The 72,089-nt window shown below is 39.3% G+C and overlaps 2 protein-coding genes across 8 annotated transcripts in view; one reads left to right on the top strand and one right to left on the bottom strand.

Moving 5' to 3' along the window:
• RAB27B (RAB27B, member RAS oncogene family) overlaps positions 1 to 4,166 on the top strand; it is a 141,840-nt gene extending 137,674 nt beyond the window's left edge. For all 6 annotated transcript variants that reach the window (XM_040478772.1, XM_040478775.1, XM_040478773.1 and 3 more), the window contains 2 exons: positions 2,497 to 2,620; positions 3,716 to 4,166. In XM_040478772.1, coding sequence (XP_040334706.1) covers positions 2,497 to 2,620; positions 3,716 to 3,905 — 314 coding nt within the window. In that variant the 3' untranslated portion in view covers positions 3,906 to 4,166. The remainder of the gene's footprint in view (positions 1 to 2,496; positions 2,621 to 3,715) is intronic.
• A 13,501-nt stretch (positions 4,167 to 17,667) lies between these two features.
• CCDC68 (coiled-coil domain containing 68) lies at positions 17,668 to 68,502 on the bottom strand. Of its 2 annotated transcripts, none has more exons than XM_040478769.1 (12): positions 68,339 to 68,502; positions 56,564 to 56,659; positions 53,245 to 53,375; positions 52,053 to 52,139; positions 47,972 to 48,112; positions 46,648 to 46,773; positions 44,808 to 44,936; positions 39,393 to 39,475; positions 32,315 to 32,420; positions 30,915 to 30,998; positions 21,404 to 21,480; positions 17,668 to 18,894 (listed from the first exon to the last, which is right to left on the bottom strand). In XM_040478769.1, the coding sequence occupies exons 3-12, from the start codon at positions 53,359 to 53,361 to the stop codon at positions 18,837 to 18,839; spliced, it is 1,008 nt and encodes a 335-aa protein (XP_040334703.1). In that variant the 5' UTR covers positions 53,362 to 53,375; positions 56,564 to 56,659; positions 68,339 to 68,502; the 3' UTR covers positions 17,668 to 18,836. The 2 variants fall into 2 exon arrangements, with proteins under 2 accessions (XP_040334703.1, XP_040334702.1); XM_040478768.1 differs by lacking the exon at positions 68,339 to 68,502 and adding an exon at positions 63,935 to 64,785.
• Between the last annotated feature and the right edge of the window lie 3,587 nt (positions 68,503 to 72,089).

Genomic DNA, 72,089 nt, shown 5'->3' with positions numbered 1-72,089 from the left:
TCTGGAAAGGAGACAGGGAAAAGCAGCCGTGTTTTCTGAGAGGGTTCACTGACACCTAAAAATGTGTGCCCTTGTGCATGGGTTAACTAATGGATTAATTAACCAATGGATGAATTTGGTGAGAAACTGCTCCAGAGCAGACCAGCCATGTGAAGATAAGATACAGTGTGTCAATCATCTCACATGGGAATTTTACATTTTTGGAAAAAATGTTCAAATGTAAGGAAGCTTTGAATAGAAAAATAGAAAGTTAGGTATAACATTAAGTTAAAAGTAGCCTAATCAGTTATTAAAGACAGATTGATATATGTCAGCCCAGAAAAATAGCATTTGATTTCCTTTTTTAAAAATTGATATAGCACTAAAGAGAATATTTCATTTGCATTTTTATTACAAACATGAATTTTGATCCTAATGTATATATATTATACATTATACACATATATATACATAGATATATATGTGTATATATATATATATATATATATATATATACATTATACATATATATACATAGATATATATATGTTGTCCTATGGGACTAGTGATAGTCTTATCATTTCTAGATTTGTCGGGCCGTCTATGGCCAGAGTGATATTTTTTTAAAAATTGGATCATGTTATTTCCCTGCTCAAAGTTTTTCTGGGACCTCCCAAATCACTTAGAATAAAATCCAGACTCCTTCACTCACCTGCAAGGCCATGGATATCAGGCCTTGGCTTCCTGTGTAATTTACTCTCATTCTCCCCCAGCTCATTGGCCTCCAGCCAAAAGTCTCTCTTGCTGACAGGGACAAAAGGCACATTCCTACCTGTGGCTTTTGAACTTTCTGATTTTTTTCTGCCTCGATTTCTCATCTCCTGTTTATGGAGTGTGCTAGCTCTCTCATCACCTTCAAGGTTTTGTTCAAACCTAATTTATCTCTTGGAGGAAGCCTTCCCTGACCACCGTCTACACTAGTACTCCTCCTTACTTTGTATCTCCCCAATGTACATTTTATTTCCTTTTGTCACTTCCACCACCTGACATTATATTATATATTTCTTTACTTGTCATTTTGACTCTCTTCCACTAGAATGGGAGCTCTATAAAAGTGCTTCGTCTGCTCTGTTCCATTGCAGTAGTCCAAAACCTGGAATAGTGTTTGGCACAGAATAGATGCTCGAAAAATATCTATTTATTCTTATTATATATGATTTATAATTAATATATGTAACTGCTTTAAATGCAAATTCAATAATGCACTTGCTACCATGGGGGAAAATACCAACAAATTCTGACTTCGTTAATTGCTTTTCCAGTTGAGTGTTTATCTTAGAATCTGTCTCTGTTTCTGTTTATTACTGTATTTCTTTATCCAAATTTTGGTGGTATTATTAGATTCTGAGGAGATAAACAATAAGATTATTAGATTTTTTTCAGAGAATGACTTATTCATCCCTTTTCAAGGCAGATAAAATTCTTCCTTATTTAAAAAAAAAATTCCTGAAGGGTACTATTGGGATTCAAGATAATTAATTGGCATGTCTCGTAACACTTTAATTTTTAACACCCAAATAATTAGTGTTACAGGGTAAGCCTTGTCTTCTTCCTTGGCAAAGTTTCATACAGCATCTCTTGAGATAGAAATTAAAGTAATCCCTGTAATTTTAAAAACATAGGTTGATAGATTTCTTATTTCCTTCCTTCTTTCTTCCTTGTTCCCTCCCTTCCTCCCCCAACCCTCCAGTCCATCCTTTTTTCCTTCCCTCCTTCTCTCTTCTCTCTTTTGAACAGAGAAAAGAGAAAAGAGAAAAACCTGTCTTAAAATTATTTCTCCATGAACTTGAACTTGTGGTGGTTCAGAAACATTCTATTCTTACAGATCATCACCTTGGACTTCAGGAGATAGAAATGTAGCAGTCTCTTATAAAGGAAAGAGTAAACTTACACATTTAAAAATCCTGTTTACCTGAGTGGTTCAGTCAACTGAGTGTCCAACTCTTCATCTGGGCTCAGGCCATAATCTCACTGTGAGCGCGAGCCCCATGTCAGGTTCTGCACTGTCAGCATGGAGCCTGCTTGGGATTATCTCTCTCCCTCTCTTTCTGTCCCTCCCCACCACCCCCCTCAAAATAAATAAATAAACTTTAAAAAATCCTGTTCTGTTATCTCTACTTTTACTTGAGGAACAAATAGTATGAAGTGGTATGTCCATTTCCCCAGATGTAGAAGAGCACTGATACGTGATCATATAGTTGCTTCATATAAATTATTATTAATGATCACAATCTGTGATTTGTGAGACGTTATCTTCATTCATTTTACCAACGAGGAAGCTGCAGTTGAGAAGCGTTGAGTAACTTGGCTAATATAACCAGTAGGCAGCCAAGCTGGAGGTGAACAATTAGTTTAGGAATTTGAAGTATTAAAAAAAAAGGAATTTGAAGTATGAGCAGTCATTAGACATCACTTGTTTATAACTAACGTGCTGGGTCCATCTGCTTTCTTCCTAAGGCCAACTGCAAGCAAATGCTTATTGTGAAAATCCAGATATAGTATTAATTGGCAACAAGGCAGACCTGCCAGACCAGAGGGAAGTCAATGAAAGGCAAGCCCGGGACCTGGCTGACAAATACGGGTGAGTCACTTACGTGGAGATGTCATCTAATCTTGCACACTGCTGCTTAGTAATGGAGCAGGGATATAAGGCTGATACTAGGAGGATGCCCCTTGAATCAATACTGGCACATGAATGAAAAAGATCTTTCAGGGGAATGTATGGGATCTTTCAAACCAATTACTTAATAGTAATAGCAGCTAACATTTGCTGGGTAATTATTATATGCTAACAACTGTCCCTAGACTTTAACTCATTTAACCCTTCATAACCATATGTAGGAGATCTGGAGTCATCCCATTTTAGATACAAAGAATTGAGGCATGGAAAGATTAAGTAACCAATGGACGGTCCGGTAGCTGCTAAGTAGCAGAGTTTGAATTCGACTCAGGCAGTCTGAGATCAGAGCTCATGATCTTCAACACTATATTCTACAGCCTTCCAACTAATAGTTGTAAAACTCTAAGAAATAATACCTAACATGGACATAATGTAATCCTCATCGAAGCTGAGCTTAAATGGCAGATTACAAAAATGTTAAATACCCCCCTGTGATTATAAATTGAGTTCCACCACAGACTTCAAATTTAAAACAGTTTCATCTTCTCTGCCAATTTTTTACTGAAGAATTAATTCTCCTTGAGGGCTTTAAAAATATGTCTTCTTGAAACTTTTGATTCCGAATAAATATAGACTTATTTATTTACATGTATATCCTATTCAGTGCTTGCTTAATTTCTAAGTCCTATTTCCAGATAATTGATTAAAAGGGAAATGATATTTTAATGGTAATATTTACCACTAGTTTAGGTATTTCTACCCTCTTAATTTTTTTTTTTTTGAAACAGGGGTAATGCATTAGCTTCAAATTCCTGAGTACCTCCTGTATCCATTTCCTTGTCCATAAAATTGATGATATCTGTAGGAAAAAGCAGCCCACCAGCTTTTACTCACTGAGAAAAAACAAGGATGCTTTCCAACTCAGCCGGCAAAATCTTGATTATTTCACAGTCTCTCAGCCAGCCATGCTTTTGCATGTGTGACTCATTTGTACATCTTGTTGTGTCTTTTCTGATTTCTTCCTCTCAAAAATATTTGTCATCTCTTCTATTCAAGCATACCATATTTTGAAACAAGTGCAGCAACTGGCCAGAATGTGGAGAAAGCCGTGGAAACCCTTCTGGACTTAATAATGAAGCGAATGGAACAGTGTGTAGAGAAGACACAAGTCCCTGACACCGTCAACGGTGGAAACTCGGGAAAGCTAGATGGGGAGAAACCAGCAGAGAAGAAATGTGGCTGCTAGTCCCTGCATAGGAACTGATCATCAAAAACCCCACCCAAATATTACTTCCCAAAACAGCGGCAAACCACAAAATTGTTGTTGAGTAGACCATGCATACTGGCATATCTTGCTTTTCTGCCTGAAAAATCTATTTTAAGAAACCAGAATAGTCAACAGTGTTCAAAGGATTGACCGGTTGTCTCTGAGGCCCCTCCAGACAAGATCAGAGATTTCCTAATGTGGTCTCACTATGATGGATGCTCAATTTGTGTGTGTGTGTGTGTGTGTGTGTGTGTGTGTGTGTGTGTGTGTTTATAAAGAAGATGAGTAGATAAGAAAGTATTCAAGATGATTATCTGTGAGTTTTAAATCACAACAAAAATTACCATGTCACATGGGGGAAAGGGATAGGCCAGTAAAGGGAAAATATAGAAAGACAATTTTTTTCTTAAAGATTGGATTTACTTCTCATATAGAATTTGATTTGTCCTTTTAGTTTTGCATTGGGGGGACATATTTTGCTAAAAATGGGTACCCAATAAAGAAATCTAAATCGATCGTTAAGAATGACATGGCTATGTATACCCAATAAGCTGTCCTAGGATGGCTTAATTGCTGATAAGTTTATGAGAGTGTGAAAGTCAGACTTCTGCTAAAATATGGGAGATTGTATATTAATGTCCTTTTTATATTCTTAATAAATGACAAATAGACAAGGACAGGACTGTGAATGACAAAGTACAAAAGAAATGCCCTGGAAGAAAAATGAACGTATGATAACATGGCATTTGGACAAATGAAATTAAATGTGTCTGTTACAGATGTCTGGAAGAGTCATTTAGCCAAATTTCACCCAAGCCAATTAGAAGTTGACATTATCACTTGGGATTAAGAGAATCTCCAGAGGTTTCCCTTTCAAACAAAATTTTGGAAATCAGTTCATTGTTCAGTCTCACGTTTCATTTTTCTTAGCAAGTGGTCATGAGGAGAAATTAAAGGTTGCCAAATTTCTTTATTTCTTTAGAAATGCAGTCAAGAAAAACTATTTAGCCTTACTTGGTTTTTTTAGATAAAATATGTCAGCAATATGAAAAGAAAAAGTGACTAATAGTTGTGTGTTTCTTTTTAATTTACAAAAACAATGGAAACTTGGAATCACTTTTCTACCCTCCACACCCACCCCTGGCTTTGAATCAATTGTAAAAATACAGGTGTATCACTTTGTAGAGCAACAACGTCAGAATGATGGATGGTTTTATGCTCGCTCTGAATTTTCATGTCATTCATTACATAACAATTGAGGCATCAACCTCATGCCATAAAACAATATATTTAACATTTGTTTTCATTTCGCCTCAGGCAAAATACCCACCTTTGAGGTATATTTGGGGGTAGGGAAAGAGTGGAGCTATATCTTATCTCTAAAAAGTTGGTTAATCATTTTATTTTTTCACATAAAACTGCCTTTTTTTAAAAAAAATCATCACAAACATATTTTCCATTGTCCTATTCTTAGTATTGTGTCTAAACTGATATTACATTGTTTTTTTTTATCTTTATGGTAAGCCTAAGGAACTCCTATTAAACGATTATTTAAATACTTGTCAGTTTTACCTATAACAAAGGCATCACGCTTCAAGTTTTCTCTTTTTATCATGAGTATATAATTTTGATAGGATGGTTCCTCTTCCTATAAAATTTGCTAATTAAATTTCATTTTGCCATACTCTGTATATTTTTAAATTACAAACATTAGGAACCCTAAATCCAAGTCCCCCATTCTCCCCTTGAGCCTCTCTCTAAGGTCTACATCTGGTCTTGACTCAGTTTTAGGAACACAGATCCAAAGGATTGTCTAAGATGTTCTTGCAAAATTCTCAGTGTTAATTGCTCAGTTCCTCTGACTTCTGCAGCATAAGGCCAGCTTCTAAGATCCATCCTGCTTGGGTGTTCCTTCCAATGGTGTTTTTCTCTACGATGCTCTTCGTGACCTCAGTGCCTGAGCCATGGGGATAGGAAGCTATTAGCCAAGCTCAAAGATGTTTTAACTGAGAGTAAAGTGAGAAGAAGCAATATAATCATTGCTGTGGCAAAATTTGGCAAACTTCCTATGGTCATTTTATCAACTCTTCTTTGGATTCGAATTGTGATGTCCTCTGCATCTCCGTAATAGGGAATGTTTAGCCTTTATAAAATCCTAAAGGTATTCTATTTTGGATTTGGTTTTTTTGTTTTTGTTTTTGTTTGCTGTTTGTTTTTGGTTTCTATTCTTTTTCCAGTTATATGATTGACTTATTTTTGCCAAGATTCTGTCATTGTCAGTTATTTCACAAGAATTTCTTCAGAGTCTATTTTAAGATCATTATTTGATAGATGTAGCATGAAGCAGAGGGCGATGATGCCCATAATTATAGAACTATGCCTATAAAAATAACAATTATTGGGTAGCATTCTCAAGAGGAAGGAAATCTAAAGAAGACAAGGAAACTAAAATAGCATCCTACTTATAAATAAGTACTTGATCTAAAAAAATATTTTCTCTGACAAGTTTGACATCTGATCCCAAATTCTATGTGACCATTACTGGAAATTCCTTCACCTAATTATTTCAGAATTAATAATTATGTATAATCCGTTTTATAATTTCAAATTGGTTTGAAATTTCTTGTTAGTATATAGATTGCTTTAAAGAATTACATACCTCCTTTAACCCAAAACAGCATGTATTTTTAGCCCAGATGTATCCTGTTATTGTTATCTCCCAAATGCTTTGGTAAACCCCCATACTGTATTTTGGGGAAATATTTAAAATGTAGATGAAACTTCTTTCTGATATAGAAATCACTTCTGGAGTGCTTACACTAGTTTGATGTTTACATTGCTCTAACACAGTGCCTCGAATACCTCTGTGACCAAATTTGTCTCCAACCACATAGCTCACAGTTCCTATGATGTCATAAAAGAAGAGGGCCTCACAGAGACACTAATACAGTGAAAGATATCCTGGTGTCTTCAGCAAAGCGTACAGGATGTTACTGGAATCTGGAGATGATTACCACCATCTCTTTCTCCTAAGCTTCTCACGGAAAGGGCATTGCTTGAGATTCAACTGTGAGTAGGTACAAGGTTACCTTCTAATACACAAAAAGAAAAATCCTTTGAAAACTGTGTCAAAAAATAGCTGAGAAAACATGTCGTCTTGGTATGACGGGTGTCACAAGTCATAAATTGGCAGAGAAAATGCGAAACGCTAGGAATTGAGCTTGTGGGTCTCTACAGTTTTAGAATTCTTGAAACCGCTCTAGTGATTTGCTATCATTTCCATATTATCAGCTATACACTGCAAAAAAAATTCAAAACCAGCATTTTCTAAAGCAAAGTAAACATTTCATCTGTTGTTCTTAACCAGATGGGCCAGTCCGGTCCATGTATCAGCGGATGTCTTTGTTATGCTTCTAGCGTAAATTATTCTCTGCCAACCTGCACACATAAAATGAACTGGGTAAGAGTTTTAATCCGATCTTTCTTGTCTCCACTGTAAGAGGGACAAGTTTGACCATAGGGAATTACATGACGACATTAAGAATAATTTAATAACAGCCAAAATATCCTATAAAGTGTTAATTGAATCCAGTGGAAATCAATAAGTTTGATGAAGCTCATCTACATACTCATCAGCCAGAAAGAGAAGCAATATGTGTAATAGTGAATAGCTAGGTATAGTAGGAACCTGGAACCTATGTCCATGACACAAAATTATTCACTGCTCTGTATCTCTGCTCACTTTTAAAAAGGTTACATATGCTTTCTTCAGTGTCTATTATACTAAAACACTGAAGGAAAATTCTCATCCATGGAGAATTTTGGGGTTATCATCTCCAACTCAAACTGTAAAGAGCTAATATTGAAATTTCTGGTTTCCTAAGAGAATGAACTCTTTAAAAGAGAGCTCTGAGAGCTGGTGTGAGCCAAAGGGATGGAAAAGTTGTCTTTCACCCTGTACCACCAAGCTTTAAAACATTAAAAGAAGGCTGGTGCCTGTGAATATTTCAGGGAAAGCTTTGTTATCTTTAAAGATGCCAAGATGCTTGAGAAAGTTGTCAGAGAATTCACCAAACACTATATTTTCTTCTTGATCCTTGACCAATGTGATATAAACTTGTTTCCGGGGAGAGCGCTGAGCTCTTAGACATGGAAAGCAGAAATAGAGTATTATCTGAGATGAATGTTGTCTCAATGCTTTATAAACCCATGACGATATTTGTCTCAAAGTAGAACTGATAAAATCATTGTTAGAAATCTAAGGAGTTTTATAAATTTGTTGCCTTAGAATTCTTAGGTGGAGACCCAAACATGATGACATTGTTGGGGAAAAGCTGTAAAGGGAGGTTAGAGTTAAATGTTGTCTGAATAGTGTTCTTAAATATTGCGGAACACACAGAAGGCCATACTTTGAGTTTGACTTTTAGGTAGAAAACAAAAGGAGAATTAGTAACAGGTAGAGTTTTTGTAACTAGATCCATGGCAAATATTTAACCATCATTTTTATCTACCAAGTAGTTTATGCCTTTAGAACTAAGCTTATAAAAACATTCAAACGCCAAATGTTTCATTAGTGGCATCAAAATGTGGGAACTTTGAAACATTTTGTTTGCTCTATCCCAACTTAATTTTCTCATAAATTGCATTTTGATTAATTTTTCAAGGAATAGAATCAAAAAGATGCTTCTCTGCAGATCTCCTTTTACCAACAGTGTATGGTTGAGATATTTTCTAGCTTCATATATAGATAGAACAAAAAACAAGCAAAAAACATTAGTAACAAAATAGTGGGGTTATTTAAAAGGGTGTCAGCTTTTGAAGAAAAAAACTTACAAAGAAATCATCTTTGAGTCGATCAAACTTGTTTAATGGCTCCTTTTCTTTCCAACAGGTCACGGAAATCATGGCTAATATCCCTCAACTAACTTAGTCTTTAAGAATCATTAGCAAATTTTGTAGAAGTGAGCATGTCTGTCCTTAACCTAATGGATCCCTTATTTAACCAAAGGCTCTTGTCCTTATATCTGTTGGAATATCAAAATAGTGTCTGTCCCTAGTAAACGTATTCTTATAATTTTCTGTTCTCCAGGTTATTTTTTTAAATCCTCTTTGAGAGGAAACCTAGTATTGTAGAAAGGAGACTCGTCAGAAAGAACAATTTGGGGCTCATGAGTGTGCCATTAAATATCTTAGTGGCTTCTCTTCATATGGAACTTATAAACCCTGTGTCCCTCATAGAGTTCATGTCAGTATCAAAGGAAACTACATCTAAGAAATTGGTTTGTAAATTATGTTCCCTTTCGTAAACAGGCACTATTGTCATAAGCTAAGAGTAATAAAAATTACAGTAATAATTTAAACCACTTGTGAAAAGAAGTGTCATAGCAGGGACAAAACACCAGTTTTAGTAGTGGGTATTGGAAGGCATAAAATGTTAGCAACTTGAAGTCATTGTATTTGATTGGAAATGTTTAATATATCTCAAGTTCTTGAAAAAACTATGAGCTCTATTTCATTTTGTATGTCATCTTGTATTTCTTTCAAGGAGTCCAATTACATTCTAGATAGTATATTACAATTTGGTCAGATCCTCCTTGTACAAATAGGGCTTTTGTGTCCATAGCCTTGCAAAAGGTACTGACTGCATCTGAAATTATCTAAGAGAAATAAGTTATCCTGCTTAATGTATTAAAAATAGATAATGTTCAACATAACACTGAAGTGCTTCACTGTATTCCGACAGTCTACCTTTAAGTGATATTATTCTCATTGTTAGGCTAAGCACTTTTGATTGTTTTGTCTGTCATCTACACAGACCACTGTTTTGTCTAGTGCTATGAATGTAAATGAAAACCTTAAACACGGTGTTTTTACTTTATGCACCCCTGAGTAGACTGTGGTGCCTGACAAACACTGTTAGATCATAATTTTGTTGTATCAAAGTTCTAGTGGCTTCAGAAATCATAGCATCCAATGATTTTGTGGTGTCTGGGTTTGAATACTATGGTGGAGAACTGTATTCAGTGATTGTTTCTGCACATTTTTTCAAATAAAAATGCATTTTTATCAGTAATCTTGTGTACTCAAAGCAAACTTATTTCTGTGTTGCAGCTGAATGTGTGGTGCATGAAGAACATTAAATCAGTATCAACATGGAACTTGTATCGTATTTGAAATGGTATCCATTAGGAACTAGGAAAAAAGAAGTGATTTGGATTTAGCCAAGTGATTTTTATCCATCTCTCTAAACTTTTTCATTTACGATTTGTTTAAAGACTGGGCTTTGCAAGGGAAATTTTCTAATAATTTTGAACTATACATGTGTGAAATTAGCAGTTAACGTGTTGAAGTATTCCATGGTACGTAAGCACCTCGACATATTACAACCTTTTTCTTCCCCATAATAAAATGCTGAGGCAAGAGGTAGTGACTTCCTTAGTCCCAGACTGGTGAAAGGACCAATTCAAGACCACAACCAAAGAACTTCCTTTTAAATGTTCATTTGCAAAGGCTGCCTTGTTCCCAGAGTTGCTCTCATTCCATATGTTACTTAGTCAGTCTTTGCCAAGATAATGATGAGTTTTTAATTTAGAGATAAACAACTCTCCCACTGCAAGCAAAATAAATCCTTGGCACTGTTCTTTCAACTTTACTCCCTGGTAGCAGTAATGCTGTTTCACATAGGCAGAATCTTTCGCCCCTGGGTTCGTCTTAAATAATTCATGACAAGTCATTAGGGACTTGCTTTCCCTAATGGCTTTATAGGATTTTTAAATAGTTATAGCATGCTCCGTATTGGGGGTGGGGTGGGGGAAGACCATCTTGACCTTCAATGTCTTTAATGTGGAAAGGGAAAACCTTTTAGAACCTGTATGTAAGGTGTTTGGATTATTCAGTGCTCTTTATACCAAGAACAATTACAATTTGACGAAGGCTATATCATAGGGGCACCTAGGTGGCTCAGTTGGTTAGATGTCTGACTCTTGGTTTTCTTTCAGGTCACGATCTCACGGTTCGCGAGTTTGAGCCCCGCGTTGGACTCTGTACTGACAGCGTGGAGCCTGCTTGGGCTTTCTCTCTCTTTCTCTCCCTCAAAATAAATAAATTTTAAAAATTAAAGCAGCAGCAAGGTTAATAGCCAACAACTTCAATCTGTTTGCTTGATTCTCCAGAGAAATTTGTATCGTGACTCATTCACTGATGAAAAATAATGAAACAGAAAGATGATTTGGAGCCATGCTAGTTAGCATATTGGATTGTGAACACGCATCATCTGGCTTCATGGACACTCTTCTCCTCCCCTGACTTCCAAAAGCAGTTCCTCATGAGTTCCTCTAGGCAGAGTGTAAAGTCCAAATAAGACCACTCAACTGAACCTCTCAAGAGCAATTTTCCCTTCACTGCGCCTTCCAGAAAACATGGGTTTTCTCAGTATGTTAGGGAAACACAGACAACCAAGAATTAAGATACAGATTCCTAAAAACTGTTAGTTTACCACTGCTCAGAATTCAAAGAACTAGAAGGATAATTTACTTTTCAAATAAAAGGAATGATTTATACAAAGGAAACATGAAAGACTATATTGCATGGAAAATGATTGAGACAATGCTAGGACTCACTCTTGACCTGCCCGTCCAGCTGCACTGATGTCCCAGCTATTCTGGGACACACCTGGTCTGCCTGTCCTCTGGAGCTAGTGCACCTGGCTTGCCCCTTCCCGGATGCTTCTTCCACGAAATAATACCTTTTTCGGGTCACTTTCCTAGCCTTCTTCCTATCTTTGCTTACTTAAATGTTATCTTTAAAGAGGGAGGCCTTATTTAAATTTTTTTTTTTCAACGTTTATTTATTTTTGGGACAGAGAGAGACAGAGCATGAATGGGGGAGGGGCAGAGAGAGAGGGAGACACAGAATCGGAAACAGGCTCCAGGCTCTGAGCCATCAGCCCAGAGCCCAACGCGGGGCTCGAACCCACGGACCGCGAGATCGTGACCTGGCTGAAGTTGGACGCTCAACCGACTGCGCCACCCAGGCGCCCCGAGGGAGGCCTTATTTAAAATTACTATCCTATTTAAATTACCAATCCATGGTTACTACATTTATTTATTTTATTTTTAATTTTTTAAAATGTTTATTTTTGAGAGAGACAGAGACAGAGACAGAATGCGAGTGGGTTGGGGCAGAGACAGAGGGAGACACAGAATCCGAAGCAGGCTCCAGGCTCTGAGCGGTCAGCACAGAGCCCCATGCGGGGCTTGAACTCACAAGCTATAAGATCATGACCTGAGCCAAACTCGGATGCCCAACTGACTGAGCCACCCAGGTGCCCCCATGGTTACTACATTTAAATTATCACCCAGTTTAAAAGTGTAACCACAGCCTTTCACCCCTAGTAATTCCTGATCCCTGTGTTCGGCTTTATTTTTATTCACAGTCCATGGGACATCTCTGACTTTATTATCTGTTTTTTTTTTTTTTTTTTTTTTTTTTTGTCACTAGAATATATTTACATTAAGGTAAAGATTTTTTCCTTTTTCTTTCTTCTCTGACACATTCACACCCTCCTCTTTCCCCACTGCCATAGCCCTGGCATCTAGAACCGTGCCTGGCAAATAGAAGGCATCAATATATATTTGTTGAAAGAAGAAATGAACGACTCCTACACAAGAACCTGATTGAGTAGGTATAGAATAATGTAGCATTAACTTAAAATTTTTTATTACTTTATCGAAATTAATATTTAAATTGTACAATATATTGGTTCTGGGCATGGAAGATATCCATGAAAACATAACCATTATCTACACACTGGATATTTCTACTACCCCCATATATTTCTCTGTATTGCTATTCGCACTTTCCCTCTACTCCCTTTCCCAGGCAAATACTGATTTGCTCTCTTTCACTATGGGATCACATAGTATGTCCTCTTTTTTTCCTCTAGATTCTTTCACTAAGTATAATGATTTGAAGTTTATCCACTGTTGTATATATTTATGCTTTGTTTCTTTTTATTGTCAAGTTCTCTTCCAAAGTATGGATGTACTATGTTTTGTATCACCTGTTAATGGACATTTGTGTTTAGTTCTTGGTTATCACAACCAAAGGTGCCATGAAAATTCAGATACACATTTCTTGTGGACAGAAGCTGTTGTTTCTCTTGGGTAAAACAAAAACAAAAAACAAAGAATGGAACAGCTAGGTCATATGGCAGGTGTATATTTAACTTTTAAAGAAACAGCCTGGTTTCCAAAGTGCTGGTACCATTTTTGCATTCTTGCCTTTAGCACATGATTTTGTTTCTCCATATGCTCAATAAGGCCAGTGTTTGTATTTTAGCTGTTTTAGTGGGTGTTTGGTATTTATTTCTTAGTGGTTTTCATTGGCATTCCCCTGATAGGCAACTGATGAGGCATCTTTTCATATGTGTATTTGTAATTTGTCTATCTTGTTTTAAGAAGTGACTCTCTGGGGGCGCCTGGATGGCGCAGTCGGTTAAGCGTCCGACTTCAGCCAGGTCACGATCTCACAGTCCGTGAGTTCGAGCCCCGCGTCAGTCTCTGGGCTGATGGCTCGGAGCCTGGAGCCTGTTTCCGATTCTGTGTCTCCCTCTCTCTCTGCCCCTCCCCCGTTCATGCTCTGTCTCTGTCCCAAAAATAAATAAAAAACGTTGAAAAAAAAAAAAGTGACTCTGAACATTTTTGTCCATATGTTTATTAGTTTGTCTTCTCATTGTTTTAAAAGTTCTTTATATATTCTGAATACAAATCCTATACATGTGAATATTTTCACCCATTCTGTAGGTTGCTTTTTAAAATTTGTTTAGTGGTGTCTTTCAAAGAGCACAATATTTGAATTTTAATGTTCAATCATCAATTTTTTTTCTTTTATGGTTTGTGTTCTTTGTGTACTAAACACAAAGTTTGCAAAGTGTTGCAAAGAGACCGTGTTTTCTGCTAGAAATTTTAATTTCGTTTTACATTTAGGTATAGTGTACATTTCATGTTAATTATACACTGTGAGAGATAAGAATTGATGCTAATTTTTTTTCACATATAAAACTTGCAGTAGGGGTGCCTGGGTGGCTCAGTTAAGAGTCTGACTTTGGCTCAGGTCATGATCTCGCAGTTTGTGGGTTCGAGCCCCATGTAGGGCTCTGTGCTGATGGCTCAGAGCCTGGAGTCTGCTTCGGATTCTGTGTCTTCTGTCTCTGCCCCTGTCACACTCTGTCTTTCTCTCTCTCAAAAATAAACAACAGCAAGAAAAACACCCACAACAACTTGCAGTATTTTCAATGCCGTTTAGAAGACTTTTCCTGTCTCCTTTCTATAGCCTTGACAGCTTTGTCAAAAATCAATCACATAAAAAAAAATCACATAGATGGGTCTATTTATGGATACTCCTTTCCATCCATTTAGATATTTGTGTATGTTTTCACCAATAGCAAACTATTAATATGTTTAATTTCAATTTCACTAATTTCAGCTTTGTAATCTGTGACCTTGTTAACTTTACTTACTAGTTCTAGTAGCTGTTTGGTAGATTCATTAAAGTTTTCTACATTAACAATTGCATGAACAACAATGGACATTTTACTTTTCCTTTCCAATTTGTATGCCTTTTCTTCCTTTTTCTTTTTCTTGACATATTCCAATGGCTAGGACTTAGAGTACAATGTTTAAGAAAAGTGGTGAGGGCAACCATCTCAATATTAGTCTTTCATCATTAGTGATATGAACTGAAAGCTTTTTTGTAAATGCTGTTTATCCGAAGGATAAAATTTCTTATTCCCAGTTTGCTGAGTTTTTATCATGAATGAGTGTTAAATTTTGTCAGATACTTTTCTTCACCTATTAAAATAATCATATGATTTTTCTGCTTTATTATGTGTATATGGTTACTTACATTGATTTTTTAAAATATTTTGGGAGAGAGAGACAGAATGAGCAGGGGGAGGGGCAGAGAGCAAGGAGGGTGGAGGATCCGAAGCTGGCTCTGTGCTGACAGCAGGGAGTTCAATGTGGAGCTTGAACTCACAAACTAAGAGATCATGACCTGAGCCAAAATCAGGAGCTCAACCAACTGAGCCACCCAGGTGTCACTCATTGACTTATTTTCAAATGATAAATCAACCTTGCATGCCTAGGATAAATACCAATTTTCTGTAATTCTGCTTCAAGTTTTAAACACTTATAAGTATATATTTTAATAATAACACAGCAATTAAATATGATTATCTAAGTCTTTACTGAATCTTAATATTTCCCACCCCCCAAAAAAAATGGAAGGAAGCAAAAAAGGTGGAAGGGAGGAATTAAAATGATTATGACATTAGTTGAAGGAATTTTCAGTTCTTGATGGAATGGATCCTTACATCAATATTGATGAGGATTCTATGATTACCTCAGGCTCAGAGGAGAGGTAAAGAAAGTAAAGAAATATGAAAGAATTTGAAAAGTGTGTTCTTAATTTTATAATGCTACTATTTTTTCATATTCAGAATAAAATATTAATAGATTACTTTTTCCCATTAATTTGGATCCAAGAAAAAATTAGCAGAAAAATTCAGGGAGTCATCTACCTGTTCACTAGCAAAACCAATCCATTGATTATGGATTTTATTGTCATGAACAATCAAATAAAAATGGCTTAATTTACTTATGCATAATTATTTTATTTTATTTTATTTTTTTTAATGTTTATTTTTGAGAGACAGGCAGAGCACAAGCAGGAGAGGGGCAGAGAAGGAGGGAGACACAGAATCCAAAACAGGCTCCAGGCTCTGAGCTGTCAGCACAGAGCTGGATGCGGGGCTCAGACTCAAGAACCATGGGATCATGACCTGAGCTGAAGTCAACACTTAATCAACTGAGCCACCCAGGCACCTCTACTTATACATCATAATTTTAATGTAAAAAGAAATAAAAACAAAAAATAAAACATGATATCAATTTCTTTATTGTAAACAATTATTCAAAAGATAGATGTATTACACCAATTATTTAAACGTTTCTCTTTGTTGCTTGAACATTTCCTAATGGTAATTCGTAATGATATATGTAATCAAAGTGAAACTGTTTCTTTTCATTTCTACCTTCATATATTCACTTCAAGGTCCACTTCAGGCCTTCTTATTTAATATATTAATTAGTATAATTATAAGCACAATTATTTAGGCTAAAACTGAACTGGTATTTCTTTTCCTGTATTTCTCGTGTGATACTACTTTCAGATTAATACTTTTTATTCTCCATTGTAATTGTTTGTTTTATGGCTCAGAAATATTTATTCCAAAAACATTCCAAATGATAAAAGCTGAGACAGTAAAGATATAGGAAATAATCTATATATGACAAATAAATGATACTGCTGATACTATTAAAAAGATATTTTTGTATTTGAAGAGTCCAGATCTTTTTACGCTGCTGAAACTGCTTGATCTTAGTCTCAGGAAATCCAAAGAACATTCCAAGGTGAACATGGAGGGCACATGAGCACCTCCTTTCCGTATCACATCCAGTGGTACTTCCGTGTTCAAAGATGTTATGCTAAGTGAAATAAGTCCTCCAGAGAAAGGCAGATACCATATGTTTTCACTCCTATGTGGATCCTGAGAAACTTAACAGAAGACCATGGGGGAGGGGAAGGGAAAAAAAAGGTTAGAGAGGGAGGGAGCCAAAACATAAGAGACTCTTAAAACTGAGAACAAACTGAGGGTTGATGGGGGGTGGGAGGGAGGGGGGGGAGGGTGGGTGATGGGTATTGAGGAGGGCAGCTGTTGGGATGAGCACTGGGTGTTGTATGGAAACCAATTTGACAATAAATTTCATATTAAAAAAAAGAATAAATAAACAAAAAACAAAACAAAAATGAGCAGAGTGAGACCTACATTAAATCCAGCAGTGTCTTCCTATTTTTGTCTTTAGAATACATTATTCTAATGGGAATCATTCTGGTTGTTAGGTCTGTTCAATGGATCCATTCCAAAATCTCGCATTTATTAACATCCAGCTTGGTGATTGAGGTGTAAGAGGAACCTAAGTGATCACCAGGTGAAAAGTGAATTCACACACTACACTGCAAATGCTTGAAGCAGAATTCATGATCCCAATCTCCCACAATGTGCCTGAAAATACACTGCCAAAACGTCTTCCATGTGGCATAAGGTCATGATAATAAATGTAAAATTAGAAGATTTTTAGCAAGTTGTTCTGAACTACGTTCTTATGAGGGTAGTCGAAGTAGGTGAAAGGCCAACTTATTGCAGGAAAATATTTACTTTATGAGTAAAGGTTCTTTCTGTCACTCACAGGATGGTGCAGACCCTGTGAAACAAGGAAGCTGTTTCATTAAAGTAGCAAAAAGAAAAAGCATTTCTATAGTGTGGGAGTATCTCAGACCATCAAGCGAGCAGGTAGAAGGAATACTGACAGCCAAATCAAGAGGTCCAAATCCTCGCTCCATTGTAGCAGCAGGGAAAATTATCAGACCTCACAGCATCCACCCCTGTGAGATGGTAATAGTATGACTTGCTTTTGAGGTCTTTTGGGTAGATTAAAGCAATTAATACAGGTAAAGTACTTAGAATTGTTCCTGGCATCGGAGCCGTGTCATAAATGCTATTAAATAACTACATCTGCAAAACCAGCAAGCAATAAAAACATGATTCACGAAATGCACACATATAGTTACGCAACATTTCAAGGATTACAGTACGTCAATGAATTTATAAATGCGTCACTTAATCTCATTTGAATGTATTTTTAAATATTTCATAGATAATACTGATATTTCACATTCCACATTGAAAGGCTTGAAGCAGCTTTCCTGAGAAAATGTTTACAGTCGTACACCAGAGAGGATAATCAAAAGGCTTACAAGTAATTCACCCTTCAGCAGGGCTAAGTCTGCCCATTATTCATTTAGTGCAAGTGCCTTCTATCCTGTTAGCCCGTTTGCACTTCTACAAATTAGAGCCTGGTTTTCCTCATAGCAAGCACAAACTCACCTGTGATGAATGCCTGTATCAAAATGCAAGCACACTTTCACCAAGGCACTGGACATACGATGGATTGAGAATCTTCCCAGCTATAGACAGTAGCCACTGTTCCTCTTAACCCACAATACACGTATTTTTGTGAAGGTGTGAGCTGACGGCATTGTGTTCCTATTCTTTCCCCCAAATATTTTCTTAGCTAATACAATGAATCTTATAAAGAAAATTAGGCACCAGGTCAGAGTCACAAACTGCATTTCTTCATGCTTACTTGTGGGTTATCTCTCGCAACCAATTCTCAGTCCCAGCTGAAGAACAATGGCTTCCAGAGGTGCGGTAAAATGCCGTGATGCTTAGCAATGGAGGGCTGCATAGATTGGGGAATTAGCTAAAAAGAACCTACTTCTTCTGCCCATAATGCCATAGAGAATAACTCTCTTACTAACGATAGGTCAGGAGATGAATTTATAAATTCATGTTAGGATATTTCTTGTTATTCAAAGTTAACTTTAAAATATATCATTTATTCACACACATGTACATACACTCTTCCATTTATATACATAAAAACCAGTATCAGAAGGTTATAGTTGACAACCTTAAACCACTCACTTCAGCAAAAATCTGCAAAAAATATTCAGATTCTCTTTGAAGTTTAAAGCAAAATTCATCTTCCATCAAATGCCCCAGGTCTCTTCACCCATTCAGTAAGTTTTGAAGGAAGAGTTCCTTGCCTTGAATATACATTTGTTTGATTTTCTGGAGTGTCCTCTTCCTGCAGAGCCGTTGACGTATAATAAATCCCATTGAATACTGCCAGTGAGCCATTTTAACTTGCACATTTAGTCTGTGTTTCAAGGAATAAATAAGACCCACATAGTGATCTTTCTTATTGAGATCTTCAGCTAGTCAGCTCATTTCTGGAGCCTGATCAACATCAGATAGGGCGTAGTGCCTTCAGTCTTCAATTCACTATAGAAAAGATCAAATAATTATTGATAGAGAGCACATTAAACTTTAGTGATATAATTGGTGTATCACCACCATTTCCATCTCCACCACTGCTATACGACCAAATATGAACTAATTGCTTTAATCTAAGAGATCTGGTGGTTAATTGGTTGACTAATTCCCCATGAGACATGATAGAATCATACTGTGGAAGCATCTAACTTATGTAAATTCAGCTAGTTGTAGAGGGACAAGAGTGAGGAAGAGGGGAAGTGAGAGAGAATTAGACTATATCTGCCATTCCATGCAGTGAAGGCATGCATTGGAGTGACCTGGAGACAGGAAACACGAATCAACCCTCCTGCCAGGATGTTTGAGTCCTGTGGGCTTCTCAAGTCTGAACTTCTCCCCTCACGGTGTGATTCCAGTATTTACAATATATATGTATGTATATATGTGTATATACACACACACACACGTTTGTATGTGCATTTTGTTGCTGTTTTTGTCTAAGAACATGACCCTGAATCTCCAGCAAACACCCTTTCTGGTGTTAACATCTATATGTTTTAATGCTCAAAGACACCACCTTGCTTTTTAGTATTTACTGAGAGATACAGAATTATATTTTGTGGGTAAAGAGATTTGCCTGGATTAATTTTTATTATTATTTTTTTTCAACGTTTATTTATTTTTGGGACAGAGAGAGACAGAGCATGAACGGGGGAGGGGCAGAGAGAGAGGGAGACACAGAATCGGAAACAGGCTCCAGGCTCTGAGCCATCAGCCCAGAGCCTGACGCGGGGCTTGAACTCGCGGACCGCGAGATCGTGACCTGGCTGAAGTCGGACGCTTAACCGACTGCGCCACCCAGGCGCCCCTGGATTAATTTTTAAATGCATATGATTTTCCCCCTGAACAGCTACTTTTCTACTCCAATCTCTCCCTTGAGTTATAATTCCACTGCATGTGGGTGAACCCAGAATTACCACATCATACTACCACTTACGTTCTCAAAGCAGCCAATTGGCCATATTTCATTTTGTAAACATGAGACCTACCAAGTCATAGAAAGAAAAGAAATCTTTAAAACTAAAAGATGTTTAACAAAGAATTTACTACAACTAAAGAATTGGCCATAGAAGTCATTCTTTCCAGCACATTCCCTCTGTACGGGCTAGAGTCTCTGCATTCAATACTGGAGTAGTTACAATAGATAGACAAGCAGTTGATCTCTCCTTCACTCCACTCTGGCTGCGTTCCCTACGGGGTCAAAACAGCTGATGCCTCACCACCCCAAGGGGACTGGTATCTGGTAAGGGAATAAAAAAATCAATTGTCTTCCTTTTCCTTTGAAAGTCATGCTTGCTCTTCTGTTCTGGACTCATTTCTTCCCCCACTGAAGTGACTACTTCTCTCACTGCTTCTGAAATGTGGGTATTTCACTTCCTCCTGTAATATTTCTGGGGCTCAATTTCTTTTCTTTATTGGAAGTTTCAGGGCTACTGGCCAAAAAGTGGATAACTTTGCATCAGGGGGACTGACAATTTTAGAAGAATCTATTCAGAATGGCTTCATCTCATCTCTCATTACATATATCATTAGCAAAGGGAAGCAAGGCTGCAGGGAGTTCTGCCAAGGGAGATGGACCCACCTGAATTCTTGGACTGATACTCATCACAGAGGGCCTGATTTTCTACCTCAGGCACTGAACAGAAGAGAGTTTCAGAAAACAGGCTTCTGCCCTAGAGGGATTAGACTGGGAAATTCAAAAGCTGCTAGAACAGGAAGTTTTTAATCACTTTTTAAATGATTCATGTAATTACAGACTATGTTTTCTTTTAAGTGATAATTTCATAGAGTATTATGGAAATAAGATTTGAGCCCCCCCAAAAAACTTCTTTTTTTACAACTTGTCACTTCAGATTCTGTCACCATTAGAAAGTGACTTTGATGGTTTCAACTATCGTTTTGATTGCTGTAGTGGGTCATTATCATTGCTTGATTCAGTTATTATTAGGTAGTTATTGAAGACTCTTGCCCTTAGCAATGCAGGAAATAAAGTGAAATACAAGGAACCATTCCTGGCTTCTTGACATTTACAATCTACCTGGTTTGAGATACAGTCGTGGACATTTAAATAAATACAATTTATAATTAAAGTGTTCATCAATGCTACAGAAAACAGGAGTAACAGAAAAACAAGGACAATAAGGAAGATGATGTGCACTGCTTGTAGAAAGAGTTGAAGCAGATACCTGGCTTGTTTTATGGCACAAAGCAAGAAAAGATATCTAAATTTATTCATTCATTTATTCAGTAAGTATTTATATGTTAGGCTTTGAGGATTCAATGCTGAACAAATAACACAGGTCCAGTTCTCAAGAACTGGGAAACAGACAGTAAACAAGTGATTACATAAGTATTAATAGATTGGAATATTTCTCAAGTGGGATAGATGCCAACATTCATGAATGAATGTTCAACAAAGCTGTGAAGGCAGATGGCAGTGGGGGAAGAAAAAACTTACCTTGTAGAGACACCCTTGGATACTGTTGTTCTAGGAGTTTCAGACCAAAGTGCCACCTTGGTTTTTAGTTCTTTATTCTAAAGTGAAAAAAAAAAACAAAACATTACATAGGTAGCACATTGATTAGCCACATGCTTAATACTTCTGATCAACCCACCACCTACATCACTCCTTGGCAGTAAGCTTGTTGTTTCAGTCACTCTATTAAAACACAGAATGTAGCCAGTTGAGAGTCACTATTATCTCTGAAATTACAAAAACATCTTGAAGAGTGCATACTTTTCCAAGGGATTAAAATAGAGTATTCTACATTAGCTTCTGAAATTCAACAGCTGAACTATGTTTGATTTTACAGTTTCTTTTATGTAGAAAGAGTTGCAAAGAACTTCACAAAATAACTTTATTAAAGAACCTTGTTAAAGACACCCACAATATTTATTACATGCTTGTCTTTCTTGTGCAATCTCTTGATTATAAATTCCATGAAAATAAGCACCATCTGTTCTTTACCATATAGTTCATGGCATTTTTAGCCTCAATTTTCTCACTGAAGCCTCCGTTTCTTGATCTCTATACTAGTGGTAAACAATACATGTCTTGCCTACCATGTTGAAGTCGTTGGAAGAAAAATCTCATATGATCATAATATTTTAAATCTCTTATAATTCTGGGAGATAATGCAATGGCTGATAATAAGGAAGGCAACAGTTTCATTTCTCAGGTACAAATCCTAGCACAGCCACTTGATAGCTTTGTGACCTTAGTTTGCCTAACCTCTCTGAGCCCAATGTCCTCATCTGTAAAGTGGAATCATCGTTTTTTTCTTCGCAAGTTCTGAAATGAGATATTCAATATGTACTGTGCCCAGTGTCTGGCACAGATTCTTAAGACTTAAGATTTTCTAGTCCAAGTACCATTTTTATAACTAAAAACTGAGGTCCTAAGAGCTTAAGTGCCCAACGTCTTGTTCCTGGCAGAACCAGGGTTCAAAGTCATGTCCTTCTGCTGCAGTGCCACTGTCTCCTCTACAGCATAGTCACACCAAGCACATTCATTCCACAGATCTGGAAAATGAGACTTAAAACAGCAAAGCATCATGCTCACAGTTGTCAGTTGGCTGCACTGGCAAGCCAGAGGTGTTTAAAGGATACACCAGTATAGTAGGGTCTGGGACTGAAGGGTGGCTCGGTGGGAGGTTGACAGGGGGTGCTATAGCTTTAAAAGAACAGTAATACACCAGCTCCAATACCTATTAGGAAATTAAGAAGCTAAAGTGTCATATAATTGAAGTTTAAAAGGTATTTCCTAAAAGTCCACCAGATGGTTTGGAGCAAGCCAACACGAAAATGCATGTTTTGGGGAAACATGTTAGAATTTTCATGGAAGCCAGAGGTTTAATAGTTATGCATGCCTAGCAAATGTCAAGACTTTTTCCAGGTGCTTTCCATATATCTATTCTTTGATAACTTTTATTCTTATGCATATTAAAGAAATAAGGCTGGCAAAACTCAAATTGTTTAGGTAACTTGTTTCTGATAACCCACACATTGTATATGCAGGACTCTGTTCAAATGTGCAAGCTTTATGCAGTCCTGTGTGACTCCAAATCCTATGCTCTTTTCCCTGAAAGGTGTTCTTTTTCTGTAACCAGAAGAATTAGCTCAGCCTCCTTATATTACAAATAAGTAAATGGTGAGCCCCAGGAGACACAGAGATTCAATGATTTCTGAAGGGATTTCAGGTCTGATAAACATGAAACAGAAGAAAGGAAACTGTCAGGAAATTAATCAATAATTAATCTGCATCCATCCACCTATTCATCCATCTATCCAATTAGTTTCTGCCATGTCTATAGCACCAACCCATGGGCAGAGAGAAGGTGAAGACGCACAAGAAAGCATGGATCTTCCTTTCCAGTATACAGTATACACAGCATGGTGGAAGTGATAAAACAAACATGTAAACATTAAAAAATGAGAAATAAAAAGTTCAGGAGATTCCAGAGGCAGTAGGTAATCACTATGTAAAAGGTATAACAGAAATCAGTGAGCAGAATAATTTATGATATTTTCATACACAAGGAGATTTCAGCTGGACCTTGAAGACAAAATGAAATGGCCTAGGTGGAAAAGAAGGGAGCAAAAGGTTCTTAAAGTGTGATCTTGGGATATCAGCAATATCAGCGTCACCTGAGAACTTACTAGAACTACATACCCTCAATCTCCAGTAAGACCTATTGAGAAACCCAGGGTAGCCAAGGAATGTGTTTTAAGAAGCTCACTTCTTAAAGTTTTAAGTGTTTCTGTGTTTTAAGATGACTCTGACGTCTGTTCAAGTTTGAGAACCACTGAACTAAAGTGCTGGTTTTCAGTGTTGGTTGTATATTGGAATTATCTGGAGAGATTTAAAAACTAATGAATCTAGAGTCTCATCCGAGAGATTCTGTTTAACTTTGTTGCAGTCTGGGTTCAAGACTTTTCAAGACTCCATAGGTAATTCTAATGTGCTGCTAAGATGAAGAAACTAAGATAAAAACATAGAGGGAGGCAAACCATAAGAAACTCTTATACAGAGAACAAACGGAGGGTTGCTGGAGGAGTGGTAGGTGGGGGGATGGGTTAGATGGGGGATGGGCATTAAGGAGGGCGCTTGTTGATATGAGCACTGGGTGTTATATGTAAGTGATGAATCACTAAATTCTCCTGAAATCATTATTATGCTACATGGTAACTAACTTGGATTTCAATAAAATTTAAAATAATTTTTAAAAAAGATGAAGAACCATTGAAGTAAGGAAAGCTGAGACAAGATGTGGATTTTGCCCCTTCATATCCCTCAGCATCTGTACTGCATAATAACTAAAAAATGGAACAAAAGTCTTCACACACATTGATCGTTCACTGTGACGTTTCAAGAGTCAAGCACTTAACTAAAGTCTCATGTAGGAAATGTACTTCAGATTTAATAAACTGACAATAAAGATGTTCCTTGTATAATGGAGGTAAAGCTAATATACACTCCAAACAAGTGTAGGCACATATTATTGACCAAGTATGTTGCTGAGAAAAACTCCTCTGTATACAATACTCTGCAAGTTAGGAAGCAATTCAAATCACATCATGATGAGAACAAATACTAAAATCATCCAGGCTGGACAATTACGTAGAGGCTACTGGGATTTTGTCCAAAACGAATTCCTAGTTTCTCAAGTTGCTGAGTACCAAACAGTGCAAAAGCATAGGAGTTATCATATTAGACTGTCTTTATTTTCATTTATCTCAACTTCCATGCTGATTTATTTCATTGGCTAGATTTAGATACTTATTTTTGATTCATGGGCTTTCATAGTTTTTCCTTTAATTAGAACAGCCATATCCACAAGTTTTATTACATCGTTACTTTACAAAACTACAAATCAATGACCAGAATATGTCTGCTTTTTTATGACTCTATCCAAGGATAGTTTATTGACATGATTTTACAAGAGAGCCTAATTTTTTGCATACTTTCTACCAACACATTCTTGTTAAATTAAATGTTAGGGGTGATGATGGCTATATAAAATAAGATAATCTTCAATGTTTAGAAAATGGTATAATTTCTGAAGACACATTTCCCTATCAGCAGGTCATTAGTGAGGAAGCTAAAAATGCATGAAATGCATGAAATGTGAGAGGAATGTCAGAGCTGAAGATTAAGATGATAAAGATATCATACAAAAGTAGAAAGAAACATATTTTTTGTAGAGTTAAGCAGGAAATTTTCCAGTGATATTAAAAAAATTTTTTTAAACCTTAAAGCTTTTTAATATTTATTTATTTATTTTGAGAGAGAGACAGAGAGAGCGAGAGAGAGCGCAAGCAGAAAGGAGCACAGAGAGAGAGAGAGGGAGAGAGAGAATCCCATGCAGGCTTTGTCCTTTAAGCACAGAGCCCGATGAGGGGCACAATCCCATGAACCATGAGATCATGACCTGAGCCGAAATCAAGAGTCTGATGCTCAACTTACTGAGCCACTCAGACACCCCAAAGATTGTTTTTTTAAAGAATAGAGATATGAGTGTATATATCTCCCTTGCAGAGAGGGGGTAAAAATACCCTGCTAGAACAGAAAGAATGTCACAGAAAAAAGTATTTGTTACCAAAAAAAGTATTTGTTACCATGACTCAAAAAACTGGAAAATGGAAATCATTTTAATATAGGAAATGTGACCATGACTAAAATAAATGTAAAAGGCCTGGCAAATTTAATGACTTCATTTCTAAACACATAATGTATGTACACACATATATTTCACACATTAATATAAGCACATGCACATACACACCCCCTGAGCACACACTTAATTTAATCACTCAGATAAACAGATTTTGTGGTGGTGATGAGGGGAGGGGAGCAGGTGCTTCCAAGGCAAGAAGACTCCAATGCAGCAAAGTGATGTTGAACGAGTTTCTTAACTTCTCTGAATCTCAGTTTAATCAGTTATGAAATGTAGTAATAACTTTCTCCCAGAGTAGTTTTGAGGATTAAATAAAATGAAGCATGTAAGCATGCCTAAAAAGAGATGAATGCTTCTGGTATGGATGAGAAAACTATGCTGTCTGTGTGGTTTAGACTGGTGATGTGCTTACACAGGTTGTTCAAGCTCAGGTGACCACTTTTTATAAATGGAATCAATTCATCCTGTTATATAATGGATTCTAAAATAGGCAGCAGTCTTAAATTTGCAGTGAATGCCAGCCTACCCCTGCATATATCATCCCAGTTAAGAACTTCATAATAATCACTGACTAGGACCAGACCAGAAATAGGGTAACCATGGCTCAAGCACTCACTAAATTCAAGTACGTGGTCAAATATCACAGGTCCAGAGATGCTTTTCCTGATTCCCATCACTCTCTAACATATTGTCATATTCTACGCTTTTCAGAACACTTATTCTCCCCAATTGTTTATTTACTTGTTTGTGTGTTATTATCTGTATTTTTTTTAACGTTTATTTATTTTTGAGACAGAGAGAGACAGAGCACGAATTGGGGAGGGTCAGAGAGATGGAGACACAGAATCTGAAACAGGCTCCAGGCTCCAAGCTGTCAGCACAGAGCCCGACACGGGGCTCGAACTCACGGACCACGAGATCGTCGTGACCTGAGCCGAAGTCGGCCGCTCAACTGACTGAGCCACCCAGGTGCCCCGATTATCTGTATTTTCAAATAAAGTATAAGCTAGATGAGGTCAGGGACAGTCTGTTCTGTGCATTACCCATATACTCAACATTTGAAACATTTCCTGGTACATCATAAAGACACATAACTATTTGATGGATAAATTAAATTCATGTGGTTTGGACTTTATAAAGCTGAAGTGGTTACTGTAAAATTCCTTGCTGTGAAGGAAAAGATTTATCTACAGAAGATAATAAATTTTGAGAATATATAAAGACATTCATCCAATAGTGCCATAGTTTGAAGCCTTTTTGTAAAAGAAAACATTAATATATAGTGGCTTGAATCAAGCTATCTACAGAGAATCTGAGACAGTATTGAGAGGTGCTTTCACATCACTGCAAAGAGTCTGTGGCCAACCAAGAAGTTTCCATGAGGGGAACAAATCTGTTGCTTTCTCATATCATACCAAGTGGCTAATCAGCAATTATTTGCTGAATTTTTGAGAAAATAGAAACAGAGTACACTGGAAACAAATACATTGTTCTGGTAGTACCATTGATACCTTGATCCTGTGATGACAGCTGGCACTTCATTATGTCTGACCCAGAACCCAGAACCACAATGCAGTGAAAGCCCAGAGACAGGTAATCTCTCCAATTAAAATGTATTACCAAAGTGCAGTGAGTAAAGCAAGAGGGCACTGGAGCCAAAACAGGCAGATACACCATTGGAACAGATTTCCAACATGAAAGTTCAGTTTAGGATAAAAGGCATTTCAAATGCATGAAAAAAGCCCAGACTTCTCAGTAAAGTGAGACAACTAAAAAGTTAGATCCCTACCTCACACCAAACTTCATGAATTACATGTAAACTTGGATTTAAATGAGATTCCCAGTCCAAAATGGGAATCTGAGAACATGTGTTTATCATCTCCCCCTTCTTATATTTTATTAAAATAATAACAAATGATTTCTATGTATTAAAATCCCTTAGTAATAGAGAGGGGGGAAAAAGACTATCAGCAGATTGGAAATATGAGGACTGAAGGACTGTTGACTGCCAGAGCAGAGGCAGCTGCAGGTGGGCCTGTGGCCACTGAGGGAGATGACTGATCCTGCAGAAACCTAGAAGTCCGAGAACACATTATCAAAAACCTTAAAAATGGATATACTCTGAGTTACCAATTCCACTTCTAAAAATTTATCTTAAGGAAGGAAGTAAATGATTAGTGATCTTTGTATAAAGATGTTGAATTCAGTGTTGTTTACAAAAGCAATACTGAGGGGTGCCTGGGTGGCTCCGTTGGTTAAGCGTCCGACTTCTGCTCAGGTCATGATTTCGCAGTTCATGAGTTCAAGCCCCACATCGGGCTCTGTGCTGACAGTTTGGAACCTGGAGACTGCTTCAGATTCTGTGTCTCCCTCTCTCTCTGCCCCTCCCTGCTCATGCTCTGTCTCTCTCTCTCAAAAATAAATAAACATTAAAAAAATTCAAAACAACAACAAAAACCCCACAATTGTAATACTGAAAAACAATCTAAGGTCCAACAAAAAGGAGTGAGTTAATTAAATTATTGTAGATCAATATAGTGGCCATTTAAAGATAATACAAATGAAATCTGTTTGGTAAGCATAGATTTCTTGATATATTGCTATATAGAGAAAAAGACTCCTTGGCATGGTCTCTTCCTACTTTTCCAATGTCATTCCATGCTATTACATACCACTCTCGGATTAGAAGCAATCACAATGGCTCCCTGTCCTGCCTGACCTGCCCTACCACCCAGTTTTCCACTAAGCTCAGATTAAAACTCATTGCCTTAGGGAGCTTGCTCCCACCCACCAATCTAAATCTTCTATCCAGGTGTTCTCTCTCAGAATATCTTGTTCTTTTCTGGCAGAATGCTTCCAAAATATTGCAAGTTACGTGTTCATTTATGTGTCTGTCTCCCTCTCTAGGCAGTAAAGTCCAGAGTGCAGGGCTCACTTATGTCTATTTTATTCAATATTGTTTGCCCTGCCTTAGCATCTACATCATAGTAGCCACTCAATAGGTACTTATAGAATTAACTACAAGATTGATGATGTGAGCAAATGAGTGAAATGAATAAAAGCTTAAAAATACAATGAAATAGGGGCTCCTGGGTGGCTCAGTTGGTTACGTGTACGACTTCAGCTCGGGTCATGATCTCACAGTTGATGAGTTGGAGCCCTGCATCAGGCTCTCTGCTGTCAGCACAGAGCCTGCTTCGGATCCTCTGTCCCCGTCTCTCCCCACCCCTCCCTGTCTACCTCTCTCTCTCTCTCTCGAAAATAAATAAACATTTAAAATTAAATAAATTAAATAAATAAAAATACAGTGATATAGACATTATGCCATAAATAGTCTATATGTTTAATACCTATGCACACATATGTACCAGCCATATAAGAGTCCCATAGAAAAACAGATATACACAACTGTGCTGACTCATGGATGGCAGGTTTGCATAATTTTCTTATTATATTTGGCTATCCATATTTCTTAATTTATATAGAAACGAATGACTATATATTAGTTACATACAAATCATAAAAGAAAAAATATTCTCTCAAGTAACATTTGCCAAAATGTTTGCCAAAAGTACACAAAGCTGTGAGGAAATACCCTTAGATACCTTTCTTGGGAGGAAGAGGCTCAAAGGGATATGAATCCCATCATCTGAGGCCCCTTGAGACTGACCAGCCGTTACTGGGCACTGGAGGGGAAACCAGTTTTGAGCCAATTATTCCAGAAAAATCGTTGCATTTTCAGCTGCACAGAGATGCAAGTATTTTTATCAACCAGTCACGTGTAACCTAAAGAAGGTGAAAATCTAAGAAAAGCCCAAGGCTTCGAGGCCCCAACCACCAGGACAGAGAGAACAGTGGTCCTCTGGGAAGGTCGACATGGCAAAACACGGCAATGGTTACAAAAGTTGAGATGTAAACATATTTACGGCCTCTTCATGTTATTATGATATGTTTGGGGAAAGCAGAAAGAACACGGTGGTGCGAGAAACGGTGTGGCAGTGTGCTGGGAGTATGGTGGTGCGGCTCCTCCCTGGGCTAGCCTGTTGGGGGGGGGGAAGCCCCCAGAGAAGAGGAGAAATCTAGTGGAAGTCAGAGCATCTCTGTATTCCTCGGGACAGGAGTGCATGGCAGGAAGTCGAAACACGGAAGAATGAAGTAGAAAAGCTGACCCATCCAGGCGGCGAATGATGAGTCTCTGACAGAGAAGGAAGCGGTGGCCCTGAGCACCAGCGAGAGCCCAGGTGGATGCAGCTGTGGCATCTTGGGCACTCCAGCCACCCCTGTGTGGGCTTTGCTGCACTTGCTGGGAGGTGGGGCACAGCCGAGCCTGGGTCTGTAGCCGAAAGTCTATAAAGGGCCTCCCTAGTGAAGTGGAGATGAGCGGGCGGGAAGAAAAGCACGTTTCTGATGGTAAATTATGAAGCGTTATGCTAGGCTTCAGATTTCAAAACACTGAAAAATAAGAAAATTACAACAGGCTTCTTGAAGTGGGTGAGCCCTGATGCAAAGGGCGGAAGCCGCGATCGATGTGAAAGATAAATGAGGAGGAAAGAGAGGAGCACCTGGGTGGCTCAGTCGGCTAAGTGTCCGACGTTGGCTCAGGTCAAGATCCTGTGGTTTGTGAGTTCGAGCCCCACATCAGGCTTTGCTCTGACGGCCTGGAGCCCGCTTTGGATTCTGCGTCTCCCTCTCTCTGCCCATTGCCTGCTCACACTCTGTTTCTCTCTCTCAAAAGTAAACATTAAAAAATTAAAAAAAAAAAAGGAGGGGGAGAAGAAAGGACATCTCAGGGCAGGAAAGAGACAAAGATATAAGACAGCAAAGCCAGCTACCTGGCTGGGTCTGAATTCACACAAGGTGGTCTTGACCAGGCTTCTAATTCACGTCCACATGTTATTTTGTATCTCCCCAATATAGCAAGCATTCTGGAATATTTGGGTGAGCTTTCCACAGTTACTTAATAGTATTTAATGTTATAAAATAAGGTTTGATACTTTAATGTTATTAATAGTACCTCTCCCACAAATCTATAATTTCTTACACATAGAAGACACACATCTACCCACACTCACAAAAAGACGCTCATATATACACACAGACACAAGTACACTCACACAGAGATACTCAGGCACAATGACACACACACCCATGCACACACAGACTCACTGTGTCACAGTGGCACACGAGCACACACGACACATCCACACACAGGCTCATGGAGACACCGAGAACCCACACACACACTCACCCGCAATCAATCATACTGAAATATACATCACATTCCCTCCTTACCTGGGCTTCAAGTATGTTAACTTTTTCTTTCAGATTTTCAATCCTTTTATCTTGTTCTTTCAAATTAGTTTTTAATCCTTCCATCTAAGAATTAGGAAACACAATTGGAAGAATCTCGTCAGACAACAGGGAAGTTACTTAAGTCAGAAATTGCACAGGTTTTTAGGGTCAACTGACGCCCATCAAGTTAAAAAATTAAATCCCAAAGCATTAGCGGGCTCAGCAGGTTGCAGGAAATAGCAAGGCACATTGGCACCTGGGGAGGAGAGCACGTGGGCAGTCCTATTAAACACTGTCATCTTTGGAAAACCTGTTTAAACCGAATCCAGAGGGCACGCATCCTGTGGGAAGCAGCTTTGGCCATCACTGTCTCCACCGCATAACGTTTTCCTACTGAGGGTACAGAGGTGGGTGGCCGTCACACAAGGCCACTGCCTGGCACAGGGAAGCTCCCCGAGGCAGAGATCTGGTCAGCCTGCGGCATCACGAGCTGAGCCTGCTTTGCTTGGGAAGAAAAGCATCTGCCAAGAAACAATGAGGAACTGGGGAGGTGGGGTATGAAGACCAGAACAGAGCCGGAAGAGAAGAAACCCAGGGGTTCTAAGGCCGATTCCGCCACTGTCATTTCTGTCACTGAACTACTCTGAGCCTCAGTTTTCTCATCTGGAAAATGAGAATCTGGGATACCCTCTAAGTCCCTCCGGGCTCTCAAGTGCCATGACTCAATTCTCTGCGCTTTTGGTGAGGTCCTAGCCAACTGTTTTATTTGTGTCGGGGTGGTATGAGAGGTATTTGGAAGGATTCCTTTTGGAAACAAATATTAGGTAGTAAAAAATGATGGAAGGTCTAATTTTAAGTCTAAAGCAGAGCCGTCAAACCAGATCAATAGATATCTTGAAATAAACTGGATGCGTACAGAATCCACCGTCCATCTGGCTGCTACCGCAATGACCTCTTCTCTTTCACCTGCCAGGACGTTTCCAGAGAAGAACGGCCAGGCTACACCCCTGTCCCCACACACCTACTAAGTAAATTTGCTGTTTATGAGGTTATAAAAACAGATCATCGTGTCCTCAGAAAGGGCTGAAGCTTCTAACCTCCAAAATCGTCTAAAAAAACAGTGTACATTCTCTGGCTCAGAACCCCTTTTAAAAAATCATGGAAACAACTAAAGAGCAGTTAAACACAATTTCCCAAATATCTTCATTGAGAACGCTACAGGTGTTGACATAGAGACAAAAGAAGGCATTGAACACAGAGTCATGCTGCCTGGGAATAAAAAGGAAATGTCAGCGGGGAGAAGAATCTCACTGCTTGTAAGGTCCAGACAAGCTGCCTGTATTCGGCCTTCGCACTGTAAACATCCCATCTACCAGAGAAACACACTTGATTAATCTGACCTCCTGGATGACGCGGCGCAGGTTCTGATGTTGGGAATGAATCACAAACTGTAGATGAGAGGTCTGCTCCTGCAGGAGGGCAATTTCCATTTGAAGATCGTGGCAACTGGAAACGCAAAAGGAAAAAGAAAGAGATTTGCTGAAGCACGGAGCAGCTCATTTTTACAGCTAAGCTGCCAGGCTGTCCTCACACACGACCCTGTTAACTGGGCATCGCGGAGAAAGACGCTGGGGGCCCCATATGCCACACAAGACACTGAAGATAAACAGCCACAAAGCGGTCTCTGATGAGCTCAGACACGAACTTGAATGAGAATATCCATTCATGTCAACAACTCCCTCCTGGCCATCTGTGACTTCCCTCCCTCCAGGAGGTAGTTGAGTCAACCTGTATTGAGCCAGATGAAGTGCTCACATACCTAACCTGTTGTGCCTATGAGCACCCACAGATCTAGAACTCAGTGGGATGCACAGATAATTATGTAAGGATAGCAGGGCTAGAATATGGGGGGCCAGGAATGCAGACTTTATATACAATGAGAAACCAATTTCTAATGATACACAGTTGGTGTGTGTTGTGGATTGACTGTGTTTGTCTTTTATTATTATCATCATCATTATTACTATTATTATTTCGGCTTCCTACTTTGGGTATTCTACCACCTATAAATAGAGCATAAAAAAAGGAAATTAAATTCCAGCTAATATTTTGAGTCTACATCAACCATTGTGAAAAAAAGATGGATGATGTTTGAATTTAGATTATTCATACTTTTCCAAAACTCCATTTAGGTAACTGCTTATACAGCTTTTGACTTGCCAATATTTTCTTCTTGCCAATATTATTTTAGTTTTGAGGCAGCATGCATTGTGGCCAGGTCACCAAGCTTGGAAGCATTGTGACAGTCACATAGCAGACGGAATAATCCCTACTTTCATTACTTTACAGGAATATACTTAAAGAGGTTAGTGAATATGCTTTGGGAAAATAAGCTTTTACACAGTAATATATTAATTTTTGTAGCTATTAAGGTTTATAGTTAGTAGCCACCACCAATGAAATTGCAATTCTGATTTTTATAGCCTCTACAAACACTGCAAAGGTCATGGACATTCATGTGACACTACAGAACATATTCTCATTTGAAAAAAAAAAAGAGAGTTTCATTTTGTTTCACATCATGTACTAAAACATTGCTTCTCAAACTTAATATGCATTGGAGGATCTTGTTAAATCATGAGGGAATCTTGTTAAAATGCACATCTGATCCAGCAGGCTGGGGTCGGGCTTGGGATTCTGCTTTTCCAATAGGCTCCAGGTTGTTGCCAAGGAGTCTGCCTGCCCATGAACCACTGAGGTTGGCTCGATATCTCCTACTGTATAATATACTCTCTCAAAGCCAAGTAACTTGCAGGCAACTTGTAATATTTAAGACAGTCTTTTAATTGTTCCCCTGTTTTGGTTTTGCATGAGAGAGCTTTAAAAATAGTTTGTTTCACTATAGAAAAAATTAATTTCTATAAAACTACAGAAGTTCTTGCAGAAGTACCAATATCATATAATGTTAGTCATTACTCTTTACTTATCCTATGGAATTAAATAATATATGCTATAAAAATACCATGCAATTACACAAAAGATATGTAAAATGTAGTTCATTATTGTTCACAGCATAAAAATTGGAATGCTAAATGTTCATCAATAGAAGACTAATAAAACAAATTATGCTAGATCCATGCCATTTTTATTTCACATATACATATATGTTACAGAGATAGGCCAATAGAGTTGACTTATATCAAAGATGATTCTGCAGAATTTTATAAAAAGGATGGTCTTTTCAACAAATGAGAGACAACCTCAGTTGTTCTGAGACAACTCTACATTCATATTAAAAAATAAAAAAAGAAAATTAATCCCGACCTCACCTCATAAGAAAAATAAATTCCATGTAGATTGTAAATAAGCTGGAGACCCCAAAGACCTTTAGAATATAATATAGAAGAACACCTTCATGAATCTGCAATAGGCAAAGGTTTTTTTAAATAGCACTCAAGACAGTATTAGCCACAAAGTTAATTTTGCCTAGACGAAAATGAAAATCTTCTAATCATCAAATGAGAGGGTAGAGGATAGCCTCAGAATATTGAACTGAAATGACCAATAAAGGCACTGTACTCAGGATCTATAAGGACCACATCTACCCATAAACAAGACAGATACCCCAGTAGAAAAATTAGAAAGGGACTTGAAGAGGCACTGCCTAAACTCCTAAAAAAGAGGAGTTTAGGACATATGGGGCAGAGAAGGCAGACAAAAGTCTGCCCAACAGCTGGTGCTAAGACTCAAAACTGCTCTGGTGAAGAGGCAAAACAGAGAGAAGAAGAAGGAAGGAGGAGTCACTCAGGACTTCCTGGGAAATAGCGAGAAAGAACTCAGGATTCCTTACAGAGGCAGGCTGGCTTTGAAAATTTATAAACTGTTCACAAACCCATAAGAAAATTAAAAAATAAAATATAAACTTGTAAAAATATTGAAGACCAGTATTCAAAATGGTCTCATTGTGTCTTTCGATGACCCGGAACTCAGACCAAAGGGGAAAAAACTATGGTTTTAGAAGATGGGGCGGGGTGGACCTGACGCTCCTCAAAATATGAAGCTCAGGAAATTTCTCCACCTATTCCACGACGGCGTTACCATAGAAGTCACTGTAGATAAATAAAAATCTGAAAGAGGTCTCAAGGTGGAAGAAAATATTTCTAGCAGCATTCTTGAAAAAACAGGGCTTTCATTTCAGGCTTATCTGTATTAATACATAGAACAGGGACTAATATAAATCGGAGAAATTCTCTCTTAGGATTGTCCAATAAATATGAAACCTAGTCACCCACTTAAGGTCTTTAAGTGTGGGAATATACTGAAATCAGCTGCCATTTGAGCTCCCTTTAATCTCCGCTCTTTATCTTTCAGTGAAAGCACTCAACCTTAATAAAGAGGTACTAACGCAAAACAGCAGGAAGAAAACATTACAAAGGCCAGGCCTAGAAAAGGATACCAAGCCCTAACAAATATCTGATTCACGCTCTGCCTCCCAGTGTCTCAATATAAATATAAAGTAAATGCTGAAATTAAAATACCTTTGAAAAACTTACACTGGGAAGATGCAGGTGTATTTTTCCCTACTCTTCCCACTGAGTACAACCAAAAACACAAGACGACTCTGGAAGGTGGAGAAGAAGGCAGATCAGCTCAAGACCTGAGAATCCAAGGAACAACACAATGTTGAGTTCTCTGGGTTTTCTTTTTGCCTCATATATCCCGGACTCGGAGCTGCAAAAATCTGCAGCCTGGAAATGCCAATGGGAGCAGACGAAAAATGCCCCATCTACAAGAGAGGAAAAGCTTGGCCCTATCCTTTTGAGGAAGGGAATTGGGAATCCTCTCTGCATTCAGAGCACCAATCCTATCTTTAACTTGCAGAAATGTAAAAACGAATGGCTTAGCCTTTAGTAATATGGGACCATTATAGCATAAGTACTTGGCGAGAAGCAAACCCTCAATCGCTTTGATGACCAATGTCTGCCAGTCACTTGGCCAAAGGAAATTGAATTAATGGAGAATTGTCTCCAGTGTGTCCATTCATCAGGATACTTTAAAACCTATCTTAGGGTTAACTTACACCATCAGAGGGCAACATTATTCAACTGCATTGCCCTCTACTCCAAACTTACAATGGCTTTGACTGAATTGTTTTCTGACATCATGTTATTCTTTTGTAGAGGATTTTTCTGAGGTACAGCTCCTGTGTTTCTCAAAAGGATAACTCTAAAATGGACCTGTTATATCACAAGGCAGAGGGACAGGTTGGAAAACTGCCTTCTACTCATAGACACACAGGGGAATTAGGAAAGCAGTCCAAGGGAAAGTCTCCAGAGGTCTCCAGAAATGAATGAAGGTCAAATATCCTCTATAGCAAAACGAGAACAGACTGCTCTAAGAATTCTAGAACCCAAGCTCCCTAGAGGCTGTGTAATCGCTTCACCAGTTAGAAACTCTGCTCTCTCCCTAAAAAGCTAAGAATGGATTAAATTAAATAAGGTACCTGGGGTTATTCTATCTGTCAACAGCAAAACATAATACATGCGGTGGTTTATTAGTGATGGTAGTAGAAATATGGACTCAACCTTGTTTTTAATGAGATGCTTCTGCCAAATCTCTTAACTCTCATTAAAAGTAACTGTAAGGGTTAGCATAAGGTATTATAATTATATGTTCATATCCATATACAAAAAAACTGTCACTTTCTCCTGAATTATAAATACCTAAAAGTCATCTTCTTTAGAGATGCTTTAAAAAAATTTTTTTTTATTAAAAAAAGTTTTTTAACATTTATTCATTTTAGAGAGAGAGAGAGCTTAAGTGGGAGAGGGGTAGAGAGAGAGGGAGACACAGAATCTGAAGAAGGCTCCAGGTTCTGAGCTGTCAGCACATAGCTTGACGCGGGGCTCGAACCCACAAACTGCAAGATCACAACCCGAGCCAAATTGGGACGCTAAACAGACTAAGCTACCCAGGCACCCTGAGATGCTTTTTAATATTAAAAATACCAAGTTAGACCATAATGAATCTTTTCATCAAAATGGCAGAAAGTCATGGCACCCGTCAAACCCATCCTGCCTAAGGAAAATTTAATCACCCATACCCCCCTGCTCAGAGGAGCTACCACAGGCTATTTTGGGGGTAAGGGAAGACCACCCGTAGCCCTGGGAGTTGGTGCCTGCCAAAAGACCATTGGTTAGGGGCACCTGGGTGGCTCAGTCGGTTGAGCTTCCGACTTCCGCTCAGGTCATGATCTCACAGTTCGTGGGTTCAAGCCCTGCATCGGGCTCTACACTGACCGCTTGCTCAGAGCCTGGAGCCTGCTTCGGATTCTGTGTCTCCTCTCTCTGCCCCTCCCCTGCTCACGCTTTGTCTCACTCTGTTTCTCAAAAATAGATAAATGTAAAAAAAATTTTTTTAAAAAGCCATTGGTTAGATGACAACACAGGGGATGGTTAACATGAGCAATCTGCCCAGCAGGAAGTAGTATTAGGCCGGCAGACTCTTTCCTCTGCAATGTGAAAGGAAACTACAGAGAATATAAGCCAGCTGGAGAAAACCACTGAGAAAAGTTAATAAATCATACAGGAAAAACAAAGAGCGAGGAAGAATGAAACTGTAGAACACCCATGACTGAATAGGAGCAACAAAATAATCTGGTTTTTAAAAACAGAGTTGGTGCTGATGTGTGGTCCTCCTGTCCTCCCAAGAGATGCATCTTCTTTATGGCCATATCTATCCAATCTTCACCTAACAGAAATCCTCTTATTTGTGGTAGCTTAACCAAGTCTCTATTGCTTTAACCAAAAGCATCTGACACCTACTGATTTCACTTTCTTGTCATTTAGCAGAGTGAATACCTCTACACACAGACAAAGTAAAAAGGAAGATAAATATTTGTGATGCCTACACTCTATGAAAATTGCATAAGCTTGGATGTTCAAACACCTCTCTAGAAACACAAAACATCCATTTCCCTCAAGATATTTCTAAAACCTCCCTAAGAGCTTCCTGAGAATTCCTTATAACAACTGCTCATATATAATAGAACAGAAAGAATAGCTCAGTTTGGTTTTCAAAATGGCTACACTTTGGGCTCAAAGGCTGACAAAAACCCTATTGTCAATAAAAATCATCTTTAAAGAAAAAATATCAAACTCAGGTTGTCTGAACTCTTAATGGAAAGCACACAGTACCAGCCAGCAGTCCTGCTACACGGAAAAACTCTCGCAGAAAAAAAAAAGATACTCCACAGATTCACTTAGAATTATGAGTATACGTAATTCTGAAGACCTATGGATGTCTTCCACAGTATTTCCTTCATTCTCTACAAGATGCGCAGTGCTGTACTTTACTCTCTTAGAAAGTCCCCTGCTGGGGCTCTATGCCTGTACACAGAGAATATGTGTAAATTAATATTAGCGGTATTCCAGCATGTTCTGAATACGTATGTGCAATTGCCAGGGTGAGCCCAGATCTGGACTTCGGCATATGTGGTCCAATACATGGATATGAGCCAGACAGAAGGCAGAAGTTTATGAAAGATGAGAAGAGAAAGACAGTTAATTGGAAAGGAAAGAGAAAGAGAAAAAACAAACAAACAAACAAACCAAAGACCGAGAGAAAGAGAGAGATCTTTGAGTATATATTATTGAATAAATGAGAATAAAACTTTGTACAGTCTGAGGTTCATAAAAATGCCTGATATCCTAAGAAGCAACAGTTCCAGATGGGTGAAATAAGACCTTGAAATAGACTTGACTTTGAACCTTATATTAGAACATATAACGACAGTGGCAGGTTTAGAATTAAAAGGGGAGGGGAGGGAAGGGAAGGGAAGGGAAGGGAAAAAGTGTGAGGAAATTTTATAGGTAATCAGTTATCACATACATGATGTTCCAGAGGATTTTTTTTAACAGCAGTGAAATAATGCAGCAGCTGGGTGATATCCATGCTCCATGTCACCCCCATACTAAGGGCTATACCCTGTAACAGCTGGTGAATTATGAGTATTTGTAAGTCAGTCCAAAGAACTGAGAATACCTTCAGAGTAGTTCCTTCATTCTCTACAAAGCTGGGGAGCACCACAAAAGAGTCTTACAATGCCGCTTGTAGGCTAGCCTACTTGATGCTGGCTATAGCAGAGACCCACTGACAAAATCAGAAGCATCAGGGGGCATGAAAGCCTCAACAGCAGCCTCTTTAGCACCCAGGGTAAACAGGGAGGGAACAGGCTCTTTCATTCTTCAGAAGGATTAACCCTGCACCAGTCTCCCTGGACCTTCAGGGAACCCTGCTGCTGATTCCCCAGGGGGAGGGGGGGGGCACGTGGCTGCTAATATTAAGCAATGTCCCTTCATCCTGCACTTTCAGTCTTCCTGTCTCCTTAGAAGGTGGGAGCCTTCTGTACACTGGCCAGTGGACCAGCAGAGGGGAAAGGGATCAGGAACTGCTTTAATAGGAGGCAGATCTGCAAACCTTTTAGCATATGTAGCGTTGGATTGGAGTTGCAGCAGCTTGTTTTCCAAAGACAGTTTTTTTTCTAGCAGTGTTCTCTTTTCCTAGGAGAAAATAAGATACAATTTTATTTCTGTGTGTGTGTGTGTGTGTGTGTGTGTGTGTGTGTGTGTGTGTGTTTGCTAAGTCATTCTTGCAAACTGTTCACAAAAGATGCTTCTTATACCATTAGAAATATGTTTTGAGCTACAGAGTCAATTTCAACTGTTACAACCCACCCCAAGGAGACCTGGCCAGACATTTTCCTGTGTGGTTTCCAAGTCAAGACAGGTCAAGACAGGTTGTCTTTACGCTCCTCACTTGCCTGGAGACTTTTTGCTTCTCTTCCAGTCCATAATCGAAGTGTACCCAGCTCAGTCAAACTCCTGCCCCCCTCCAGCCCATCCCGAGTGCAAACTGTCAGCTTGTCTCTCTCTTGGCATTGGCTCTCCCTCTGTTCCACCTGCTTCTCCTACGTGAGACTGAGTGGTTGGTATCCAAGGACACTACTGACCTTATCTTCATAGCCCTACCTGCTCACAGGGCATCTGTCAGAAGGTAGAAAAGTAGCAAATGAATTTATAGTGAAGGATCAAGGCCACAAGTGATAAAGTCACTTTCTAGTTAGAATATAAGAGAAATGTTGACATTGAGAAAGAAAAATGTAAAGAAATACCTTAATGCTATTATTAAACCAAACTCTTTCCACTCAAAAGGAATATAACAAGTCCATGAGAAATCAAACTGGGATGGTTGTGTTCTTTTTTATATTGAACAGTAAGAGATTGGTTGACACTTTACAATGCTGTTTAAAACCATTCCGGCTGCGATATTTACACGGGTAAAATACAAGGCAATGTTGTAGAGCAAAAATGCAAGTATCTTGTTGGACACAGACTGACCTAGTTACACTGTGACTATGTAATTTTTGCCAAGGCTTTAACCTTTCTGGACCTGATCTCTGTTAGGAAAAATTAGCCAAAACTTGGAAATCAAAACAATATATGATTTTAATGTCACACTGGGCCATTGTTTAATAACCTGACCCAATTCTCATGGAGAATTTCCCTGCATTTATGACTTCATCGTTTATGATTCAGTTAGAGCCCCAACTCTGTGAAGTCACGTGTTCATTTGTAGATTTCTGCCTGGTAGAAAAGATAAGCCCACAGGTTATGGTTTAATTGCCTCAAAGCATATTAACCAGCCTTGTGTCTAACCTAGTAATCCGATTCTATATTCCTTTTTTCAAAATGCCTTTTAATAGCCAGTTTCTCAAAATCCTTTAAAACAGATTTACCATCTTATTGGTTCCTTATTAATGAATATGTTGAGTAAAACATCTGACATATATTCATTTTATATTTGTTTGAGTCATGTTTCTTTTTTTTTCAGTCATGACTCTTTGAACTTCCCTGAAATTGGGATAATACTACCTATATTGAAATGTTGAGATAATTGGAGATTTATATGTGAAAGGTCCACATGCTCCTCGGACATATATTATGACCTCAGTTTATAATTTGAAGGTGCCAAACACTTAATATCTTATGTGCTATTATTTTTAAAATTTGCATTAACTTTTTTGGATTTTTCCTGTAGCATTCCTGCCACATATGGAAATTTCCCTTGTGTCACCTAGTTGTGTTCAAATTATTTTTGAGGGATCACAAATATGCCTCACAATCTTATTGGGATACTTGGATCATTAAAGAAACACATCACTGATAATATATTTTGATTTTGTAGGGAGGAAAATGGTGTTTAACAAACATCCTAAAGGACTTAACTCTCAATGGATCTTCATAACCAGAGTTCAAGCAGACAAGACAACTGGACAACTAAATGTTCTGCAGTGGCCAATGCTGCAGCATGTAGTTTGGGCTCTTAATGCTTCCTCTCTAACAACACAAAATCATACCATACTGGCTAGCACTTTTTCTCAAGAGTGTCCTCTGGAAAAGGAAAGGAGTTCACAGCGCCACCCAGTGGACAATCCACTCTTCTCAAAAAAACGGTACCTCTTGGGAGCTCAAGAGTTCCCTCGTCCTATTGATCAAAGTGGAGTAGACACCAATTTAAATAATTGCCATATGTTAACATCTAAATGATTTAGGAACCGCGTATATCATTTTTATCTGACGCCAGAGAAGACGGGGGCATAATGGAAAGCATTTTGAACTGGTAACTGGAGGACGGTGGAAATCGTTCCTTGCTCCCACTGTCCTCGTTTATAAAATGGTGATGAGGAACTAGGTGGTCTCAAAAGCACCTTTGAGCTCTAAAATTCTAATAGAGCTAAATCAATGACACTGGAAAACAAATATGATGCAACAGAATTGCACTGCTAGCAAAAGGAACATATGTCATATTAAAATGTTCTTATTGGGCGTTTTTGCTGGCTTATCACTATGTTTATGGAATTCATTCTCACTGCATTCCTGATTAAAGTGGGGCAGATGGTGAAGGTTTTAAGTAATGTGTTCATTACCAGCCCTCATACCACTAATGGCTACTTACTGGAGCAGTGGCTTGTTCAAGTGAGTAGAAAATGAATCCTTCTCCAGGGGCCACCCACTACCAGGGCAATATTTATCAACCTTTGTTGGGGGTGTTCATTTTTAATTTTCATTTCCTTTTTCTTTTCGAACTCATGTCTTTTCCCTATTGACACAAAAGTCTAGAGTTCCGTCTCCTCTCATTCTGATACACGCCCCCCCGAGGAACCCTTCATCACAGTCTGTTTTCTCAGTAACCTTAAATCAAGAATATGGTGCCAAGCTTTGTTTCTTATAGTTTTATTTATTCGCTTGTTTGTTTTACAAATATAACGTGCCTTGAAACTAAAAATATTTTTTAAAAACTCCTGCACATTGCCCTTCTGCTCCATTCCCAACTATCTCTACCTCTCTGAGATTCCAATAGGCTCCACTCTAGGAAATCACTGAACTAGAATATTCTAGAAGGCTACTGCATGACCATGAACCATGGGCATCCTGTCCACTTACTCTGTCACAGAGCACCTAGAGACAGACCACCATTATGGTTCGATATCAAGACAAATGCTAGACTATCACTTCTCAAAAATGCCTGCCAGTATCTAAGCTAATCAACTTTATTCTGGAGTACATTCCCCTACCTTCAATAGGGGTGTCTGCCTCCCTGGGGACCCCTAGGAGAATGAATGAAGAGAGATGTGGGAAGTTCCTTGAGTCCCACACAATGCAAATGTACTACACTGCAATCTCTACAAAGAGACTATGTCTGGTTCATTCACAAATAGATATCCAGCCTCAAGCTCTGACTGTTACATGTTAAGTCTTCATACGTTTGCTGAAGAAACAGTCAAGTGAATATAACCCAGAATTCTGAGATGAACTCACATCCAGTACAGATTCCACGGGGTTTTCTGGAATTACATTCTGCTGTTCTTTTGTTAATTTTCTGAGACTGACAGCTGGCCACTACACCGGACCCAGTGTTACTGGGTATGAGGTGATCACAAGTCCAAATTTAAATGAAAGCTGGTTAATCAGCTCTATTTGCATTCCAGAATTGTCTTCCTTTCCTAAGTGCAAACATTCTTTGTGATTAGTTTGCTGAGCTATTTATTACAGGATAAATATTCTAATGCTATAAAGTATTCATCCAAATGTTAGTTTGTTCAAAATATCATAACTATAAACTGTCACACTGCCTGCAAACCAGCTGCTTGAGGACATTCTAGCCCAATGTATCTGGCTACAGTAAAACATTCCGTAACCCACCCCACAACACAGATGAGCTACGTATTAGTATTACCAGATTCAGTTAAATTTGGATTTATTCAATTTTTTGTGATTGCCTCACAGGAACTCACAAGTTCAACCAAACTCAGTGTTATAAATTAAATTCTTGGGAAATACGTAGAAAAATTAATCAAATTTCCTTTGGCCAGACACCTGAATATTGAAATGTGATTCTTTTGAAGTGACATTTCAAAAGTGACATCAACTCAAGCAGACATAAAACAGAACAAGGCTGAGAAGAGAAGAGGCAAACCAGGGAATCATTATAATAAATATAAAACTTCATTGGGCAATATTTACCAGAAGTCAGAGTCTATATTCTTTTTTTTTTTTTTTTTGGATTTTTTTTTTTTTTTTTTTTTTTTTTTTTTAATTTTTTTTTTAACGTTTTTTTTTTTTTTGGAGAGAGAGAGACAGAGCATGAACGGGCGAGGGGCAGAGAGAGAGGGAGACACAGAATCGGAAACAGGCTCCAGGCTCTGAGCCATCAGCCCAGAGCCCGACGCGGGGCTCGAACTCACGGACCGCGAGATCCTGACCTGGCTGAAGTCGGACGCTTAACCGACTGCGCCACCCAGGCGCCCCGAGATTTTATTTTTAAGTAATCTCTACACCCAGTGTGGGGCTCGAACTTACAACCTCGAGATCAAGAGTTGCATGCCCTACCAACTGAGCCATCCACGTGCCCCCAAAACCTATATTCTTATCTACCCCAAATTCAGTTTCAGAGAGCACAATTTTCTATTGGTTTGTTTTGCTACTAAAAACCCAGTATTCCTTGCTTTGTGTTCTAAATTCTAAGGAATGCATAATTAAGTTTATGTGCTCACCTTTTGTATATATTTAGAGTGCCAGCCACTCACAGGCATACTACATAAAATTTTTAATAATTTTTGTTCTGTCACTACTCTTCCCTAAGTTGTCTTTAGGAAGTTCCAATCTCTGCAGAATGTCTTTTCTTTTCTTTTGAGAGAGAGGGAGCATGGGAGAGAGACAGCAGAGAGGGAGACAGAGGATCTGAAGTGGGCTCTGCCTTAACAGCAGAGACCAAGATGTGGAGCTAGAACTCACGAACCGAACCCTCGAGATCACAACCTTAGTGGAAGTCAGATGCTTAACTGGCTGAGCCAGTCAGGAACCCCAGAATGTCTTTTCTTAATGTGAATTCTATCTGTCCTAATACAGCCATAGAATTTTACAATCCTAAAGTGAACTCAGATGGCCAAAAAATGGATACTTCACTGAGTCTAATACATAGAATTAGACTATAGCAATCCACTGTATTATTACTAGGCATAGGCGGACTTTACGATCATTTCCATTGCTTCCATTCACAGCCTTGCCTGCTTCCCCTGTCTAAGCCATACATACACTCAAAAGAGAAATTAACAGTGATATGAGCAGTATCTGTAGAGGTCAATCCATGACAGTACAGACCATATTAAGTGTGTAAGGGGAAAAACCAACATTATTGGGTACTTTCTAAAATCTCAGTAGTGGCAAAGCATACTTTCACCTAATGTCTTACTTTACTTATTTTGGTGTTATTTTCTTACATTCTCTCCCCAGCCCTGTCAGGAAGAATCCCTTTAATTCTCCATGGGCTTACCTTTTCCATCCTCTGTACAAGGTTCTCCAACTCTGTGATTTGATTATGTTTTTCTTCAAGCTTTTCAGCAACTTGATTCAGATTTCCAACATGTTGTTTCAGTTGTTGTTCCTTTTCAAGTTTGTTAACCTTTGGTCAGAAAAACAACTGTCAAATGATTGTTTTTATTAAATTTACACAGATATTATCTCCCTGTATAATTTTGAGTAGCCCCCAAAATTTAATAATTCACACGTGATTCCAATTACTGTTTTGAATTTAGTGTTTTCCTTCCAAATAAACCTGATGGGCTACAACAACACTAAACCAATGTAGACTTAATAATATACTAGAATGTTTACATTTGTTACCATAAAGCATGCTACCAGAACTGGTACAAGAAAGAGAGATACTAATGTAAGAAAAGTGAAATTTTTGACTTTTCCTCAATGAAACTTATCTACAACAAAAATAAATCTTACAGGGGCATCTGGGTGGCTCAGTCAGTTGAGCGTCCAACTCTTGGTTTTTTGGCTAAGGTCATGATCTCCCAGTTCGTGGGTTCGAGCCCTGTGTCGGGCTCTGTGTCGGGCAATGCAGAGCCTGCTTGGAATTCTCTCTCTCTTCCCCCTCTCTGCCTGTCTCCTGCCCGTGCTCTCTCTCAAAATAAATAAGTAAACTTAAAAAAATCATGTATGTTCAAGTAAAAAATGTTTTATTTTTAATCAGAAAGTGTCATAAAAGCAGAACAGTGATTCCCCACTGTGTTGGGGGTTATTCCCCAGGCTGACAGCAGGGGTTATGTTAGAGATCATAGATGTGAAGGTTTCATCTGGCTCACTTGCCAGTGTCTCAGTTGACTCCTACAGACATGCACACACACACACACACACACACACACACACAGTCACTGTTTGTTCCTTTTCCAGCCCTAGAATACATTCTTCACATAAAGGTTCATTGGTCCTAGAATATATACTTCAGATTTAAAAACAAACAAATATAAAAGTATGCATGTGTGTGTGGGGGGGGTCTATGATATATATACACACATATATACACATATACATATGTATGCTTTTAAAATATTTTAATTTATATAAGCTCTATATTAAAATATGAAATATGTAGTGGTGCCTGGGTGGCTCAGTTGGTTAAGCGTCCAACTTCGGTTGAGGTCATGATCTCATGTTTTGTTAGTTCAAGCCCCACATCGGGATCTATGCTGACAGTGTGGAACCTGCTTGAGATCCTCTCTCTGTCCCTCCCCACTCACATGTGCTCTCTCTCTCTGTCAAAATAAACATTAAAATTCTTTAAAAAATATGAAATATGTATTTTAAAATATAAATGTACACATACATACATTTTTTGTTTGTTTTTTTAATTTGAAGAATGTATTCTAGGGTCAAAACCATTTTGAAACCATTGATCTAGCCCAACTCGTTCATTGTGGAGACAAGGAAACCCAACTGCAGAGAGGGAGAATGACTCTTTCTAGGTCATCTAGTTAGTCAAAAGCAGAACCACGAGAGGAGTCACTGGCCAGTGTCACCTGGCACAGCCCTGATTTCCAGGCAGGGTGGCACAGCCTCCTCCCACCTGTGTTCCAGAAGGCTCTGGGCAAGGGTGGCAACATAACAGCTCAACAACATGTAGGTACCAGGCTAAGCAGGGGTGCGGGGAGACCAGCACAGAAGATGGGCATCCTGCCCAAGGCTTGCCAAAGTCATGAGGCCATTGCTTACTTCATGTCTAACCCCCCAAAAAGAGAGGCATGAACACACACACACACACACACACACACACACACACACACTGGGGTGTTAATTCTCCAGTGAACCAGCTGCTAACTCAGTACCTTGAGGAAGTGTTTATCATCCTCATGTTTCTTTCTAACTTCTTCCGACTGTGTGTGGTAGATTTCAAATAACCTCTGTGCCACGTTTCTCAGAGCCGCCGCTCCTGCTTCTCTGGAAGCTTCCAGCTAGGAAAAGAGGTCACGGTGTATGTTTTGACATTTACAATAAAAAGGGTTAAAGGCAGAACAGTTTGGCAGGCAATTAAAAACAGAAAGGCTGGGGGCGCCTGGGTGACTCAGTCGGCTAAGCATCCGACTTTTGGTTTCGGTTCAGGTCATGATCTCAGGGTCATGAGATCGAGCCCTGAGTTGGGCTCCACACTGAGCATGAAGCCTGCTTGGATTCTCTCTCTCCTCTCTCTCTGCCCCTCCCGTGCTCACACATGCTCTCTCTCTCTCTCTCTCTAAATAAACTTTAAAAAAAAGGTTGTAACTTTACCATTTGCACCCTCCTAGACAATGGATAGGAGTAAAGACGCTATTATCTGGTAAGAGGAAAATGTAAAATGAGAAGCAGCCTATTTAGGGAAACTGTCATGCAGAAGGATTTGCACTGGCCAGGCCAAAGCAAAGCTCCACAGCCCATGTCCCGCAGTTAGAGACTGCACCCTTCCAAGAGTTCCACGGTGCCTTATCAGCTTATACACTTATTTACAGGCGTTTTATCATCGATGCCCACAACAGTACTAAAATATGCATTTTCCTAAAATAGCAGTGGGACAAGAAGGAAGTATGAAGGGTAATAAAGCTAAAGTGTCATGCATCTCTCAAGGATTTAACTTAAAGAAATAAGCAGGGATGGCCACAAAGATTTACCGTCATTGCAAGGGCTGCATACATAATAAACCAAAACAAACAAACAAGCAAATAAATAAATAAATAAATAAAGCATTCAACAATGGATTAATCAAGTAAAATAGAGAGACCTTTGACTCTGAGTGCTCTAATTAATATTTATTAAACATGAAAGCCTTTAAAAATTTATTTCGTATGAACACTTCACATGAGACCTATTTAAGGGTACGACACCATATTAACTACAAGTACAGTATTGTACAGCAGGTCTCTAGAATGGACTCATCTTGCACGGCTGGAATTGATACCCGTTGGATTTTTGTGAGATCTGATTTTCAATAGTAAAAACAGTCTCCAAAATAAACCCGTGGGATTTATGAAATGGAAAAGTGTTTCTCTACATTAGCTGAGCATACTTCTGGATCTACGGATACATAAGGATGTCTGTCTGCTCTCACACATCCATGAAACCTACTGTCTCAAAGGCCTAACACTACAAAAATTTAGAAATTTCTCCCAGCAACCATACCTTGATTTTCAAGACTTCATTCTCTTTGTTCATTTCTAAGAGCTTCAGGTCTTTTCCTTTCATCCTTTCCACGAGCAGATGCAAACTGCAATACGAGGGATCCATTTCAGAACCAGAGCCGCTGTGAATGTTTGGGCAGCGCTGAAATGAATAAACATGAAAATCAGAAACCTCACTATTTCTTTCCTCTACAAACTTTGACAGCAACAATTGTCGCTCACTATTCCATACGCCAAAAAAAGATCCAGGTTGGCACAAAATAAATCCTTTGACTTTCGAATACCAATGAAGAATTCTAATTGAAGTGGCTGGCCTCTATATTTGCTCAAATTTGATTAGATTCTTAGATTAAAAGGAGGTAGACGTACATCTTTTATACCTTTTGTAGTTCCTACAGTTTTAAATTCATTTTTGAAAGTTTATTTATTTATTTTGAGAGAGACGGACAGACAGACAGATAGAGGCAAGGAGGGGCAGAATCCCAAGCCTGCACTGTCAGTGCAGAGCCTGATGTGGGGCTTGAACTCACAAACCGTGAGATCAAGAGCCAGACAACTGACTGAGACACCCAGGCACCCCATTCCTACTGTTTTAAATATACCATTAAGTCATTTTTTAAGAGCTAAATGGTATCTACAAGGCCAGTTGTCTTTTTTTTCTTTTTTAATCTAAGTCGTAGACATAAATGCATTTTGCTTATATTGTATTACAAACTAACACAATCAGACTTAAGAGTTACAATACATAATATTCAATGTTCAATGATGCCTACTGCAATCACCACATAGTACATTTCCAGAGATGTCGGAACTGAATGTTACTGCCTGTGTGACTCCAAGTAAACTCTAGCCTACTGAAAATACACTTAGAACATAAAATAAATCTCATTTGGAATCAAGACATGTGGAAGTGGAAAGGGAATATGAAACCATCTAACTCAATTACATCAATGTTGCAGATATGAAAAATGAGGTACTGAGCCTAAGTTTACATAGTAAGTAAGTGGGAGAGCCCATGATACAGCTTCTTGAGTATCTATCCTATGCTTTCTGCTGTTCCAAATTATTTCAAGATGCACTAAGGAATTATACAATTCTCCATAGCCTACAATTATATAATTAAAGAATAATAACTTCTATTTTAGTAAGCATCTATCATGTGCCAGGTAATCTTTTAGATGTTTTGTAAATACCCCTTTGTCTGAATGCTTAAAACGCTACAAGGCACTACGTCCACTATGTCCAGATGAGAGTTTCACTAAGAGGTCCAAGGTTATACCTAAAATAAATACCGGAGCCAGAATGAGAATCCAAGCTTGTTTAACAAAGCCAATATTCTTTCCAATACAAAATATGGGCTACATTAACAGAAATAAAAAAACAAAAAAGAAGGGGGTGGGTACCTGGGTGGCTCAGTCGGTTGAGTGACTCAGTCGGGTGACTCTTGGGTTCTGCTCAGGTCATGATCCCATGGTTTCATGAGTTCAAGCCCCACATCAGGCTCTCTGCTGACAGTGAGGAGCCTGCTTGGGATTCTCAGTCTCCCTCTCTTTCTGTTCCCCCTGACCCCACCACTCATGCTATCTCTGTCTCTCTCTAAATAAATAAATAAACAACAACAACAAAAAGAATATAGTGTTTTAAAACACACACACACGAAGATACAAAACGGAAATATGGTCCCCATAATTCTGTCATGGTTTTTTTTCTATTCCAGACCCTACTCTATACTCTTACTCTCTCTATATAGAGTAGGAGTTATTTTGGTTTTTACTTTGTTAAAAAATACTTGCTGGGAAGACTCTGGTAGAAGGTAGATTGTGGGCAGCAGTAGATTCCTACAAAGGTCATGGATCAGTGCATCTGAAACTTTAATGTGCATATGAATCACCTGGTGAGAGATCTGGTTAAAATGCAGATTCTAATTCAAGAGATCTGGGGTGGAGCTCCAGATACTGCCTTTCTAAGGAGCTCACCAGGGGCACCTGAGTGGCTCAATCCCTTAAGGTTCCAAGCTCAGGTCATGATCTCATGGTTCGTGAGTTCGAGCCCCGCGTCAGGCTCTGTGCTGATAGCTCAGAGTCTGGAGCCTGCTTCAGATTCTGTGTCTCCCTCTCTTTCTGCCTCCTCCCCCCCTTTTTCTCTCTCTCAAAACTAAATAAACATTTTTTTTTCAACGTTTATTTATTTTTGGGACAGAGAGAGACAGAGCATGAACGGGGGAGGGGCAGAGAGAGAGGAAGACACAGAATCGGAAACAGGCTCCAGGCTCCGAGCCATCAGCCCAGAGCCTGACGCGGGGCTCGAACTCATGGACTGCGAGATCGTGACCTGGCTGAAGTCGGACGCTTAACCGACTGCGCCACCCAGGCGCCCCATAAACTAAATAAACATTTAAAAAAATTTCTAAGGAGCTTCCTGTTACTGCTGCTGCTGCTGGGACTACAGCCCCCACCTTGAGAGCAACACAGCCCTAGATCATTATGGCTAAATTCCTACAGGGACACTGTTCAGATATTGCAAGGGGCGGGGGGTGGGGGGGCGGCAGAGCAGCAGCTACTTAGATGCTGGTACTTGTCTGCTGGCCATCTGAGATTTGAGATGACCAGGGCAGACACATTGGCAACACAATTCATGTCCATTCTTTTTAAATTTTTTTTTTCAACGTTTATTTATTTTTGGGACAGAGACAGAGCATGAATGGGGGAGGGGCAGAGAGAGAGGGAGACACAGAATCGGAAACAGGCTCCAGGCTCTGAGCCATCAGCCCAGAGCCCGACGCGGGGCTCGAACTCACAGACCGTGAGATCGTGACCTGGCTGAAGTCGGACGCTTAACCGACTGCGCCACCCAGGCGCCCCCATGTCCATTCTTAAGAAACTACTCCTATCAAGGTCACCAACAACCTCCCCATTGTTATATCCAATGGTCAAGGTTCAGGCCTAAATTTACTTAGCTCATAGGCACCATTTGACATAGTGGCCCCTCCCCACTTTCTGAAACCTTTTTTTCACTTGTCTTCAGTGCCTCCACCCTCTCCCGTTTTTTCTTCTAATTCATTAGCTTCTTTTCCCAGCCTGATGTGATGCTTCTCCTTCTTCTTCTCCTTCTTAAGTGTTGGGTATCTTGGAACTCAGTGGTCAAATTTTCTGTTATTCCTATCTACACTCACATACTTGGTGATCTCCTCCAATGTCAGAACTTTAAATGCCATCCTTATTCCCAAAGTCTCTGCCCTATGGCCTAGACCTTCTAGCCCAGACCTCTACCTTGAAACCCAGAATCAGATACTCAGCACCCAATAGAAACCTCTGCTTAGAGGTCTAATAAACAACTCAATATAACCAAAATGGAATTTTTTATCTGTCCCATCATTCACAAACATTAACCTTTTTTTCCAGTTCTGAGGACTTACTTTAAGAAAACATTTGGGGCTGGTTGTATTACTTTGGGAGGTGCAGAATGATGAAGGGAACTATGTTTATGCCTCATATCCTATGTTCTGCTTTCTCTGTGGCCATACTACATAGTGAGCAACACTGACATTGACAAGGTGCACTTGGCTCAGATGAGCTCTAACCTGGCATAACCCAAACAAGGCTAATATAGATTGCTTAATGTTAGGCATATAAAGCCAGCCACAAGAGAGAGGGTGCATTTAAGCTTATCAATTGTCTAATCACTCGACCAAATGGCCTAATAGCTTCAACTCTGTGTCCACTGATGTGACTGAGGTGAACCTAAAAGCTTGTACCTCTATCAGTGTTTTTGGAAATGTTGCTGCCATATATCCTGACTGGGCTGACATCTCCTCATATACTTTAGACAAGTAAGCCCCATTTAGAATATTCAAGAAAGGTCCAATCATTGCAATCTGAGGCTACTAATAACATCTGTGGTTAAATATTTCATACAAATGCCTATTAACATCTTCAGATACCGACAAAATATTTAATGCTCAACATTCAAAGCTTGAAAGAATAATTTAATAATTATCTTAAAAAGTTATTTAAATTAAGTTTATACTGTTTTATGTTTATTTACGGAAGGAATAAAGTGGTACATGTGAGTAAATTCATTACCTTTGTTTCTAGTCTGTGATTTGTGCTGTTACGTCCTACTTCGTCTTTAAAAATTTGATTTCGGATCTTTTCCAAAGTAGTTCGGATCTAGGAGAAAAAAAAATATTCTATTTTTTTTTCAAAGGCATTTAATGCCAAACACTTTTTTCTTTATACCAGCTACAGTATACCTGATTTATCTAGAAAGTAAGACAAAAATAACTACCACCAACCTGACTTGCATTTAGGCTAATATTGTTTAGATTGCAGAAAATTAGCATTTGGTCTTTATAATTCTTTCTCAGTCAAACCTAAAATATAGCCTAATTGAATATTATACTATAAAATAATTACTATATAGTAATTAGTATTTAATACTATTTAGTTCTATTTTTCCTATGTAGTAATTTAGTACTAATTTACTGTTTAGTAATTACTATAAAACAATTACTATTTAGTAATCACTACAAAATAATTACAGCTTAGTAATTATTTTGTAGTAATTACTAGCTAGTAATTACTAGAGAATAATTACTATTTAGTAATTATTACAGAATAATTACTAAGAGAAGATCATACAAATTTATGCATGAAATATAAGTTCCATGTCTTATTGACCTATGGAATTGCAAGACACTCAAAGATGAATTAATTGATCTGAATAAGTTACAAACTGTCTCTTTCCAAATTTTTCCATCTGTTCTAAGAAACAGTTCATAAAAAATATATAGTTTTGTCAGTCATTATCATTGGATTCTCATAAGATGTCACATTTTTAATGAAGTAACATGCCAACATGTAGTCATTGGGGACAACAACCCTGAGCTGTGAAAAGGAACCAGGTCGGGAGAGACAGAGGCTCAGCAAGACACATAAACATCTACTTGGGAACATAGTATCAGCACTCATGAAACATTTGAGAAATGATATAAAACAGTAGGAAATGCAGAGGTGCATAGTGTGGGGCAAATTAAGTGCTGACAGCTATTCTGAACCCTTTTGGCCCATTATTCAATTTTACTCCACATGTGGGAGCAGAGGTTCATATCCTCAAGAGAAGTTTACCAAACGTGTTGAAATTTCAACTATCAAGATTGTCCTTTGCCAAATGTGTCCTCACCTGTTCTATGGAGGGAGAAACAAAGCCCACCAATCCAAATTAGGTTTCATTTAAAAAAATCATATGCTGATATGATTTCCAGCACCTGCATACCTTTTTCACATATTCAGTCTCTTCAATAATCTGAGCTGATGTGGACTCATACAAGGCAGAATTATCTTCTATTTTACCCCTTGGGGGAACCTCTGTGGTTACGGTTACTGTTGTCATTGTGAATTCTGGCTCTAGGAAAACATAAATCAGTTAGACAAAACTAACTTCTTTGGTGATAATGATATAATATGGTTCATAAACTAAAAGAAGTTCTATATTAGCACTGTCATGAAATATAGTACAAAATATTATAAATTATTGATATCTGTATATATCCATAAATCTAGGAATTAATATAAAAACAATACCAGCTGAAGCATTCACTGATTAGAAGCGTAAAAATCAAATTATCTGAGAAGGAAAAATGTAAAGTTTTTTTTTTTTTAATTCTACATCATATTGGACTGTACGACCTCATGAGTAGGGACCACATCTTATTCATCTTTATATTCTAGCACATTGTAAGTGCTTAATAAATTACTGTAGAACTAAAATCATATATTATAACAAAATCATATGTATATATCACATATATAAGTGATATGTACATGTATAAATATATGTAAGTGATATTTACATATATACACATGTATCTATATTAATGATATATACATCTATATACACATATGTATATAAGTGATATATGTGTATATACATACATACATATGTCACTTATATACAAATATATTTATGTATATATCACTTATATACAATATACATTATACTTTATCTCTCAATAGCTATAAAGGTCATCTATGGGAGAACTATTTATAATAGAAAATTATTGGGAAAAGCCCAAATACCCACGAAAAGAGGACCAGTTGAATAAACTAGCTACTGCAATGGAGTCTTCCCCAGGATGCATTATTCAATAAAAAAGCATGGTTCAGAAAAGGAAATATAAAGGATACATAGCATCATAATTTCTAAAAGAAGGGAGAGGTGGATAGAAAGGGAAAACCTGTGATTTAAGTTTTGACATTGAACAATGTAATTATTCTACCTAATTATAAAATAAAACTAAATTAAAAAGAAGATGAAATCTTTCAAGATAAGAAATAAAACAAATGAATATATCCGTATATCAGGTTGGTGACATATCCACATGAATTATTTGAAGTGACTTTAAAACAAACCCAGGGACTATTTATCCCAGGTGAGCTATGCCCTAAGAATAGAAAGAATTGCAAAACAATTGGGGTGCCTGGGTGGCTCAGTCAGTTAAGCATCTGACTCTTGGTTTCAGCTCAGGTCATGATCTCATGGTTCATGAGTTCAAGCCCTGCATTGGGCTCTGTTCTGGCAGTGTGGAGCCTGCTTGGGATTCTCTTTCTCTCTCTCTCTCTCTCTCTCTCTCTCTCTCTCTTTGACCCTCCCCTCCTTTCTCAATCTCAAAAAAAGAAAATTGCAAAACAATCTTAAACTACACTCACTAATAATATTGTTAGTGGACATATTGGAGTTGCAATTTTGAAACTAGTATATGTGCATGTACACATAGATGTATAATGTAGAATAAAGCCACAAAGCCATTGTCTTAACATCATTAGGAACCAAGATTTTGAGCATAAGAGAAAAAAACCCTACAATTATAACTAAAAATGTTCTGTAAAAAACTTACAATCCAAACTGAAATTATGTGTATAAAATAATGATTTATCTTCCTTTAAAAACGTATATTCCAGGTTTGGACACTCCAAAATTTAGAAATACAAGCAATTAATACTCCCGGTGCCCAGACTGTGTTCCCAGTACCATTTTCTACAAAAAGAAACCACAGCTTCTTGAATGGTTAAACTTTGGACAAGAAACATACAAAGTGATTTCGAGATATCTTGCTATACCAGAAGGCAGAAAGTGATCAAATACTACTCAAATAAGACACAAAAATCAAGCTGACAGAGGAATGAATAAAAGATTGGAACATATAAAAAATTTTGAAGGGCCCCTGTGTGGCTCAGTCGGTTAAGCGTCTGACTCTTGGTTTTGGCTCAGGTCATGATCTCACGGTTCATGGGTTCGAGCCCTGTGTTGGGCTCCGAGCTACTGGTGTGGGGCCTGCTTGGGATTCTCTCTCTCTCCCTCTCTCTCAAAATAAATAAATAAAAACTTAAAAAAAAGAATTTCTACTAATAAATCCAAATGGACTGATGGAATTGGAAGACTACATTTTGCAATCTCTTAGGAGGTAATGGATCTAAACAATAGCTATCAACCAGTCCTAAAATCATTAGGTGAGAGGTTGATGAAGAATGCATTAACCTGGGGAACCACACTAATCAATCTTAACATAAATAGAAAGAGACAACCAGGTACTTTGTCCTCTAGATGTGGTACAATCATAAGTAGAAAGCATCACCCACAAAGTATGCTTAAAAAAAAAAGTGAACTTGGGGCGCCTGGGTGGCTCAGTCGGTTGAGCGTCCGACCAGCTCAGGTCAGGATCTCGCGGTCCGTGAGTTCGAGCCCCGCGTCGGGCTCTGGGCTGATGGCTCAGAGCCTGGAGCCTGCTTCCGATTCTGTGTCTCCCTCTCTCTCTGCCCCTCCCCCATTCATGCTCTGTCTCTCTCTGTCTCAAAAATAAATAAACGTTAAAAAAATTAAAAAAAAAGTGAACTTGAATCTGATCAAGCCTCTATATCTAAGGACAGTGAGTATCTGAATAAGAGGAAAATGTTCAATGACTCTACAAGGGTGAAGGTTGCGATCGGCCAAATCCCAATTATGTGAAATTTTACAGGAAAATAACTAGTTCCTTCCACAAATTAATTACATAAAGGAAGATGGGGGAGAAGAGAAGGAAAATTGCCATAAATTAAGGCTCTTAAGAAACATGTGACCAAATGCAATATCTGGATCTTCTTTGGCTCTTGATTCAAATAAACCAGTTACATAAAGTCATTTTTGAGACGACTGGGGGGATTTTAACACTGACTGGATAATAGATGATGTTAAAGAATCACTAGTTTTGCTAGGTATGATATTAGACTTATGATAGATCTTTTGAAAGATCTTTTCTGTTAGTCATAGAGACTGAAATATTTGCAGGTAAAATAATGTTACATTTGCAATTGCTGTAAAATGCTCTAGTAGAGAAAAAAAATCTGGTGGGGTAAAGATGAAAGAAGTTTGGCAAAATGCAGGGAGTTGTTGAAGCAGGCAAGGGCACACTCCTCTGTCTATTTCTGTTTGAAATTTTCATGATAAATAGCAAAGAACAAAAAAAATAAAATAAGTAAAACGAAATGCCCTGTGAGGTAGGATTATTCATATCATCTTGCTGATAAGGAAGCCAAGACTCCCATAGGTGGTAACTTACCCAAGGTCACAGTAAAACTAACAGAGCTGTAACTCAAGACTTTGTCTTCTGGACACCAAGTTCAAGAGTGTTTCCATCACATTAAGCCTGGCTTCCCTAGTGAGAAAAAACAAACAAACAAACAAAAATATTTAAAATTTATCAATGACCTGTGCTGTTAAAGCACACGAAGAATTTTCATATTTTTTGCTAGCATCATTTTAAAACCAGATAGCTTCTGGGATAACTCAAAGTCCTGTGTTTATCCTTTAACCTTCAATGAAATTGACAGAGTATGCCAAGAATTTTCCATTTTATCATAAATCCTCTTAGCCACAATGGCTTCTATTTGTTTTGCCTGAAGTTGATTTGGCAGCTGCAATTCAGCAAGTCTTGTCTGCAGTCTGTGAGTGGAGGTGCCTCTGGTACTTAGTCCTCTGACATCTCTTCTGGGATGAAGTTCTTGGTCCCAAAAGAGCATTTAAATGAAACTTGAAATAAAAGCAACATCTACAGAGACAATAAATAGTGTGTCTATAAACTAGAAGGGCACGGTCAGCAAACCACGTGAGCCCAGTCTGGCTTCCCACCTACTTGCAAAGCCTAGGAACTAACAATGGTTCTTACAGCTTTTAATGGTCCAACACACACACATACACACACACACACACACATACACACACACACACACACACACACACACACACACCCCAAAAATCAAAACAAGAACATTTTGTGACACATGAAAACTATATCAAGTGAGGATTTCGTGTCCACAAATGAAGGTTTACGATAACCACAGCCATTCATTTACATATTGTCTGTGCTTTTGCTTTCTCCCTACGACAGTGGAGTCGAGTGGTTCTGACAGGGAAAATATGTGGCAAGCAACGTCTCAAATATTTACGATCTGGTCCTTTACAGCAAAAGTTTGCTGCCCCCTGGGTTAGGGTGTAGCACAATCTGTGGGAAAATATAGGCAAGCAGAATAATCAGTTGGGTCTGAGTTCTGTTTTGTTCTCCAGTTCAGTCCCCCTGGATCTATGGTCCCATTTGATTGATTTGCATTCTTTTTTTCTTTTTAGAGCATTACACACTGTGTACATTAACAAATGATAAGGGGCATTTCAGAACAGGAATTAACCACTCTTCAGAAAGGGTTCTGATGGATTCTCACAGTCTTTCATAATTTGAAAATCACATTGGGCCTCATGTTATATATCCTAAATACACTCTCTTTCATGCCTTTTATTCCTTTTTTTTTAAATTTTTTTTTAACGTTTTATTTACTCTTGAGACAGAGAAAGACAGAGCATGAACGGGGGAGAGGCAGAGAGAGAGGGAGACACAGAATCAGAAGCAGGCTCCAGGCTCTGAGCCATCAGCCCAGAGCCCGACGCGGGGCTCGAACTCACAGACCGCGAGATCCTGACCTGAGCTGAAGTCGGACGCTCAACAGACTGAGCCACCCAGGCGCCCCTCATGCCTTTTATTCTTAATATCAAGGAATTATGCTCCTTAATCATTGATATTTCTCAAATTATCGTATCTCCTCCACTCACTGGTTGGGCTATCTTAAATATGTTACATAAAATTTTAGCCTCGACTTACCTGTATCTGTAAAATAGAGGTAAAACACCTACCTTTGTAATTTTTTAAAAGTTTATTTATTTATTTTGAGAGAGTGAGAGCACGAGTGGAGTAGGGGCAGAAAGAGAGGGAGAGAGAATTCCAAGCAGCACAGAGCCTGACACGGGGCTCAAACTCACAAACTATGAGATCATCACCTGAGCAGAGATCAAGAGTCAGTTGCTTAACCAAGTGAGCCACCCAGGCACCCCTCTGAGCATTTTTTTAAAATGTTTTATTTATTTTTGAGAGAGAGAGAGAGACAGAGTGTGAGCAGGGGAGGGGCAGAGAGAGAGGGAGCCACAGAACCTGAAGCAGGCTCCAGGCTCTGAGCTGTCAGTACAGAGGCCTGACGCAGGTCTGGAACTCCTGAACTGCAAGATCATGACCTGAACTGAAGTCGGTGGCTTAATGACTGAGCCATCCAGGTGTCCCTGAGGGTTTTTTTTTTTTTTTTCAATTTGTTGGTTGCACAAGGCACTAATGGACAGTAATGGTTAATATGGTCACTCCTATTATTTTGTATTATTAATAACCACAGAAGACGTGCAGCCTGTAACAGAGGGGTCAGTTCATGCTTATCTGGTTGCAAAGTTTACATCCAACGCTATTCAAATGTTCTCTCTTTGATTCAGGAAATTTTTGCGCCCTTGATTTGTATAAAGAAGTCCAAGGGGAGCTTAATCCAGCAAAGTCCAAATTGCCATATGGCATTACCATCCTGGGGAAAATCCATCTTAGCCTTTGATTTCTGCCAGGAGTAGATTAGGCAGATAAAATTTTCAAAATAAAACACAATCAGTTAATGAAAGTGAGAGAAGAATTTTATTTGTTTTATGCTAGAGTGGATTGAAGAGAGCTTCCAAGTGGCATCGTGCCAAAAGGTGTTAGTTTCTAGATCAGGGCTTTTCGAGCAGGGCTCCCAGGAGGAAAGAATGGTGCTAAGTAGACAGGGCTTTGCCACCTCCACGTGAACCAAAGCAGTTCTGCTTTGTTCTGTCGCACACTGAATTGTTCTACGAGGCTTTCTGTGAAGAAAGAACATTCTACAACTCAGCACTCAGCAGCTGTGTGACCTTGGGCAAGTTTCTTAACTTCTTTGCGCCTCGGGTTCCTTAGCAGTAAAATTCAGATAAAATTAATAATGAATAATGACAGAAATAATAAACAATATGAGGTTGTGAGTTAACATTTTCCAAGCACTTAAAACAGCACCTAGCACATAATAAATGATTTGTATGTGTTTGTCCAATGAGTAAATAAAATATGTATCCATTATCCACAATGACTGCTGATAAGCAATCTGAGTAGTAGAGAAGAAGAACCAGGTAATATTTCAAACAGTCTGCAGACTGAGCGGGCTATAAAGGAAAATCTGTTTCTGGGATTTTAAGACTGGCAAATCCACGGTATTGGTTCTTTCTCAATAACACATCAATAATTCATCACCTGATTAAGCTAACATATAATGAATAGTTTACAATGTATAAAGCAATTCATAAGCATTAATTGTAATCTGTGTGATCAACCAACACATCCATGGGTGCCCAGGATAATGTAACTAAACCTACTTCTCTATTTAATGACATAAGAATGGCTTATCCATTATACAATAAACACATCAAAGGCCCTGTTATGGAGCTGAATTTTGCTCCCTCCCCATTCCTATGTTGAAGTCTTGACCCCCAGTATCTGAGAATGTAACCTTATTAGGAAATAGGATTATTACCGATGTAATTAGTTAAACGAAGTCACACTGGAGTAGGCTGGGCCCTTCATCCATCATGACTGGTGTTTTTATAAAAATTTGGACACAGGGGTACACAGGAGAATGTCACATAAATTTGAAGATAGAGAACAAGGTGATGCTTCTACCTCAAAGAATACCTAAAATGGCAAGCAAACCACCAGAAGCTGGAGGAAAAACATGGAACAGACTCTTCCTCACAGCCTCGGAAGACCCTACCCCGACCAACACCTTGACCTTGGACTTCCAGCTTCCACAACAGTGAGACAAGAAATTACTACGTTTAAGCCACTTAGCTTGTGGTACTCTGTCAGAGCAGTCCCAGGAAATGAATACAGGAACTGTTTATATTTTGAGATGCTAACAAAGGTATTTTCTTCCTCTATGTAACCTTTGATCGATTCATTCATATATTAAATATTGATTAGAATACAGCTGTGTCGGGTGCTGTGGCCACAGAAGTGCACCAGACACCCTGCCTTCACGGGACTTTCAGTACGGAGAGGAGACAGATATGGAACAAACCAGTGAATACACAGGGAATGTAGCGAGAGGTGGGTGACAAGAGTGATGGAGAAAAGTAGCGAAGGGCAACAAAATAAAAGGAGGTGCTGTTTTGGGTCAGTGGTGAGGGAAGGCCCATCTGAAGAGGTGGCATTCAAGCAAAAGACTTGACTAAAAAGACTGAATTTGTGTGGCCACCTGGGAGAAGAGGATGCCAGGCAAAGTGGGGAGCAAGAGAAAGGCTGGAAGTTGCTCGGAATAATGTTCTTGGAACAACAAGGTATGCAATGTAGCCTGCCACTTCTTTTTCTTTTCTTTCAATGTAGCAGGGATTTTTTTTTTTTTTAATACTGAAACTTGTTAAGACTTCCAGTTGACTAGAGGAGGTGTCTCCTTAGCTACTTCAAACAGGTCTACTCCTGGCTGGTATGGCTCTCTCAAGGTTGAAGGAAAGGCAGGGTGTAGCAAAGTGCGGGAGAAAGTGTGCCACAAGGCATATGCAACTGACTCCAGGTCCGTGCACAGAAGGGACAATAAAATCCAGCTGACTGCACAGCAGTATTCTCAACTCACTTCTATGGGCGTTACCCGAAAGGCACCATGGTGGTTACATGCGTGTTTTGACTGTCCAGCCCTTGAATCTCCTCCGCAGATTATGTGGAATCACACCTGTATGAGTCTTTGCAGGAAAGGTCCCTCACTTGTTCTTCCTCACTTCCTGGGCCTGGAGAAAGTGAGCCACTTGAGTGCTCCCATCTGGAAACAGCACTCAGGGATTGGCCCTTGGCATGCTGAAGCTGGAGGCAGTGAAAGCCCCATAATTCTCCTGGGAAGGGAAGGAGACTGGCATAGAGCGGGGCTTTGTGTCCAGATGGCAGCAACACCAGTGGTGGTGTCTAGGGACCAGTGGCGATGCCAGGACTCCATCTTACTCTCGTGACAGACTGATCTTTGATCAAGTACCAGCACACTGGATTCTTCCATTTCCAAACCAGTAAGCTCCTTTTCAACTTAAGTTATCTAGAATCAATTCGCTTAACTGACTGGTTTGCAACCAGGAGCCCCGACTGGTTTCAGCACAGTTTCTGAGTTGTCAGTTTCTCGGTTCTGAGCTAACAATACTGAATATTGTTTCATCATTCTTGGTCACTATTGTTTGGAGCTTAGATATTAGAAACTGAAAAAGTAACTTGCAATAAAAGTGAACACGGGTAATTAGGTTATGTGAGGGAAAAAAGCTAACATATCTCCAAGCCCTTGGAGAGACTGACCGTGTGCTGAATATTAAACAGCACACCTGTTCTGCAACTACATTACATAGCACAATGGTGACATCCAGTGTCAGCTGGCTAAATCTCAGGTGACTGTGCAGTTTACCTGAACATAACAAACAGTATTTCAAAAGCCATACATGTTAGCACTGAGCTCAAGTAATAATAACACTGTTTTCAAGTAATAATCTAAGATTTTTTAAGCAGAATTAATTTTATTCATTTGTGACACTCATATGTATACAAACATATATCTACATCATGACCCATGCTATAGAAAGCTCTTAGATATGAAATAAAAGCTATTTCATTTTTTAAAAGGATCAAAACATTGGCACAAATACAATATACAAATAATTGCAATTGACAAACACTGTGCCATTTATTAAAAATCATTTTCCCTATATTGTCAAAATTGATCATTACAATATACTGTGCTATATCTATTATCTGTATATCTGTGGCTATATTTAAATCCACCCATATACATAGGTATAATGCAACCAAGTCACAGAAAAGTGATATAAATTTTTTCAGGGTCATAAACTGACCTCTCCACTTGAGCCCAGGTGAAGTGACCTTAAATCCAGGTATCTTTGTAATGAAATAATCTATCTTCATAGTTCATTGGCATAATTTGAAATTTTGAAAACAGCTGAAGATTTCACCTAGTGCCCAGTATAGCAGCTGAACTACAAAAGGTACAAATCACATGAATCCATTCCAATTTGGGGAGGACTAGGGAACAGAGACCAGAGCCTGCTGAGTGCCTACTATATTCAAGCTAGAGTTTGCTGCCTTTAATAATCCTCATAAACACCCTGAGAGGTTGGTGTCATTATTCCCATTTTACAGATGAGGAAATGAGGCTGAGCAAGATAAAGCAAAGACAGCTAGTTAATGATGGTCGTGGATCGCAAGCCATAAGTCTCCTGGCTCTTTCCAACTTACTACCTTGCTTTCTGCTGAATTCTGAATGGGTTTCTAAGTCTAATTTCTTAGGCCCAAGTTAGTATAGTAGTCAGGTCACTAAGTAACAGTCAATTTACTCCTGCTGTGAGCTCCCCAGTGTGTCCTTTTGAAACATGAGCAGATGTTTCTGTCTCAGTAGATTTATTCCACGAACCGAAGCAGTATGGCTTCATGGTGTAAAAAACAGTGGGTTCGGACCACAGCTTATTGAGGACATTTGATTACAGGACATCACTTGGAAGTGTCAATGTCTAAGCTCAGCTGTCCCCTCACTATCCACCCTCCACCACCCACCCCCAATCAGTCAACTATTCTTTCTGCTCTGACCTCAGTTAACAACTCAGAAGCCACTTACGACTTATCAGTGAAGAGAAAATGAAAAGCAGCACACATTAATGATATATATCTGAGTCATGGGTAAATTTACAAGGAAGGTGCCCTTTTGGAAAATTTCTGTTGTGGCTTTATAAAATATTTGAAGAGTGGAGGGCTCAGGAATCTACTGCATGTCTTTAGCTTCTGAAACTCATCTTGGAATAGTTTCGCTTCAACATAATTTCCTTCATTGAAAAAATTATCTACTGAGGGGGCAAGACAGAAAATACCAGGTTTGAATGAGGATGTAGAACACCTGGAACTCCTGTTGCTGACAGGTATGCAAAAGGGGCAGCCATGTTGGAGAGCCCTTAGGCTGTTTCTTATAAAGCTATGCACACACTGTACAACCCAGCAATCCCACTTCTAGGTATCTACCCAAGGTAAATGAAGCTCTATGTTCCATAAAGCACAAATGTTTCCATTTGCCAAACACTGGGAAAAATTTAAATATTCATCCACAGGTTGAATCTCAGTCATCAATAGGGAAGAATGAACTACTAGGGCAACTGGGTGGCTCAGTTGGTTAAGCGTCCAACTCTTGATTTTGGCTCAGGTCATGATCTCACAGTTTGTAGTATTGAGCCCCACGTCAGGCTCTGCGCTGACAGTGTGGAGCCTGCTTGGGATTCTCTCTCTGCCCCTCCCCTGCTTGATTGCTCTCTCTTTCTCTCTCAAAAAAATAAATAAACATTAAAAAGAAAGAACGCGTGCATGTCCCCACCAATTTCAGAGCATATAAAAGTGGGAAGGGCGATGACAGGTTCTTGTAAATGGTATATGACTCTTAGAAGACATTTGGAATGACACTGTCAGTGGAAGCCTAGAAAAATGCACTTCTTCTAGAAGTTTTTGAACCTTACCAAGTTAAAAAAAAAAAAAAAAAGACATTACCAGTGGAGACTGATTAATTCATCCAATCACAGATCATCAAAACCACAGTGTTCTCACCCAAGGGATTTCAGCAAGTTGTTCCGGTATTTCAAGCAGAAAGAAGAAGAAGAAGAAAAAAAAAAAAACGAGTTCTATTCAGCACATTCAGCTTTGGAAAACTACATTATTTAATCTAAACTATCTTGCTTTCAAATTTTAGAATTTTAAAAATAAAATCCTTTGCATTCCAAGTCATCAATAAAATCAACCTTTAAATTATATTAATGTTCTTTTTTCCCCAACAGGAAAGTGTAATGTCAGCAGTAACTTCCACGCATGAAGAGACATTGTCTTCTCTTGAGTTTCACAGAATCTGCCAACTTTGACTAGAAGGGTTTCTACTCAACCGGAGAAATCCTTCTAAGAGGATCTTTAAGCATAAATTGTCAAGTGTAACCTAAGAATGCATTTGCTGTAGTAGTCCGCACAAAGCAGGGTGAGTGGGGGTTCTGACTGAGCTGCTGTTCAAGGTTCCTGATTCCTAAGAGAGGGAAACCAAAGGTCAATGCTTTTGCAGTGCTAGAAATTTCTGATATGCTTTACGTTAAGTGTGCCATTAAAATATGTTATTAGGAAGCACTCATATTTTTGAGAGTACTTCAGTTATCACTGTTAAGTAAAACAATCATCAAAATTCGCCCACTCTAAATGCATCATTTGTGAAGAGCAGGTAGCAAAGGAGATGTAGTCTCTTCGCAAATATTAATGTCAAGAGTGAAACATCTTCCGGGCGCCTGCGTGGCTCAAGTTGGTTAAATGTCCGACTTTGCCTCAGGTCATAATCTCACGGTTCATGGGCTGACAGCTTAGAGCCTGGAGCCTGCTTTGGATTCTGTGTCTCCCTCTCTCTCTACCCCTCCCCTGCTCACCCTCTGTCTTTCTCTCTAAAAAAATAAATAAACATGAAAAAAATAAAAAAAAGAGTGAAACATCTTCCGAGTCCAGCCTAGAATACCAAATGACTCATGCTTTCTGTTCCTTGCACAGGGTTGACTATTTACTCTTTTTGTGGGAGCGTCATAGAAAGATCACAGTTATGGCCAACACAGAAACTATTGGTGTATTCCATACCATGAATATATTTTTCATAAGTATAAATAAGAGGTTGGACCCTACAATTATTTCACATTATGCTACCATGGAAGCTGGACCGCAGTATCTGTCTTACCACTTAAAGGTAAATGCAGAAATACCTACCCGCTGGTGAACAAAATGTGGGCTAGCTGCACCACGGAATGAATATTAGTTAGCAATAAAAAGGAACCAACTACTGATACGTGCTACACCTCATGTATGAACCTCAAAAACACTGTTCTACGTGAAGGAAACTAGATGCTAAAGACTATATACGTTTTGTGATCCCATTTGTGTGAAATGTCCAGAAAGTCAAATCAAAAGAGAGAGAAAATAGATCAGTGGTTGTCTGGGAATGGGGTTGAGGATAGTCATAACAAATAGGCAGGTGGAGTCTTTCAGGGATAATGAGAATGTTCTAAAATTGGATGGCAGTGATGGATTGGCCTTTGGTCACAATTCCATAAATTTACTAAAAATCATTGGGTTACACACTTGGATATATTTTACAGTATGTAAAGTATGCCTCCAATAAGCTGTAAAAAAAAAAAAAAACAGCAACAACAACAACAAGCGAAAATACGTTGGGTAAAATAAGTCCTTTCCTCTGGGGTAAAATATAATTGCAGTCATATTTTTCTAATTTATAGGACAAAGTAATCTGATAAGATAGAAGCTTCTCAACTTGAAGTTTCTCATTCATTGATTTATATGCTAAATTACTGGCATCCACAGTGAAAGTTTGGTTTTTATTTAACTGGCATGAAATTGATAGTTAGCTATTTCAGGCTTAATATCTCAATTTTTCTTTTTTTTTTTTTTTTCAACGTTTATTTATTTTTGGGACAGAGAGAGACAGAGCATGAACGGGCGAGGGGCAGAGAGAGAGGGAGACACAGAATCGGAAACAGGCTCCAGGCTCTGAGCCATCAGCCCAGAGCCCGACGCGGGGCTTGAACTCACGGACCGCGAGATCGTGACCTGGCTGAAGTCGGACGCTTAACCGACTGCGCCACCCAGGCGCCCCTCAATTTTTCTTAAAATTAAAACCAGAACACGTGATTTCCAAGTTCTTCCCCAACCTAAGCAAAAGAGAAAAACACTGACCTGAAAAAAATATAAGTTCCTTTACAATTTTGAGAGTTGACTATTGAAATCCGTACAGAGTGTGTGATTTGAAGATGATCTAGTTTCAGTTACTGTCAAAATTGATGGATGATCATTGATACGGTTCTTATCTATGAGCTTCAGGTATCCTGGAGGACTCCAGCATTGTGTAAATTCCACAAGGACAGGAATGTGACTTATTTCTTACTTACACAAAGCTGTATCCACCGCCCCCTCCTGACTTGAACTCCGAACACGGTGGCCTACTCAACAGGTGCTCAAGAAATGCGTGAGTGGGCCCACATATGCACCAATTATTGTCTAACACTGAATGTGCTCACACTCTTGCTTTTGTTTTCTACAAACCCATGTAGATGACTGTTTTCCTGCTTCGTAAAACGCAAATTCGGGGCGCCTGGGTGGCGCAGTCGGTTAGGCGTCCGACTTTGGCCAGGTCACGATCTCGCGGTCCGTGAGTTCGAGCCCCGCGTCGGGCTCAGAGCCTGGAGCCTGTTTCCGATTCTGTGTCTCCCTCTCTCTCTGCCCCTCGCCCGTTCATGCTATGTCTCTCTGTGTCCCAAAAATAAATAAATAAAAAAAAATAGATAAAAAAAAAAATAAAAAAAATAAAACGCAAATTCACTTGAACATGTTATTAAATTGATAATAACATTCTGCCATTATGAACTTTTCTATTGATAAATGGCCTATAATTTTTCTGTAAATATCCCAGTTCGAAAGATTTGAAACCACTCCTTTAAAATACTTTTAGATTCCCTTCAAAACCTTCCGCTCCTTCCATTTTCAGTCATTATTCCAAACAAATAAATATACACCTAATTTTTCAGCGTTAGTCAGGATTTGGATGGCAACTCAAGCTCGCTGTCCAGCACATTGTAAATCAATCAGCTAACAAACAACATGACTGTTATTATTAATTCACCAAATCATAAAGGTGAATGATATAACTGAAATAGTGTCGGTATTTATTTCAAAAGTCTCTTTTTAGTTAGTGCAAGTTTATCTACCAAACTTACTTAGCAAATCACAAAGACAGGAACCTTATGAAATTTGCCCGTCTCGGGACCTGTAAGCTGTTTTCATTCTGTCTCTAAGTAGCTGAGCAGCCACCAGGGTATTCCCAGCCTTAGGCACAAATTCCTCTGTGTCAGGCACCTTCACCCTCAAACTCTCAGTGTTGGGGAGGGGTGGGGCTGTGAGAGAGGGAGAGGGAGACAGGCCAGGAAAGGAAACAACAGCACCAATTGTGTTTGCCAGGGTACCTGAGACTCTGGCTCAGATCATATTTCTGAAAAACCAGGCTTCTGCAGAACTGAAGATTTAATAGCATTAGGCAAAATCAAAAGGACAGATTATCTTTTCCCTATTGCAAATGCAGAAGAATTCCCTTTGATGCTTCATTTGGTCTATGGATACCAAGAAAGTCAAGAGAGTTTTGATTCCTAAAATAACAAGGATAGTGTAAGGGTAATCAGACACAGCTCAGTCACGTTTGGGGCTAAACGCTTCTTCTGATCTTACATATGTCTATTCCCCCCCCCCCTTCTGAAGAAGGCTGAAAAGCTTACAGCCATGTCTTCACCCAATCCAAAAACTACTTTCGCACTACGCTGCGCTATTCTTCAGTAAGATAATACTGCTCCTTTGCACAACTACCCAGCGCTCTGCAACTTCCAGCTCCACCATCCCACGAGGGTAGCAAACTGTCAACCGGTGGGCAGTTCTCTTTTTGCTACACCGGCGGCTACAGAAGCCAGCACGAATGAACGAAGGGTAAGACAACCACCTTTATTCATTCATCTGTGCTCTTAAACGTTGTGGGCCCAGGTGACCTGTCAAAGCAACCATGCGGGCGTTCCGAGGCGACAGCAAGTCTTCCGGTCCTCCCAGTCGTGGAGACCTCCTGGCAAAGGAGGTCTAACCTAAAACACTGACCTAAATAAATAACCTGTGTGCACCGGGCTAAGGAGGGTCGTTCTTTCTCCGGGGAGGGGGGGTGGAGGTGGGGGAAGGCACTCTTTCTCTTCCAGAGCAGAAACTTCTCAGCCAAGGAATCAGAACCAGGACACAGAGAGGTTTACAGAAAGGAATATCCTCCTCACCAAGACCGGTGTATGCCCGGGGTGCACTGAGCTGCTCCGAGGGCCCTGGGCGCCCACTCACCTGGGAGGGGGGTGGGGAGTGGCCTGGCGCGCGCCACAGGGGCGAGATCGCCGACCGCCGGGGCTCGCCTCCCAGGGAGCGCGCTGAGCCAGTGCGGGGTCCCGGTGCTGCTCTCCCGCCCCCGGCCTGGGTCGGCTCCGTGGGGCGTCGGTGGCTCCTCGGCGTCTAGATTGGGCTCCGCCCCGCAGGGCGCGTCCGGGGCAGAGTTCGGCGCCGGGGAGACTCCGGGGAGGAGCCTGGGCTCCCGCCGCGCCCCGGGGCACCGGCCCTGCTCTGCGCACCCGGGTGTGCGCTCCCCGCAGCCCCCCCCCCCCCACCACGGCCGCCCCAGGTCCCGAACCCTGCACGCCTCTCCGTAGAGTGATGTGAAGGGGGTATCGCTACTGCTTTTGAGGGAGGTTCTGTTTGCACTCTCACTTCGTAAACTTTTGTCTTCGTGGTTTATCATAAAACTTTTGATTGTGGAGTAATTTTAGATTTAAGAAAAAGTTGCAGAGCTAGGACAGACTTCCCTAAACCGCTCAGCCCGTGCCCCCTTGATATTCACACCCCACGTGTGTGTATGTTACACGGGTGCAGGGTACATTTGTCAAAACTATGAAATTAACATCGGCCTGTTGCTATGAACTGAACTCCATCTTACACAGATTTTGCAAGGTTTCCTCCTCTCTGTTTCAGGATCCCCCATCCAGGATTGCACCCCGCATTTCGCGTCTTGTCTTGGTGTGTTAACAGTTTCTGCGTCTTGTTTTTCTTGACGGTTTTAAAGGATTCTGCTAAGCTATATTGTGGATAGCTCTCATTTCGTTTTGTGTGATGTTTTCCTCATGATTAAAGTGTGGTTATGGGTGTGGTGGAGGAAGACCACAGTGGGCAAGTGCCTTTCTCATCACCGCCTTCTGTCAGGATACACCATAGCAAGGTGAGTTAACATTTATCACTTGGTTAAAGTAGTGTCTGAGAGCTCTCTCCACTGCACAGTTACTGTTTTTCTTTTTCCATACTCTTTTCTTTGGATGAGAGTCACTAAGTTCAGCCCTTATCAAGAGAGGAGGGTGGGGAAATCAAACTCCACCTAGAGGGTGGGAAAGCGTACCTACATATATTACTGGAATTATTCAGTAAGGAGGATTTATTCCTCCTGTCCCATTTATTAATCTAGTCAATCATATATTTATATCAGCATGGACTCATGTATGTTCACTTTATGCTTTGTGCTATAATTAAATACTATATTATTTATTATGTTAATCAAAGTGTTCCTGCTTTGAATACTGGGAGCTCTTTGAGGCTGGCTCCTGTGTCCCTTTGAAAGTTCATAAACATTTCGGGCTGGGGATAAAAACCTCACTAGTTATTGGCTCCACCCCTCTCACATTTAACAAATGTAGAAAACTGAAGCCCCAATCCCCTAATATCTAAGGGCTTTTCTGAATCTTCCTGGGAATCCTATGATTACTGGTTTCCAGCCTGGTAAAAGAAAGGCAAAAGAAATGCTTCTTGGTTTGTTTGTTTGTTTGTTTGTTTTCCTAACAGATGAACTTGTAGATTGGGATCCATCCGGAGAAGTTAAAGTTGAGGTTTCTTTAGGTAAATTTTGGTTAACTAATCCTTGTGTTTCTATTAAATAGATATATGTATATTCACAGACAAACCATGTTCCAAAGTTAGCCATGGGTATTTATAACTGCTTTAAACATTGAAGAAATCCAGCTGCCAAAGATCCTTTGTTACATTGCTTTAGATTGCTCATGTTTGCATTTGCAAGCTGGTCCTGTAAACATGACATTTCCTCTTTCTGAGCTGGAATCTCCCTCAGCATTTGATGCTGGCCTGCCTTCTGTGACCCTCACCTCTCTTTCCACCTTTAACCTTTCTTGGAGAGAGGAATCTACCCCATTAGTCCTGGGTTTGCCAGGGAAGCACAGGATGGATTGGCCAGTGAGTAATCCAGCTCCACTGAGGGAAGAGATTTTCTACTTTTGAAGCATTTTTGACAAAGTTACTAAAAAGAATATACTTAGGTATTTGTCCATTTTGGAAAACTAAAGCTTTTCCATATTGTATATAAGTCCTAGCATAGCCCAGAGAAATTGACAAGATTGGTGGTGAAGGTGAGATATCTGTGCACTTTCCTGGAGAGAGAGGATTTTAACTGAAAGTAGTAATTAAAAAAAATTTTTTTTTAATGTTTATTTATTTTTGAGAGACAGAGAGACAGAGCGTGAGCAGGGGAGGGGCAGAGAGAGAAGTAGACACAGAATGGGAAGCAGGCTCTAGGCTCTGAGCTGTCAGCACAGAGCCTGATGCGGGGCTGGGACTCTTGACCTGCAGGATCATGACCTGAGCAGAATCGGAAGTCGGGCACTTAACCAACTGAGCCACCCAGCCGTCCCTGAAAGTAATAATTCTAATCGGTATCGAGTACTGACTGCATTTCATTGTTCTGCAAATGTACTATTACCTAAATAATTTTAATAACTCTGTGGGGAGGAGAGCGGGGAACCACTCAGGATTAATGAGAATGTGGAACTATAAAATATTAGTAAACTACATAGTGCTGCTCAAGAGAATCCATAAACTGCCCTTAAATTTAAAACTCTAGTGGTATGTCTTACAGGATGGAAATTGAGGGAAGGGGGCTCAATGTTTATGGATTTCTCTTATAGCTACAGCATTTGATTGCTATTTTTATGACAGAATATACATAAATCATTTTAAGTAACCACATTTTCGGAGTCTGCTTTTCTTCACATTTTACCTACCCTTATCCACATTTAAAAAAACGAAAGTATTGGTATTTTAGTATTATATGTTTTTTGGAAAGGCTTGGATTGGTTTGGCTGGGTAGGGACTAAAGCACCTCAAACCACCCTCACTGAATAAATATTAGGACCCTGTGTAGGGCGTTCACCAAAATGGAAGGATTTAGGAGGAGAAAGAAAGTACCAGATGCTGTCTTGCCTCCCAGAGCACACGACACATTGTTGTCTGGGTTAAAAGAGGGTCTGACTGTAAATCAAGAACCCACATTCAGAGCCTGTGCCTCGTGGCATTCAGACTGGGGCTCATATTTGGAACCACTGTTGTTTGTTTCTGTTGGGGGTTATTTGCTAAAAGGAAATTTTTTATATATTTTATTTTTTTTATTAAAAAATTTTTTAACGTTTTTTATTTATTTTTGAGACAGAGAGAGAGAGCATGAACAGGGGAGGGTCAGAGAGAGAAGACACAGAGAGGGAGACACAGAATCTGAAACAGGCTCCAGGCTCTGAGCTGTCAGCACAGAGCCCGATGAGGGACTTGAACTCACGGACCGTGAGATCATGACCTGAGCCGAAGTCAGCCGCCCAACCGACTGAGCCACCCAGGTGCCCCTATATAATATATTTTAAAATGCAAACCCTACCATGTCATTTCAGCCCCCCCCCCCCCCCACACACATTACACACACACACCACCACCATTCATTAGAAAACTTTGCTGTCCCCTCGTGACCTCCGGCTTAGAGCCTAACCCTCCCCAGGGCAGAGAAGTCCTTACCTCCATCTTTCCTGCTCCCTCTCTTGCCACATTGCTGCACTGTTTGCCAGCGAGGTGCGATGGCTTATGGTGTTCCAAACCCTCTCTTCTTTCTCACTTTATTCCTTTTTGCTCTAGTTACCCCCCCCCCCCCCACACACACCCTCACCCCACAGACTAGAATGCCCTTTCCCCTCCTCTTTGCCTGGAAATTCCTGCTCACTTTATT

Source organism: Herpailurus yagouaroundi, unplaced genomic scaffold (assembly GCF_014898765.1).
Source record: "Herpailurus yagouaroundi ecotype Mexico unplaced genomic scaffold, PumYag 142, whole genome shotgun sequence".
In the NCBI taxonomy this organism is placed as follows: Eukaryota; Metazoa; Chordata; class Mammalia; order Carnivora; family Felidae; genus Herpailurus; species Herpailurus yagouaroundi.
This window is presented reverse-complemented; position numbering and strand designations above follow the sequence as displayed.

Bases quoted from the DNA above. Each gene is read 5' to 3' on its own strand.
- CCDC68 (XM_040478769.1), bottom strand. From the start codon at position 53,361: ATGACAACAGTAACCGTAACCACAGAGGTTCCCCCAAGGGGTAAAATA. The intron at 52,140-53,244 runs GTATGCAGGTGC...TTTTTCTCCTAG, and splicing joins AGACTGAATATGTGAAAAAG to ATCCGAACTACTTTGGAAAA. The intron at 44,937-46,647 runs GTACTGAGTTAG...TTCTGACCAAAG, and splicing joins ATGATAAACACTTCCTCAAG to GTTAACAAACTTGAAAAGGA.